The sequence below is a fragment of the Pteropus medius genome, unplaced genomic scaffold (genome assembly GCF_902729225.1).
Source record: "Pteropus medius unplaced genomic scaffold, Ma_sr-lr_union100, whole genome shotgun sequence".
In the NCBI taxonomy this organism is placed as follows: Eukaryota; Metazoa; Chordata; class Mammalia; order Chiroptera; family Pteropodidae; genus Pteropus; species Pteropus medius.
In genome coordinates, this window is record NW_024354499.1 from 14,117,464 (window position 1) to 14,180,605 (window position 63,142).

The 63,142-nt window shown below is 40.9% G+C and overlaps 1 long non-coding RNA gene across 1 annotated transcript; it reads right to left on the minus strand.

Moving 5' to 3' along the window:
- Positions 1–43,870: 43,870 nt before the first annotated feature.
- LOC120594424 (uncharacterized) lies at positions 43,871–60,746 on the minus strand. Its single transcript, XR_005650569.1, has 4 exons — positions 60,693–60,746; positions 59,632–59,758; positions 47,008–47,130; positions 43,871–44,310 (listed from the first exon to the last, which is right to left on the minus strand). It is a non-coding gene; the product is annotated as an uncharacterized LOC120594424 (long non-coding RNA).
- Between the last annotated feature and the right edge of the window lie 2,396 nt (positions 60,747–63,142).

Below are 63,142 nucleotides of genomic sequence, written 5' to 3' on the forward strand. Positions count from 1 at the left end.
ATATCCCACATATAAGTGATATCATGTGATTTTCAACTTTTTCTGTCTGGCTTATCTCGCTTAGCATGACTCTCTCCTAAATTTAGATTGGTAGGATAAAATAACTGTGAAACTAGTTTCTTGGGCCAGTGACTCTTTTTTACCTGGTATGAGTACTCATGGATTTTGTTTTTTCTCTGTCTGTTTTATCTCCTTTCATCCCAGTATATGACCTGAGAACTTGGCCTTATGATTAATGCAAATATTTTCTCTCTGGCCTCTACCATCCAGAGGGTGCACTTGCCAAGACATACCTTGCTCTCTATCCAGCCAAGATAGCTCTCAAGAAGTCTTCTGTGTCTATCATGTTCCTCCCAGAGATGGTCTATTACCTCTGCCAGTTGGATGATGCATACACATCTGGTGGACAGCTGAATAGGCTGTGGATCCACACTTAAGAAATCTTACACCTTATTTTGTTCAAAGGGGGCAAGCAAGTAATTCCCTGTCTTTTAGAACAGCTGTTTTAAGACAGGACTCCAGAGAGACATCAGAAGCATAGCAGATCTCCCCTGATCTCTCCCTTTGAAATTTCAACAAACTGAGCACCTAAAATCCAGCAAATAACACCCAACCTGCACACAAGCACATATGAGAAATCTGAGCACCAAAGAATATGAAGGCAGGCCAATTGAACAAGACAGGGAGGTGGAAAGAAGAATCAAAGAGAAGAGGAATCAAAGACAGGTGCTGTGGAATGCAGCCTAGAGCTCCCTGCTGGACAAAGGGGAAAGGAGAATTATGCAGTGGTTTTAGAACTCTTTGAAGCCCCGAACAGTCCTGCCTGAGTGGTCAGCATATTCCACATGGTGGAGCCCGGTGATCAGGGCAAAGAGCTGGGCAGATACTGAGTGGCAAGGGGCAACAGCTATGTCTCAGCAATCACTATTGCCAGACAGAAACCTGAGTTATGGAGCCTGGCCGCCTCCTCCCACCATCCCAGAGCATGCCCTCTCCCTACCCCTATCCTCCCAGAGCTAGCAAGGTGCCTCCAGGGAAATCTGTAGCAACCAGAACTGAAATGCACACTGCGGCTGGTCCCAGTAACGAGGTGGAGATATAGAAGGAAGGCAGCTGACTCTTGAGGGCCAGCATTACTGGAAGGAAAATAGCCACATATAGCACTGGTCTCTACCAATCCATCCCACCTCCAACACATTCAGGTTGATTCATAAGGAAGGAGCAGAGTATTACATCTGACTGCCGGGACAGTACCAAGACTTCAGAGCCTTTTCAGAGGCTTGGACTCCCATCACCCTTAACACTCTCCCACGGAGATGGAGCCTTGAGACTGAGGTGACCTGGTCACAGAGGAGCCACACATCTTACCAAAAAAAAAAAAAAGTATTTTTAACCTAAAAGCAAAGATCCGGGAGGCTTGGGCAGTGGAGGAGGTTTGGGCACCACCTACTGGAAATCAAAATAAAAACCTCTTCTTATCAACCTGCTAAAGAGAGATCACTATATAATAAATTTTCTTAAAAGAAAAGAAAAGTTGAGTACATACCCATTAATGCCTGGGCAGAGAAATAGTCCATCAAACAGCAAGAAAAACTAAGGTGACAAGGAAGCTCAGAAGGGAAATGAAAAATCTCCAAAAACTAATCTCAAAGATATAGAAATATGCAATTTAAATGACAGAAGGTCTAAGATTGCATTTCTGAAAAAACTCAACGAGATGCAAAAAATTGTGATCAACAGTTTAAAGAACTTAGAAACAAAATCAACGAACAACAGGAATACTTTACTAAGGAGACTGAAACTCTAAAAAATAACCGAATAGAATTTCTGGAGATGAAGAACTCATTAAAAGAGATGAAGAATGAAATCGCAAGCTTAGGAAATGGAGCTGACTAGATGGAGAAAAGAATTAGTGATATCGAAGACAGAAATCTGACAATAATGCAGATAGCAGACGAGACAGACTTGAGAGTGAAAAAAAATGAAAGAACTCTACAAAAACTATCTGAAAAAAAGAATAATGGGTATACCAGAAGAAGAAGAGAGAGAGAAGGGAACAGAGAACTTATTCAAACAAATAGTTGACCAGAATTTCCCAAACCTATGGAAAGAACTGGATCTTCAATCCAAGAAGCAAATAGAACATCTCATTACTCAACCAAAAAAAAAAAAAACCTTCTCCAAGACACATTATATTAAAATTGTTGAAAATTAATAACAAAGAATTATCAAGGCAGACGAGGAAAAGAAGGTGATAACTTATAAAAGAAAACCCATTAGATTATCATCAGACTTTTCAGCACAAACTTTATAAGCTAGGAGGGAATGGAACCAATTATTCAAACTACTGAAGGAGAAAAATTGCCAGCCAGGAATAATATATCAGGCAAAGTTCTCCTTCAGATATGAAAGAAAAATTCAGACCTTTTCAGACATAAAGAAGCTGAGGGAATTTTCCACCACAAGGCCTGCATTACAGGAAATACTAAAGGGAAGAAAACATAGGTACTAAACTCATGGACATTGGATTTAGAGAGGATTTCATGAATTTGACCTCAATGTCAAGAGAAGTAAAAGCAAAAATAGGATACTATCGAATGAAAAAGCTTCTGCACAGCAAAAGAAATCATCAAGACAAAGAGTGTATCATTCAAATGAAAGAAGATATTTGCAAACATGCCTTCGATAATGGCCTAATATCCAAAATATATTTACAAACACATACAACTTAACAATAAAAAACAAGCAATCCAGTTAAAAAATGGGCAGAGTACCTGAACAGACACTTCTCCCAAGAAGACATATCAAAGGGCCAAGAGACATAGGAAAAGATGTTCAATTTCACTAGCAATTAGGGAAATGCAAACCAAAACCACTATGAGATACCACCTCACACTCGTTAGAATGGCTATCATCAACAGGACAGGTAACAACAAGTATTGGAGAGGTTGTGGGGAAACAGGAACCTTCATACCCTACCAGTGAGAATGTAAATTAGTACAGCCACTATAGAAAATAGTATGGAGTTTCTCAAAAAAAAACTAAGAATAGAATTACCATATGACCCAGCAATCTCTCTTCTGTGTATTTACCCAAAAAAAAAAAACTTGAAAACATTTATCCACAAAGATATATATGCACCTCAATGTTCATAGCAGTGTTATTCACAATGGCCATGACATGGAAACAACCAAAGTGTCCTATGATAGTTAATTGGATAGAGAAGCTGTGGTATATATATACAGTGGAATATTATCAGCCATAAGAAAAGATGAAACACTGCCATTTGCAACAACATAGATGGATCTTGAGATTATCGTGCTAAGCAAAATAAGTCAAAAAGTTGAGAACAATATGATTTCATCACATGAGGGGTATAAAACTAAAAGCAACAAATAAACATGACAAACAGAAACTCATGTACACAAATAGTGGATTAGTGGTTACCAAAGGGGAGGGCAGAGAGGGGAAGTAGGTAGGAGTAAACAGGCTCAAATATTTGGTGATGGAAGGAAATTTAACTTTGGGTGGTGAACACACAACACAATATACATATGACATATTATTGAATTGTTCACTTGAAACCTATTTGATTTTATTAACTAATGTTGCCCTGATGATTTTTTAAAAATACATAAATAAAGACAAGGTTCTCCTTCTTACTTAGGCTAACCCTGGGAATAACTTCACTTTCCTTTGGGGATGTATCTTGTATACATAGTGTTGGTTTGAGTCACTATAGATCCTTCCATCGAGGCCAGATGATGAATTCTTTTAAATGGAAAAATTAAATTGAAAAGAAAGAAAAAAAATTTGAGAGCTCTCATATTGTTATAATAGCTAGTCATTAAGATTCTCTTAATAAGATGGAAGGACAGAAAGTAGAATAAAAATCAAAGTCCACTCAAACTTCTTCCTATTTGCCTTCAGACGTTTGCAGATACTGTAAAAAAAGGGAAAAAAATCAGAATATTGAAAGCACAATTGTCCTGCACTTACGATAAATGAAAGAAAAACAACGGCAAAATCTTATTAATGACAACTTAAAATTTTTATGTCCTAAGAACTTGGCTTGGTAACTATCAGGTTGGAAGCTCTGAAATATGGCCAGACAGAAACATGGGCTAAACTCCGCTTATGGCTAGGGTCCTATCAAACTGCTGCCAGTCCTCAAGGAAACTATAATCTAAAATTACGATGGCTATTATGAGGAATGTACCTATTAGGGAAAAATATTGGGCTAAATAAAATGGACATTGACAGGGTTAAAACAAAGGTTTAGTACAGCACTGACTAAGGCTAAATGGGCCAAGTTGACCCCCTAGTGGCCCCCATAAGATTAAAGGACTCCAAAAAGCCCCCTCTACGGCAGTGTGGAGAAATGTAAAAGACCTGAAAGAAGAGACAAGGAAAAACCTGACCGGCTATCGCTTAGGGCAATAGGCTGGTTGAATCGAGTTAAAGATTGATAACAGGGCCAGGATCCCTTGGCTTGACCTCTTGCTGGGAACCCAAAGCCTTTTATGCAAGAGTGGGTACAAAGGTCAGGAAATAGAAAAAAGCAATTTCCAAGACCCTTTAATATGGGAATTCAAAACCCATTGCTAAAGCCCTTACTCAAGCTATGCTTAGATTAAAATAATATGGAAAGGTAAGGGTAGATAAGGTTATGAACATTGGAATGTTTAAACAGACTTTATGTTTAAAAAAATGTCAACTTTAATTGATTGCATCTAGTTTAGCTAATCGTATTGTGAAAATAGACATTATGTCTCATTGGGGAACTGGGACATGAAGGCTGTCAATTCTTTCTTTTGGCTATCAGAGAGAAAGACTCTAGAAGGTAGTAACCTTTTTGCGCCCTCTTGGATCCATGAAATTGTTTAATAATGCCAGAAATATTTACATTTTGTCCCAGTTGAAACCTGATGAGATATTTGAAAGGATTTAATAACTATTGATCATAAATTTGGCCAAATTGGAAACTAATGTCAAAGCCCATTTTGAGCACCCTCCTTAAGCTAAAATAAAACTATACACCAAGAGGAAAAGAAGCAAGTTAGAGATTACACAGTTAGATAGATAGGTCAACCTATGATGTCACTTGAATTTTAACCCAAATTTTGAGAGCAATTGTTATCTTAGAAATCTTTGTGAAACCAGAAATGCAGCTCTAGAAGCAGTTCAGGCCCACCTATCTTTATTGCCCCCAATTCCTATGACTGAATTTTTAAAAATGGTAGAGTAGGGTGTTTTTGACAACACAAACTACTTCTATGGCTCGGAGTCTCCCTAACTAAAGACAAATATAAATCTTAAGTGGTTTCTCCATAAATATTAGTAAGAAAAAGCTTTAGCCATCTACACAGGTAATTTTTTTTTTCAATTAGAGTTGACATTCAGTATTATTTAAATTAGTTTCAGGTGTACAGCATAGTGGTTAGACATTTAAATAATTTACGAAATGATCCTCTCAATTAGTCTGGTACCCACCTGGTACTATACTATACACAGTTATTACAATATTATTGACTATATTCCCTATGCTGCACTTTACGTCTCTGTGACTATTTTGTAACTACCAATTTGTACTTTTTAATCACTTCACTTTTTTCACCCAGTCTCCCAACACTCCCTCCCATCTAGCAATCACCAGTTTATTCTCTGTATCTATGAGCCTGTTTGGAGTTTTTTTGTTCATTTATTTTGTTCCTTAGATTCCACATATAAGTGAAATCATATGGTATTTACACAGGTGATCTTAATTTATTCTGTCAGAAACACAATTTGGATCCAACTGTTCCTTTATATTATCTTATCCATCCTATGGCAGTAATTTTAAAATGAAGGCTAGGTGGTTTCTAGTCATGTCTGTTTGTATGTGTTGTGTGGTATTTTCTACCTCCAGATGCTATTGTTGATATTTAAAAAAAAAAAGAAAAAGAGGCGCTCTATTAAATTGGCTTTAAAAAACAAGCACTTATATGGGAATTCTCAAAAACACAAAGAAGCATAATCCAAATATTTTTCAGAATCATGTGACCTGGGAAAATATTTGATATTAAAGCTGGTTTGAGTTTGGTTTGGTTAAATAAGCATGTCTTTAGAATAATCAACATTAAATAATACTTTTATTCTACTTGGGTTTATTAGTCAAGTAAGTTTATGTTATTTTTATGTTAATTTTTCTGTTGAAAAATTAGTCATGAAGGAAAGCAACTTGGTATGGTAAAATTTTCATAAGTAATCTATACTTAATTGTTACAAACAAGTAAATTAAATAAAGGTAGGTAGGATAAAAGGCTTCTTTTGGGGTGAACTTTTTAGCGATAATTATATTGTTAAAAATGGTTTCCTAAATCTCTTTGGTAACTTGAAACTTTTAAGTTTTGCTAGATAAATTAAATGATGGATGTCCATGAAATGTCTATCTTCCAAATAAGATAAAATATTGAAACATTACTGAACATAGGTTTATCTACTTTTTGCTTATTATAGAGGAATTAAAGATATTTGGGTCTAACAGTAGACATGACTTGTGTCACATTAAAAAAAAATTGCGTTATGAAAAAATATATTTCTAGAAATTATTAAATGTGTTCATAACTATCAATCTAAAGACTAGTGGTATAACAGACAGTTCACAATTACATCTTAGTTTTCACTAATTAAAACTTAAAAATTAAGAATTCTAATATATGTAATTAAAGCTACAAAAATTAATAATATTAAGGAAAACAACTGTGTATATAAGCAAAATGAATTTCCTCAATAGTAAGGACTAAGTTTTCCTAACAATTATGTAAACTTCTGTATTTTTCTTGGAAATCTTCTATTGCCACTTTGGTTAAATGGATAATTAAGTATTGTTTCATGACTTATGATCCTATTTAAACGAATGTCCAAATCTCTTAATATATTTTGGCAAACTTCTCAAAATTTAAATTATAAATAGAAGCTTGACCTGGGAATAACTTTGAGGTGTTCCAGAAGGGCCCTTGGAACACCTCAAAAGATTAGTTTTCTCTCCTTTCAAAACAAAAATATTAAACTAATTAGGCTTATTTTGGTATGATGAAATTACATGGGAAGCATTGTTAAATAAAAAATAACATTGAGCCTTTTTTATGTTGTATTTGTATAAATACATATTATAAATGTTCCAGAAATATAAGAGAAATTGCTAAAAATCTGAGATGTCCTGACATAAGAGGTCTGTCATCAAAATTAGAGGACACACTAAAACAACTAAACCTTAGTACCAGATTGTGACACATGTGGATGCAGTCCATTATGTTTTCACAAAAATAAGCCCCCATTGCCAGACTTTTGCCATCCTGATATTCTTATAACACGGCAACAGTCTGTTTCTGAATCAGAGAAATTAAGATGGGTAACCAATGACTGTAAATTAAATGAACAGTCAGGGCTGTGGAAAACCCAAGATAGCCACTTGGATCTTCCTGGCTCCCTGGCATTCTTTTCAGTTTTTGTATTTCTTCATCCATCATGGCACATTTAAACTGGATTTCATTCAACTGCCTTTTAGTATGGGTTATCAATAGATTCTTGTTGTTGTATTATGGGTTTGGGGGGGTTTTTGGGTCGTGGGGGATGAGTTGAAGCTTTCCCCTGCCACATGGCTGATGCCCTCACAGTAGCAAAGAAACTACTAGAAAATGTATTTCCCACTTGGGGTATACCTTCCAAAATCTCTAGGCACACATTTCACTGAGCAAACCATATGAGGCTTGATGGATAGCCTTGCAGATTTCTTGGAATTATCACTGACCTTATCACCTTCAATTATCAGGCAAGGTCAGAGAACTAATGAGAAAACTGGATTCAAGTAGAACTAGTTCAATTACACAAGACTGAATGAACTGATGAGAAGGGTTACAATTTATAACTTTTTATTTGAAATAGTGCTGATTTTTTAAATCTTTTGTCTTCCAGATACAAGAAATTTTTTTTACTTTCTCATAAACTAGAGCAATTTAGTAAATTATTCCTTTATAAGCAGTATCGAAACATTTTTTTTCCTCTAACTAATCCCTCCAGACTTTGGAAACTCTCGTTGAGTATTTTTATTTTTATGGCAATACATTTGTTTACATAAGTTCAATGAGAACTTTATAACAGGCCACAATTGGAAACCAGTCATATTACAAGGCTTTGGAATGTCATCTGAGAGAGACATGCATAGACTTGGATAGGACCAGAAAGCTTTAAAGAATTAAGATTGACTTTGGAAGCCAATAAAAGCCCCTTGAAAAAACAACCTGGTATCTTGCTTACATGGTTCACAGTAGTCTTTCCAGGTAAGAAACGAAGGTTGCTTACTGGGGGATGTAAAGAAAGAAACTCAGGAAACGTTGGGGACCCCATTACAAGAGAAATTCACCCCAAATTTATACGTATTGCAGAAGAAGTCTGATAGTAAGTATGCGACTTGGCTTCTTAGCCTCAAGAGGCCTTTTTAAGTTTAATCTGAAAATTCCTTATGATAAATTCCAGCAAAGCAGGTTTAAAAGAGCCTATGTGGTTAATTGCTATCCTTTCTGGACTTATACAAATAATCAGGCCAAGTTTATTGAAACTAGACCTATTTTGCAAATAAATTAGTCTAATTTGGTTATCTTTGGAAAAGATGGGGGTGATTTTAGAGAGAAAAATTGTTTCAATAAAACCATTAATCTACCTTTGTGGTATTAGATTCTAGTGCTGCTGTTTATGGAGGTTCATTTCTTTTTTGTTTTTTTTCTACCTATAAACTGGACTGGATCCTGAATTTTTATAGTTTTCTTAAATATTTGGCTGCAACCCTCCAAACTAACATTTTCATTTTCCCATCCTTTGACTTCAAATCATTAAAACCTAGAACTGCCTGTTTCCCATGGCCAGGCAAACTAAAGTAGAACAATTTTATATAAATATCAGAGAAATCACAACAGCTCATAGATAGACAATCTTTGTGCTCATTGCAGAAAGATCACCAGAGACATTCAAACCGTAGACCAAGAGAATCCATCAGACTGTAACTGCGAGACTTCACTCCATCTAAAGATGATTCGAGAGACATCTAGAAATCTTGGCTGCCTGCCTTCAGAACTCAGAAACTGAGATTACAGTAACCTTTGTTTTTCTTTTGTTTCCATAGAGATTCATCTTAATAAATACCTGATTGCTTATACCATAAGCTTTACTCTGGGAGCCCTCCTAGATCATCACCTCCTGAAATGAGACACAGCTATTTAACTCTACTGAACTTTCCTCTAGCTTGAGACTGGCTTAATGAGATATAGAACAATCTACCAACCCAACTTCTGGAATGTTAAACTTCCAGGGAAGTTTCAGAAGAGTGAACTCTGGGGATCCAGAATGAGTCACCCCAAGATGTGCCTCTGTGGTATGCAGATTGTTGCATGCTGAAGGCAACTTTACCCTCAGGCTCAAAAGGAACTTCTGCCCCTCCCTTAACTACCTTCAAGAATTTGAATGAGGGGCCTTACCCATAAGAGATTGTCAGAGATAACTTCATTTGACCTATCTGTAGGGGAAAGCAAACTTCTATTTACTAAAGGTATGTTCTTCTTATCATCCTGCAATGGCCTTTTGAAGCCCCTAAAGTGCATTACCTCATCCCTAACTCAGGATGTCTTATATACCCATGTTCCCTTTTTATCTCTGAACCTCTCCTGCATGTGGAGTCTCTTACTCTCCCACGTATGTGGAGCTCCCATGCATATACATGTATTCAATTTGGTTATTTTCTCTTGCTAAAAAAAAAAAAACTCAATGACTGCTTCCACTAATAACAACTGCTTGATAAAATTTCTAGTAAAATGAAAATTCAAGGATATTTCATTCACATCATAAAGACTAATCAACTGCCAGTATCATATTCAATGGTGAAATATCAAAAGAATTCTCACTCAAGTTAGAAAAAGGAAGGTTGCCCTTTCTTATCACTGCTACTTAATGCTGTTCTAAGTATCCTAACCAACATGCTGAGGTAAGAAAAAGAAATGAGACAAACTGTGAAAAGGTGAAAACAAAATAATTATTTATCAATGATGTGTGATCTCTAGGAAAGCAACAGAATCAACTAACATTGCTAGCATACATGATTTCAATTAGGTGGTTAAATTAATATATAAAAATTAGTAACCAGATGGAAAATATGAGAAGAGTCTACACCAGCAAAATTTATATTAAAAATAATAAATAAATTTATGAATTAAGCAAGATCTAGATCAAGAACTCTACAAAATGAAAAAGGACTAAAATAAATGAAAAGGATAACACATTCTTGGATTGTTGGACTTAATAGGAGAAAAAAATGTAAGATCATCTAAAAATTAACAAAATAGTAATCAGAATAAGCTTAAAAACCATTAAGGAAAGTGACATCATTGTCAAATTTTTAAATGTAGCTTAAAGTTACAGTCATTAAGAATATGATATTGACACATATATAGGCTAACAGATGAATGGAACTGATACGGACCATCGCTTGCAAAATTATTAATCTTTTTAGTAAATCTAGTTAAGTCTCTTCTTTCCTCCTTTTTTTGGAGAAAGACCCTCTCTCTGAAATTTAGATAATTACCTTGAAACTGGTAACTCAGACCCTCCAGCTATTGATAAGGATCATTGAAACTCCAAGCATTCTCCTTGGCTCATTATAGGGCAGGAATGGCTTTAGGCCAAAACAAGGCCCTTAGAGGTCGAGAAAGGAGGGGAACTTTAACCCAAGTTTTTTCTTTCTTTTACAAAATGTATTAACCAAGCTTGATTTCCTTTACCTGCTTGATAGGCAAATCAATAATAGAAACATAACTTAGATATATGATTCAAGTAACAAGTTTGCATCTTCATTTTTCCTTGTCTAGAGACTGAGGTGGCACTTTGGCAGGAAACCCAAGACCCCGTTCGGACTGAGACAGGGAGGGAAAGAACTCCATGAAACCCTAATAGACAGGATCTACGACACTACTCAGCAGAAAGCAGATACAGAAGAGACCTCCCGTCCCTCAGCATCCATACTAATAAAAAAGGGGTTCATGGCTCTTAGAAAAGGGTTGGGGAGGAAAATTAGATAGGTCCACCTGCAAAGACACTGAGGTCATCCTATTCTAGAAAGGGTCCACCCTAGTCTGCCCATAATTAAGCAGCCAGAGGCATTTTGGGGCTAAAAGTAACTCATACAAGGAAACAAGTAAACAGATAATTGGGTACAAGTTTCAGCTAGTCACTCACACGTGCGCAATGAAGACCCTTCCACCCCCACCAACAACCTTTAATGCACCTGAGCCTTATTATACCATCATTATAATATGATGCATATGCCCAGAAGTTCATTAATATCATTATAATAGACTGAATTCTGGGAACGAACATGCGTAGAAAGCAAACGATGAGTCACTGAGTCCTGTCAATCTTAACTGTCAATCAAGAAAGGCCACTCCTCTAAGAAAAGTAACCACCACAGCAAATAGGGATAAAAACCCCAAAGGCTTTGATACCAGGCCTTCTGAGCCACTCTTCTCTTGTTTAGGCCCACTTGCACATCTGGAAGCGTACTATCACCTCTAAGAAAGCTATTCTTTCCTGCTATATTTCGGTGTCTTGCTCATTCATTTGTTCGAAACATCAAGAACCTGGACAACACATTGAAAAAGGAATCCCCGTCTTCAGAAACAGAACAAAATGGAAAGTTTGAATGAGTGTGAGTTGAGTGTGTGTGTGTGTGTGCACGTGGGTGTGTGTAGTAGTGATGTTCCAAAATCAAAGAGTATTGCAAGTCAATGGAGAAAAGCTGATGCCAAAAGGGGTAGCCATAGGCATTTAGAGGCTGCCCGGAGTTGAGCCTGACAATGCAGTTGGGCAGAGTACAGCACTGGGACCAACTCAGGCAGCACAGCCTCCAAATGGACCTGCCTCAGTCATACTTATCCAGAAACAATCTGGATCAATGCTTTTCAACAGAATTATAGTGCAAGCCACATTTCTAATTTTAAGCCTGCTAATAGCCACATTTAAAAAAAAAAAACAGGTGAAACTAAATAATATATTTTATTTGACCCAATATATCCAAAGGATTATTATCTCAACATGTAATCAATATAAATTACTTAGGATATATTTTACATTCTTTTCCCATACTTGGTCTTCAAATCTGTTGTGTATTTTTCACTCACAGTACATCTCAATGTGGACACTAAATTTTCATCAGGAATACTTGATCTGTAGTTCAACTTCATAAAATTTATAGTTGAAAGAGGAGATTCACATTACAAGTTTTTCTAAACATACTTAAAAGTTTTCCAATAAATGAATCAAGTATCAGTTCTTAAACTTTCATTAGAATTAAAATTAAGTAAAATTAAAAGTTTATTTCCTTGGTCACACGAGCCACAATTCAAGTCCTCAATAGCCAGCCACATGTGGCTAGTAGCTAATGAATTAGACAACAGAAGTCCAGAATCCTGTGCTGCAGCTCAAAATTCAAGGTCTCACACTCACCACCATATCTTGGAGACTCAAAGTCACCATAACCTTTTAACACATCTGATATCAAACACCAATTCTTCCCTCTGTTAGCTATGTGATCATGGGCAAGTTTCCTATGCTCACTGGGCTTCAGTTTTCTCATCAAATAAGGATGATACTGCCCATCTTATAAAATTCTGAGGATTAAATGTAATATTACCAATGAGGCCTGAATTGTAGATGACACTGTATAGTAGTTCTCTTCCCTTTATATCTGTACAGTATGAAGTGTTTTCCCGTTTACTATTTTATTTGCTTCTGACAACAGCTGAAACCACCTGAAAAATGAGAAAACAAAGTTCAGAGAAGTTATGTGAACATCTCAAAATCACAAACTGGTGACAATGCAGGAATTCCAACCCCAGTACATCTGACCCTGGACCTAGAGCTTCCTTCACTACCAACAGTGTTTCAGCATCAGCTGTGCCTCGATCTCCCACAATCCTCCTGCCTCCACTATACAGTCCCAGAGGTGAGTGGGGATACCTGGAGCGTAGGCCCTCAGGGCTCCTTCCTGGCAGGCTGCCCAGGCAGGCTCTCCTGGCGCCTCTCTGTTCTCTGCCTCTTTCACGCAGCTGGCTGGGGAAGTAGGCTCAGAAGTCTACGGGACCTGGCCAGCCCCAATACCCACCTCCACTCCCAGCTCACTGTGTAGTCAGGCACCACTGACTCCTTTCTTCAGAGCTATAGAGAAAAAGGAGGAAGGAACCACTCTCAAATGGGCAGTAGAAGAAAGGTGCCCTAGGGAATGAGTAAGGGCTCATCTTATATCAAAATGAGTACATATGATCTTACCATACTCTGGACTTATTGAGAAGGGAGACTCCATTAACTGCCATCCCAAAAACTCTGATGGAATTCTACGTAGCAATGACAGTGAACGATGGACAACTACACACAGCAACATAGGTGAATCATGAAGGTAATGCTGAACAAAGGAAGCCAAGCCCTAAAGGGGGCATACTGGGTAAATCCAAGTATGAGAAGTTCCAAAAGAGACAATTTATGCTCAAAGATGTTCAGGATAGTGGCTATCCTTGGGGTTGGTGGGGGCCGGGTGGGGGGGGGAACAAGGGACTTCTGGGAAGCTGGTGCTGTTCTGTTTCCCGTCCACATGGCTATATTCATGAAAACTCATCAAGCACAGTTTTCTGTATAGTTATGCTGCGATAAAAACTTTATACTAACTTTCTCGGTGATGGAAATGCTCAACGAATTAATCTGAGTTGTGGTTATATGGGTATATGAGTATATTAAACATCATTGAGCTGTACACTAAAGTTGTATTTTACCATTTATAAATATAACATAGGGGTGTTACACTAAAAAAAAAAGAGTCTCAAGAATAAGTCATATAACTTTTTCTTCTTAAATTTAGCAACTCTAACCTCACAATCTTAACCTCAAAGTCTTCTAAAAAATTTAGTTTATAAATTTTAAATGCGTACATGAACCTTAAAAATGTTTCGTGAAATCAACATGACACTCTAGTGTGTAATTATAGTGCTCTAAAACGTCTCTTAAATGTATCATCTTAAGAGACAATACTACACACCTTTCTTCAAATATATTTTGCTTAAGATAATATTTACTTTCCCTTTTTCCCTCCCAGTTGGAAGTATAAAAGAAGGCTTGGCTTAGGTAAAAATGCTCACAAATTTGAATCTTGTAAAGTCAAAATCAATGAGCCTTTAAATCAAAATCTTTCTTTTATAAAACATTGTATTAAATTTTTTGTAAAAGACATTGAAAAAGTTAGAATAGAGGCTCTTTGGGCTTCCAAAATAAAGAAAACTCTCCCCCAAGAGATCAATGGAGGCAATTAGTGGCCCCTTACCTTGTCTATAAATCTCAATGTGCCAAACAAATACTATATTTTAGCATCTGAGTATTTATTAATTTATAGAATTTTAACAAGGTAAATTTCCTAAAACTTTGACTATCAATTTAGGAACACTATTTTTAGATTGTTGAATGCCATTAAACCCTTTAAATAACAATCTGAGTTCAGTATTTCAAGATCTGCTAAGGTCTAGATAGTTGGATTTTATTCTAAGGACCAACATCCCAAGACCAACCACTGAAAATAGTTGCAAAACAAGAATACTTATTTCATATTGCAAAATTGCCATTGACCCCCAGAGTTATCTAGTGCACTTTAAGATATCAATGACAAATTTCACCAAAACGATTAAACAATGGCACTTTAATAAAGTATTGCTTGTCTTATGAGAAGTAAAGAACCTCTTGAACATCAACCTTCATTCCAATACCCTGTGGTAGGATTTATAAACTTTGCATAAGAGGAGCATACCTCTGCCTTGGAAAGAATGTCCCAGGGTGAATGTCCTGAAAAGAGACAGCAATGATCTCAAGGAGACTGGTGTTACCTAAAACAGCCCCAGGCAGTATCATTTGTAAACCAGGCCATACCCTGTGACAGCCAGAATGGCATTCACATTCTCCACATCCTCTCAAAGCAGCTTCTTAATGAATGACCTGAAGTAAAACGAGCAATAAAAACATGCAATACATGTTAGGAGGTCAAGATAAAACAAGTTTTCTCTCTTGGTAACACACAAATAAGTGATATAACTGACTATTGGGCTATTTTTTAAACTGCAGAATAACATTCTTGAGCAAAGTATTCTGGTCAAGATGGTGAAGTAGGTAAATGCTGTGCTTGCCTTTTCCCATGACCACATTAAATTATAACTAAAATATAGAACAATCAGCCTGGAGAACCATCCAAAGACTAACTGAACAGAAGTCCTTTAATTAAGGATATAAAGAGGAAGCCATCTCAAGACATGAAACTGGGCTGGCCCTGCACTCATGTGTGGTGGTTGAGAATCAGAAGGGATATCTCAGCTGCAGAGGCCCCCGCTCAAGAGCAAGGAGTCCTAGCCCCACAATGAGCTCCCCATCCCAGAACACCAGTGCCTGGAAGAGCAGGCCCCACAAAATCTGCCTGTGAAAATCAGCCGGGATTCCATCCATCCAGGTGTCCAGGTAAGATGGAAGGCAGCTGGAAACCCAGGTGTCTACTTAAAGAGCCCCACACAGACTCTCTCGCTCCCAGGCATTCACCCTGGGCTTTGGCAGAAGGACAGTGGCTGGGGAGGTGCCAGAGACATACAAGGAGAAACTGAGTTGGGTAGCTTCAGAGCAAGGGCTAGAGGGAAAGCCACCATTGTCCCTGTGTTGAGCCTTCCTCCCACGAAGCGGGTAGGCGGACGCCATGTTTTCTGTGTTGATCCCTCCACCCACACAGCCAAATCTGAATTTTCATTAGCCTGGTGAACCCTGCTCACTCCACCCTGGTGACTCTCTGGGACTCCACTCCACCTAATTTGAGCACACCAGAAGCATTTTCACAGCTAGCAGGCAACTGATGTTGGCCTGCCCTGCAGTCTTTCTAAGATAACACTCATGTGCCTGCAAGCCCCAGGCAGGCAACGGCTGGCCTTGTGTGATCTACGACTTTTGCGGAATGACCTCAGGCTCAGCACTGGTGCCAAATTTAAATCTGCATTAACCCCTTGAAATGACTAGCCCCATACTGATGACTCCTTGATATTCCACCCCACTAAACTCTCATACTACCCGTACCACCGTACCACCCGAGACTCTTTCAGCGGCTGAGCTGTATGAACAGCTGGCAGGTGGTGGCAAGCCTTGGGTACCCTGGACCTTTTGCAGAGCTGCCCCAGGCCCAATACTAGTGACAGCTAGCTGCAGTGTGGCCTCTCCCATGCACCTCCAGGTCTAGTATAGTCAGTGACAAAGCTCAGATCACTTTGTAGCTCCTATCAAGTAGCTCCGGATAAGTCATAGCCATCAATGGACTTTGACCTGCACAAGAGCCCTTACCAAGAGGCCTCAGAACCAGCACACCAGAACAGAACCACACAACAACAGAACACCACCTGCTTAGCCCCATAAGCAGCACATCCAAAGGTGTGCTGGCACCAGAGCCCGCTAGGGCAAATCTAGCTCTGTGGGGTCAGCCCTGCATACAGCAGTTCATACACTGCGGTCGTGGCCAGTCCTCATAGCCAATAAACTTGAGGGTCAATCTCACCCACTGATGAGCCAACAGCAGTCAAGACTCAACTACAACAGGAGGGCACACAATCCATACAAAAGACACTACTAGAGCATCCGGCTCAGGTGAACAGAGAGACTGCACCACTGGGCCCCACAGGACACCTACTACATAAGGCTACCCTGCCAAGACTGAGAGATGTAGCAGATCTATCTAATACCTAGAAACAAAAACAGGGAGGCAGCCCAAATGGGGAGACAGAAAATATGTCCCAAATGAAAGACTAGAACAAGGCTCCAGAAAAAGAACTAAACAAAATGGAACAATGATCTTAGGGGAAGGGTAGATTAATTCAGTTTTTAATCTTTTTAACAAAGAGATTTATAAAAACATAAAAATGGAGACAGAAAACATAAGAAAAAAGTCAAAAATGAAGAATGCAATAACTGAAACGAAAAATACATTAAAGAGAATCAACAGATGATTAGATGAAGCAGAGGGTTGAAACAGCTATTTAGAAGATAAAGTAGCAGAAAACACCCAATCAGAATAACAAAAAAATAAAAAAATAAAAAAATGAGGATAGTTTAAGGGGACTCTGGGACAACACCAAGCATACCAACACTCACATCTAGGGATACCAGAAGGAAAAGAGAGAGAGCAAGGAATTAAAAACCTAACTGAAGAAATAAGGATAGAAAACTTCTCTAACCTGGCAAAAGAAATAGACAAGCCCAAGAAGAGCACAAAATCCCAAACAAGATGAACCCAAAGAGCCCACACCAAAACACATCATAATTAAAGTGACAGAAGTTAAATACAATGAGAGACTCTTTAAAGCATCAAGAGAAAAGCAGTTTGTTACCTACAATGGAGCTCCCATAAGACTGTCAGCTGATTTCTCAACAGAAACGTTGCAGGCCAGAAGAGACTGGCATGAAATATTCAAAATGATGAAAAACAAGGACCTACAACCAAGACTACTCTACCCGGCAAAGCTCTCATTTAGAATTGAAGACAAATAGAGTTTCCCAGACCAAAAAAAAAAAAAGCTAAAGGAGTTCATCAACATCAAGCCAGTATTACAAGGAATGTTAGAAAGACAAGAAGAAGATGAAGAAGGAGAAGGAGAATAAAGAAAAAGAGGAGGAGGAGGAGAAAAAAAGATAAAAATGTGGATAATAAGATGACAATAACTACGTATCTATCAACAATTACTTTAAGTGTAAATGGACTAAATGCTCCAATCAAAACATAGGGTGGCTGAATGGATGAGGAAATAAGACCCTTACATATGCTGCCTACAAGAGACTCATTTCCAATCAAATGACACACACAGACATAAAGTAAAGGGATGGAAAATATATTTCAAGAAAATGGAAATGGAAAAAAAAACTGAGTTAGCAATATTTATACCAACTAAAATATACTTTAAAACAAAGGCTCTAATAAGAGACAAAGACAGAAATTTCATAATGATAAAGGGATCAATCCAACAAGAGAATATAACTCTTGTAAATATTTATGCACCTAAAATAGGAGCACCTACATACATAAAGCAGATATTAGCAGACATTAAGGGAGAGATTGACAGTAATACACACATAGTAGGAAACTTTTAACACCCCATTGAATCAAAGGATAGAATTTCCAGAAATAACATCAACAAGGAAATAGCAGCCTTAAATGACACATTAGATCAGATGGATTTAATTAATATTTTTAGAGCATTTTACCCCAAAGCAGCAGAATATACATTTTTTTCAAGTGCACATGGAATATTTTCCAAGATAGATCACATGTTAGTCCACAAAACAAGTCTCAGTAAATTTAAGAAAACTGAAATCATACCAAGCATCTTTTCTGATCACAATGGTATGAAACTAGAACTCAATTACAAGAAGAAAGTGAAAAACACAAACACATGGATGCTAAATAACATGCCACAAAACAATAAATGGGTTAACAATATCAAGGAAGAAATCAAAAGATACCTGAGACAAATGAAAATGATAACATAACTCAACACCTGTGGGACACAGCAAAAGCAGTTCTGAGAGGGAAATTCACAGCAATACAGGCCTACCTCAAGAAACAAGAAAAATCTCAACTCAACAATCTAACTTTATACCTAAAGGAACTAGAAAAAGAACAGCAAACAAGGCCCAGAGTGAATAGAAGGAAGAAAATAATAAAGATCAGAGCAGAAATAAAATAGAGCTTTAAGAAAACAATACAAAAGATTAATAAAACCAAGATCTGAAAAAATATACAAAGTTAATGAACCTTTAACCAGACTCATCAAAAAAAAAAAAAAATAGAGAAGCCCCAAATAAATAAATTCAGAAATGAAAGAGAAGTGACATCTGACACCACAGAAATACAAAGGATTATAAGAAAATACTGTGAATAATAAATTGGACACCCTAGAAGAAATGGATACATTCCTAGAAACATACTATCTCCCAAGACTGAATCAAGAAGAAACAGAAAATCTGAAGACTAATAACTACTAACAAAATTGAATCAATAATCAAAAAACTCCCCACAAACAAAAGTCAGGGACCAGATTGCTTACAGGTGAATTTTACTAAACATTCAAAGAAGAATTAATACCTATCTTTCTCAACTGTTCCAAAAAATTCAAAAGAGAAGGCCTCTAAGTTCATTTTATGATATCACCATTACCCTAATTCCAAAACTAGGCAAAGACATTACAAAAAAAGAAAACTACAGGCCAACATCTCTTACAAACATTGATGCAAAAATCCTCAACAAAAATTCAGCAATACATGAAAAAGATTATACACCATGATCAAGTAAGATTTATTCCTGGGATGCAAGATTGGTTCAATATCCACAAATCAGTTAACATGACACATCACATAAACAAATGGAAGATTAAAATCATATGATCATATCCATATATACAGAAAAAGCATTCGACAAAATCCAGCATTAGTTTATGATAAAAACCCTCAGCAAAGTGAGAATAGAGAAAACATACTTCAACATAATAAAGGCCATATATGACAAACCCACAGCTAACATCATACTCAACAGGGGAAAGCTAAAAGCATTTTGTTAAAGATCAAGAACAAGACAAAGATATCCACTTTCATACTTCTATTCAACCTAATATTGGAAGTCCTGGCAATAGTAATTAGACAAGAAAAATAAATAAAAGGCATCCAAGTTGGAAAAGAAGAAGTAAAAGTGTCTTTATTTGCAGATGATATGATAGTATACATAGAGAATCCTAAAGATTCCACCAAAAAACTATTAGAACTGATCAATGGATTCAGTAAAGTAGCAGGATACAAAATTAATGTTCAGAAATTGGTTGCATTTCTCTACACCAATAACAAATTATCAGAAAGAGAAGTTAAAAAACAATCCCATTTACGATTGCATGAAAAAAAATAAAATACTTAGGAATAAATTTAATCAAAAAGATAAAAGACCTATTCTCAGAAAATTATAGGTCATTGAAAAAAGAAATTGAGAAGATACAAATAAATGGAAGCATATACCATACTCCTGGGTAGGAAGAATCAACATCATGAAAATGGCCACACGAGCCAAAGCAATCTATAGATTCAATGCAATCCCTATCAAAATACCAATGGCATTTTTCAGAGAACTAGAACAAATAATCCAAAAATTTATATGGAACCATAAAAGATCCCAAATAGCCACAGCAATCTCGAAAAAGAAGAACAAGTTGGAAGTATCACAGCACCTGATATCAAACTATACTACAAGGCTATAGTACTCAAAATAGCATGGTACTGATGTATAGCATAGGAAATATAGGCAATAATATTGTGATAGCATTGTATAGTGTCAAATGGTTGCTGGACTTATCATAGTGATCACTTCTTTAGATATAAAAATGTTAAATAACTATGGTGAACACCCAAAACTAATATAATATTGTGTGTTACCTCTTTTAATAAAAACCTTTTAAAAAAACATTCTTGAGCAAAGGGAATTTTTAGATAAACTGTGTTTCTGGTCCATCTCCTGCATCGTAATTCAGCAGATTTACTCACACAATCAAATGCCAGTCTTTTGTGCAATAAAGGGTTTTAACTGTGAAAAGTTCAACCCATTCAATGGATGGCATTGCTCTTCCACCTTTTCCATCACCCCAGTCTGTTTCCTCAGCCGCTCAGCTACCTGGGCAAAGTACAGGTCTAAGAGAGGCACCCCTGACCCCAGGACTTAATGTTCACTTCGGTCAGGGAGTTGACCATGAGCATGACCCAGACGGGCCTCTTGTGCTCCCAGTTTCCTGTGATGGCATTGTAAAGGTAGTCCGCATAGAGACCCTTGCCACGCTGATCTGGGGTAATCCACAAGGGCATCCTGGAGGTTCTTGCCCTGTGGCAACATCTGACAACTAGTGAGGGTGGAGATAGTTAGTGTAGGGGTCTGTGAGATCCAGCTCAAAGTACACAATGCTGTTGTGCTGAAAAGCCTCCTTGGAATTATTTGGGATGAAGTCCCAGACCCGGGTATATGGGACATGGATTGTGCCAAAGAAGTAAGACAGAGGGTCTCTCTTTATGGTCCACAAGAAGGAATTCAATTCACTTTGCTAAAAGAAAAGGAAACAACATTAAGGTATGGTATGAAGGGTTAGGTGCCTAAAAGGAGAAAATGAATTCACAACTGTGGAATCTACAAATAATGAGGATCAAATATATTTGCATTTGTGTGTTATTGTTTAAGCAGCAGCAACCAGTTTTAAATGAAACATTACACAATCTCAAAATATAAGACGACAAAAATGGAACTGGTTAAAGCAAGGGTCCTATTCTCACAGCCTTCAATCTTCTTTCTCCACACGCCCCCTTGCCACCTTCCACAAAAACACCCTCTGACCACTCAGATGAGGGCAGAGGCAGGCATGTGGGCTGGGGGTGACACCATGGGGGGAGGTCAGTGGCAAAGGAGCCCACATCTCTCAATAAAGGATGTTGGCTAAGCATCCCAAGCCAGTGCTGGCCATGCGAGAACAGGCCTAGTGCTCCAGAATGGACTTTTCAAAAGAAACTAGAAATCCTGATTTTACATAAAATCTTCCAACTGGGAAATGTTGCCTCAATTTTCTTAAATGCCATGCAAGCCAAGCAGAATATATCTCAGTAGCCCCAAGCCTGTGACCTTGTTTTTTTAAGGTATTTACGTTGCAGTTCTGCTCACCCATCTTTTCGAGGGTGCACTAATTGGGCAAAAAAAGCCTAAATTCTGCTTCTGTCTGAGCTACCCCATTGAGGTTTTTTAAAAGCCACTACATTTCTCTATACTTCAGTTTTCTCATCTGTAAAAGTTAGATAACAACCCGTGTCATAGTTTAGGGTAATAAACAATTTGACAGGTAATTGTTAAATGAATGAACAAATGAAAGAAAGAAGGTATTTTTAAAACCTACTAATGGTCAAGTAAACATTAAGAGATGAATCATGTAGGGGCTTTCCAGCCAGTCCTCAGATATCCTGTTATGGAGTAATGAGGGTCCCCAGGGTTATTTAAATACTTCAAAAAGCCGAATGGAAACTGCACACCTACTAAAAATGGCTTCCCAGGCTAATTAAGAAATCAAATGTCTCACTGTTGCTTAGAATCAGATCAAGCTGGTAGAAAAACTAGATGCCAATCAAAAGCTGAGACTGATAGTTATGGCTTTAGTTAATTTCAAATGGGTAACAAAATAATCGCCTATAAATGCAACTGATATGCTAGAGGTAGTCTTCCAAGCGTAGGTTCAGTTTGGTTATTTGTTCTTTATAGAGCGAAGAGCTGATAATCAAAAAAGGGTCCTGAATGGTGATTCGACTGGGCATCTCCAGATTACATAAGAAATCTGATCACACAAGTCCCATGCAGTCTACCAAAGGACTTCTACACAGTTTCCAACAGGGAAAAACGGCAAAAGGGCCAAATGTTATGATTAAACCCGTGGGCACCTAATTCATTTATCAGACCATAATATTAAACAAATATGTTCCCAGGAAAACCAAACCCATACTGCAGGAGCATGAGGTATTGTGCTGGGGGGAAGGGGGAAAAGAGGAAGAAGGGAGGGTTGTTCGCTTGGTTTGGTTTGGTTTGGGTTTGTTTTTACCCAATTCATATAATCTCTCTAAAGTCTCATCCTACCTCAAAATACTTACACTTCTATTTAAACAAAATCTGTTCAACTATATGTACCCATTTTATTTATTTATTTTATTGTTGACTTTTCAATTATTAGTGTAGAAATAGGATCATTGTATGATCTTTTCACTGAAAATTGCTCAAATTTAAAAAAAAAAAGCAAGACTCATTTTAGCATCTAGCCATGTGGTAACAATTATGATGCTAAGAGCAGCCGGCTGTTACTGAACGTTCAGTGTGCCAGGTACCACCCAAGCATTGCACATGGATTACTACATTCATTCGACGTTCATTTGTTCCACGATTACTTATGCTGTTCCTACCATGTGCCAGGCAGTGTTGTAGGCACTAGACACCAGTGTGTTCTAGAGCACTAGGAATACAGCAGTGAATGAAACAGCTCCCTGAATCAGGTATGGCTGTGATAACTGAGATGGAGAATATGAAAGTGGGAAAGGGAGCAGGGGGACTAGAGGAGGTGGAGTGCAGCCTTTAATAGGGTGATCGTGAAAGTCCGCTAAGTCATTTAAGCCTCGCCATGAAGGAGGTGAGAGAGCAAACCAGGGAGCTGAGAGAAGAGCATTCCCTCCAGGAGGTGAAAACAGCAGTGCAAAGGCCCTGAGGCAGGATGACTAACGAGGAAAGCAGGCGTAAAGATCAGAGAGGTGAGGGTGGCCAGGCCACAGGGCCCATGCACTACTGCAGCGGTTTCCAACATTTTCGGCACCAGGGACAAGTGCTCCTGTGAGAATCTAATGCCTGATGATCTGAGGTGGAGCTGAAGTGGTGATGCTAGTGCTGGGGAGCAACTGCAAACTAAACACAGATGAAGCTTCATTCCCCCCGCCCACCGCTCACCTCCTGCTGTGTGGCCTGGTTCCTAACAGGCCACGGACCGGTACCGGTCCATGGCCCAGGGGTTGGGGACTGCTGGGCTACTGGAAAGGTTCAGGCTTTTATGCTGAGTAAGATGGGAGCTAGCGCAGGTTTTTGTGAGAACAGTGACATAAACTGATTTAATGTATTAACAGAATCATTCTGACCGCTGCAATGAATAGATTATTGAGGGATAAGGACAGACTCAAGGTCAGTTAGGAAGTTGCTAAAATAATCCAAGTGAGAGAACAGACTGATAGTGACAGAATTGATAAGACGTGATCAGATTCTGGACATATTCTGAAAATTAGAGCCAATAGGATTTGCCAATGAATTGATTAATGAAAGGGACGAAGTTGCCATCAACTGAGATGGAGAACACAGAGGGTGGAACAGGATTTGAGGGGAAGGTCAGAAGTTTGGTTTCGGCCCTGATGAGTTGAATGGTCAAGCAGACATCCAAGTGGGGAAGTCGAGATGGTAGGTGGATGCATAAGTCTGGAGTTGAGAGAGGCCTGGGCCACAGATAAAAATGAGAGTATCATCACCATGTAGATGTTATTTAAAGCCATGAGACTGGATAAGCTTTCCAAGGGCCTAAGTGTAAATGTAGAAAAAAGGTCTAGATATGCTCTAACTTTGCAAAGTCACAACAAAGAAGAGAAGCCAGAAAAAGAAAATGAGAAGTGGTCAGTGAGGTTGTTGGGAAAATCAGAAGAGTAGGAAGCCAATCAAAGGAAAATGCTTCAAGGAGAAAGTAAGCAGGTGGGGTCAGTGTGGCTGATGGGCCAAAGGAGTCGAGGATTTGAGAATTGACCTCTGGATGGAGCAACACTGAGGTCACTGGGGACATGGACAAGAACAGTTTTGGTGGCATGGTAGGGTGAAAGCCTGCCGGTGCCCACTCACAAGAAAATGGGAAAAGAGGAATTGGGAAGAAACGCAACTAAACAAGACATTGACCATTTCCAAATGGAGAAATTGAGGCTTTGAGAGATCTATGATGTTACCCAAGGTCTCATGGCTGCTAAATAGTGGATCCAGGATTTGAAGCCAGGGCAGGCTGGCTCCTAACCCCTAGGTTTTAAATGCCACATTGTACAGCCTTAATATGCAGCGGACTTTACTCAAGATTCATAGTCATATCTTTTCTTCAACAAATACCCTAATTGGTGCACTGTTGCTCAGTGGAGCTACCTGACTCAATCCAGAAAAGTCTATTCAGCTCCCTTTTCTGAGCCCTGATGACCCACCCAGATAAATCCACACTGACATCTTCAAATCCTCAAGCTGCCAACTTTTCCCATTCTCTCTTTTCAGGATAACACAGTTGCGGGGTGGAGGGAGGGGGCCCACTTTTTTTAAGCCAGGGGTCTTAAAGCATTTTTAAAGAAACAACCCTCATCTTATAGAACTTCTTCAACAAATGGACTTCTGTTCTGACCGAGTAGGGCATCCTGTCTCCCATTCTACACCAGCGACCATCCCTGTTGGCCACTGACACTGCCATACCGGGCATGCCTTGGGCAGGGTGCGAGCTGAAAGAAGAGCCTTCAGGCCTTCTGATCAGGGAGCTCTGACCTTGCCTTTGCACATGAGCAAAACCCCAAAACGCTGCACTGATCCTACAGGTGCAACTGCCCCCACCTCCCTCATACTGACATCCTCGGAGTACGGCTGTTTGTCTCCACAAAAGAAAAAAAAATTGCTCTATTACCCCATTTCACTGTCATTATGGCCACCGCATGCTACTAGAAAAAGCCATGTATTTTAACATTATGATGATTTAAAAGAAAAAAAACAACACTATTAACATGTCCCTTCTAAAACATATTGCAACCATCCTAAAAGAAAAAGACACGTCCATGGAGACACAAGAAGCTACAAGTTCTGTCATCTGAATCACCAGAGATTTTAACACACACGTGTGTAATCCATGCAATGACATGAAGGAGCACAATGATAGCATGTGTAATGTGGACTAAGTGGCTACACTCCTCAGTTCCTCCCATCTCAGCTTCCTGGAACCTGTGGTAACTGCACTTTTCCAAGAGTACTCTTCAGCAGACCAGGGAGAATGATACTAACATAAGTTGGCTTTAGTTTACCTTTTTCACTTAAGAAATATTTATTGAGCATCTAATATGGCTGGGCACTCTTCTAGGCACTGGCAATGCAGGAACAAACAAAAGAGACAAAAGTCCCTACTCCTATTAAGATTACAACATTTTTGTTACAATAAACAACAACTAAAAAAATACTATCAGATGATGGTTAAGTGTTCCAGAAAAAAATAAATCAGAAAAGGCAGATAGGCGGGCAGGCAGGGTGTGGAGTAGGGGTCGGGGACATAATCTTTAATAGGTAATCAAGAAGGGTCTCATTGAGAGACATTTGAGCAAAGACCAGATGGAAGTATGGGAGCAAGCACGTGCATATCTGGGGAAAAAAACAGCAAGTGTGAAAGAACACAGGTAGGAACAGTAAAGAACTCAAGAGTTCTGTCTGAGTATTGATAAGGAAGAGACAGGGCCTATGTGGTACTCAGGGTAAAGCCCACGGTGTCTAGATAGCTTCAGCTCAGAAGACCTCTCTAATGATTAACTAAAGTTGAACACCAAATCAGCTCTCAAGCCATAGTCCTTCCCAAAAGCTATAGTATAGTGCTGCATTGGATTGAAAGCCCTTCTTAAGTTTCAATACCCTAGCCCTTTGGAGGACCTACCCACAGTGCCCTCTACAGCATACAGGTTAAGCGCGAAGACTGGCTGGTGAATGACCTTCTGACCTCTGCAGGGGAATAAGGCAGTTTGCCCACAGAATAGAAAGTAATTCTCAAAGTGTGGTCCAGGGACCTGTGGGTGTCTTTACCACCCTTTCGAGCCATCTGTTAGGTCAGAATTATTTTCATAATACTAAGATATTTTCCTCTTTCATTCTCTCACAAGTGTACAAATAGAATTTTCTGGAGGCTACAGGCATGTGATAATGTCACCTCTCTGATAGTTAATGGCACGTGTGCTCGTGTGTTCTTGTATTTTACTAATATTGCCGTTAACCCACATAAACAAAAGCTCTTTGGGAGACCTTGATACTTTTTAGAATGTAGAGGGGTCCTGAGACCAAAAAGTTTGAGAACTCTTAGAATAAAAGACCCATGAGGACAGATTCAAGAGAAGAGAGAAACAGACCTTATTAAGACTCACCGGTCATAATATAATTACGAGCTGGTAATAGATTTTGCAGAAGTGAAAGCCATTCTGCTTTCATATGAAAGGATGGACTCCTGCTTTGTACAACGAGCACGCAGTGGCCACACCTCAGCAGACTTTGAAACTCTTTCTGGTGTGTTCTTCCTCTCCAGGCCCCCGCACCTTCCGCCTTCCCGCAGCCCAGGCGCCTTAGGAACACATGGGAACACAGTGTGGCTCCGCAGCCAGCCCCATGCGCCATGTCCAGCTCGACTAGGTCACCCTCTCCTTTGCTGTGCTTAAGTCAATGAATGAAATTAGGAACAGCCAGAGATGGACGCCTCCCGAGAGGCTGCTTCCGTGTCAGCGAAGATGAGCCGACCCTGATCTCCGGCACCTGGCGTCCGAGCGCTCATAGGCCACCGGAAAGACAAGCCAAGGTTCACCCTCCCCAGCGCCAAGGATCCAGAGATACGACTCACAGATACAAACTCGCAAAATTCAACATCTACGGCGCTCAAATGAGAGGGAATTGAGAAAGACAAAAATTTTGTAGCCTAAGAAAATTGATCAGAAGCAAACGCTCATCTCCTAAGAGATCCAGCCTCGAAAACGCGAGACATGCCCTGTACCCGCTGGGCTTCTGCGCCTATACGACTGACTGGTGGACCGGAGCAAGTCACTGGAGCTCCCTCGCCTCGGTTCCCCTCGCCTGCAAAATGCCCAATGTGAACGGCTAAGGAAGCGCCCTACGCGTGAACGCAAGGCTGTCAGGCGCGGTCCTCCGCAAATGCACTCGGTGACTTGGAAAACAAAGGTCCCTCTCTGGGCCTCGGTTTCCCAGACCGGTAAAATAAGGGAATGGCTTCGGCTCCCCAAAATCCCTTCTCACTCAGGATTGAATGATAATATGAAGATTAAGTCAAGCAACTCGCAGGGTGCTTTCCCCATTTGGGTAACAGCAGGAGATATTAAACGCTAGGGAAGAGAGGGCGGAACAAAGTTCCAAAGTAAATGTGCCCAAGTCTCGGCCCCACGCTGTTCTCGCGGATTCGTCCCTCGAATGCCCCCAACGCTGGCTGGCGAGACCCAGGAGACTCCGCCGGGACTCCCTTGGGCTGGCAAACCGCGAGGACTGAGGGACAGGGTCTTCGGCGGCCACAGAGCTGCGCCCCCGCCGGAGGGGGACTGAAGGAGCCGCGGTGCGCGCAAGCAAGAAAGCGCCGCGGGGGGAGGTGGAGCCCCACCCGAAGAATCGGCTCGGGGTCCGAGTGCGCGGCGTTTCGTGGGGTTCGGGAGGTAGCCACCCGGGAGGCGCCGGGAGGCTGCCCGCCGGCATATGGCGAGCCTTACCTGTGGCTTGAGCTCGCAGTCCACGCAAGCGGGCGCGCCGCGCGGGTGGACTGCGCCGGTGAGTGGTAGGCAGAGGGTCGGCAGCAGCAACCAGCGCCAGGGACTCAGCCTTCTCACTCCGTCTCCGAGGCCTAGGCGCTCAGGCAAGGAGTTAGGCGGCAGGGGACGCCCGGGCCGGCTGGCGGGTGGCCGTGGGGCTGCGGACTGGCCTGGCACCCGCCATGGCGCGCCGGGCTCAGGGCCCGGGGCTCGCCCGCTGCCCCGCGCCTCTTGCCCGCTCCCCCTGCAGTTTGCACTGCCACCTCCGGGAGGGGCCCGGAGAGCCCCGGGGCTGCGGCCACGTGGGGCCCGGCCTGACCCCTCCCGACACCCCACTGCCCGTCAGCCCAGTATAGAGGAGGCCGCGAAGCTCTGGCCCCCGGTTCTCGCTCCCAAACCCTGCCAGAGCCGCCCGTCCCCTTGGGAGACGGAGAGAAGGGAAGAGTGAGATTCCAGCACTGTCTTCTTAGTTCAACCTAAAATCGTATTGGCTCCTGCCTTACTTCTGCGTTTATGCTTCCAATTCTGAGGGTGCCTCTTGACTGAAAGAGACCAAAGAAACAAATGGAAGTCTATTTTTAAAGGAACTTTCATTTAAACAAAGAAAATCGCATGGCAGTTTTTTCTGTAAAAGAGAGGAATAGTCGATGTGTGCATTCACTTAAAGTCCGGAACCACAAAAGCCGGCACTCCATTAAGTGCCCTCTTAAGGGATTTGGTGGAATAATATTAGGGATATGAGCACCAAACTCGAAGGATTACTGCACAGATTAAATAAAGACGTTTATGAAAATCACTTCATTTGGTGCACATAGTAATCCCGCAAAATGTGGTCGCTCGCTTTCAGTTCCAAACTCCCAAGGGGCTTTTCACAGCACTGACTCTTCAGGAAGAAAAAATTGTAAAAGCAGCTGTGCACGGCCTCTCCCACCTTCCACCCAAGGCCTGAGTTCACTTTACCACCTCCCTTTACAACCCAGGCTTATGCGTGATTAACTTCTGAGTGGTGTTTAATGGAGCATTTTGGACTGAATAACTTAATTGCTTTAAGTCTCAGTCCATTTTGAGACACTAATAGAAACAGTAGAGGATGGAGGGGTGGAGGGTGAGGGTGTCCAGATTTGCATGCAATAGGAGGAGGAATTTTCTCAGACCGTGCAGCCCCCATCTGCAGTACTCCAGTAAAGAACCTCTGGCTTAAACGAGCCAAGTTTTTCAAGCTTCGATTCCACGGCTGTTTAGGGTTCAAATGTTTTTGTGAAATCGCTTTTTCCTCTCCTAAATGTGAGAATTTGCTTTCTGGAGTTGATTCTCTGTCCTGTCTTCAATTAACTCCCTTCCAACCCCGCAGCAATCATTGGTTCCCAAGCCCACTCAGAACCCCAGAATGCAGCCTGTCTGGGTTTTCAAGGCGCCAGGGCTGCTGCCTACTGGCAAAAACATTCTCTCTCTAGTTGTGAGGTGAAAGTATCAAAAACTCAAAAGGAAGTGATTAACTATTGCTTCATATACTCTTTCCTCTACTACAAATGAATTATCAACCAATCAACTGTGGCTAGAGGGAAGTGGGGGAAGAATGTCACAAAACATTATGGAGTTTGTTAATTTTCTCTTCTTGTTTTTCTCATTTCTATTTTGTTAATTTCTTCTCTTACCTTTATAATTGCTTTCCTTCTACTTACTTTCAATGTACTTCCCTCTTCTTTTTCTAGCTTCTTAAGGTGGACTCTTAGGTCCTTGACTTTGAATATTATTTTCTAGTATAAGCATTTAAAGCTATAAATTTCCCTCCAAGTACTGCTTTAGCTGCCTCACACAGACTTTGAAGAGTTGTATTTTCATTATCATTTAGGTGGGAATACTTTCTAATTTCCCTGGTGATTTTTTTCTTTGACCATGGATAGTTTAGAAATATGTTGTTTAATTTTCAAATTATGGATTTTTCCTAAATAGCCTATTGTTATTGATTTCTAATCTAATTCCATTGTTCTGGGAGAACATCCTCTATATGATTTCAATCATTTTAAATTATTGAGACTTGTTTTATGGTCCAGGATATAGTCAGACACTGAGCTTGAAATGTCTAGTGTAAAGATATCTTTTTTGGTTCTAACATTTTTTTAAATGGGGCTTCCTACCTTAGCCAGACCCATCCTTAAGTAGGATTTATTCTGTAAGATAGTCAGTGTTCAAACATTCAGTACTATCAAATCTACTCTACATACATGTCTCCACAAGTAGCCCTGAGTCTCCTGAGTCCACACTGCTGCCCCATACCTGGTGACAGATAGGCTGGTATGGCCTGGTCCTCACCTGCCTTCTAAAGACATAGACTGAAAGCTTTCCTGGATTCCCTTTCCTGGTCAAGAAGGAGATGCTAAATCTACCAGTAGCGCCCTTTCTGCCTATCCACAGAGTTTCTGCATCTAATTCAACTCCCTGACTTGAGTATTTTCTTGGTCCTTATATCCCGCATCCCATTGCCAGAGACCTAGATGTTTCTAAGCCTTTTCCTGCTTCTTTCTGTTTCTCTTTCACGTACAGTTGATACCTCTGCAACCTTCCTATGTCCACTTACTCTTAAGTTTGTCCTCTGTGCCCCTGCCAATGGCTTCCTGAATTTACAAAAATCTGTAAACCTTGTCCCTTTCAAAGCAATCACCTGAGAAAATTATAACATGGAAGCCTTTTTGCTCTTTCCCAAAAATCAGATATTTTCTCAAAAACAAAGGTTTTAGGGTCTGTAGAGGGTTTGCCATGGCTTCTGCCACACCTCTGTGCCTTTGCCCTGCCTCTCCCTGCCTGATGTGGCCAACCTTCAGCAGTCCAAGTCCTGAGTCACTTAACACACTGCAGGTTTCCCAAAATGGTCAGACAGCCCAAGTATGGTGAGCAAGACCCCTTGATTGTGCCTCCTGGTATTCACACTTTTGTTTAATCCCCTCCCCTTGAGTGTAAACAGGACCTGTGACTTGCTTCTAACCTATGGATGTGGCAAAGGTGACAGGATGTATGTGATTACTTGTACATGATTATACGAGAGTGTAACGCCAATTCTTGCTAGAGTTTCTCTCTCTGTTGCAGTTTTTGAAAAGCAAGTTGCTATGATTCCTACAGCTATGAGGTCCTGGCAAGAGATGAAGAGAAGTGAAGTGACATTAAGAAAGTAAAATCCACTGCACTTGCTCGTTGATTGGATGTGGGAAAGAGGACAAACAAAAAACTTCAGGGAATTAGCACCCACACAGGGCCTCCAGACCACACCCTCTGCCAGCCACAGCGGTAAGAGGGGAGTGAACACCCTTAAGACCCCAATTTCACAAGTGCTTTGGTGTCCTTCGTGCAACAGGAGCAGTAGGTGAAAGCAGGAGCCCATCTCTTGTCTCCACCATGCTTAGGAACACCTACTTCTTCTAGATATCCCCAAACTCATTTACCCCCAGCCTGCCCCTTGAAGTCCCTTGAACTCCTTGGCCTTCCAAACACCCTTGCTAGTCTTGCCCACTCTTAACAACCTTAACTGCCTCAAACACTTTCCCTTTGGCCTTAGACTGTGAAAAAGTCAGACTAAGCTGAATTCCCATCTTGTCTCTGCCACTTATTAGCTCTGTGACCTTAGGTGAGTCATGTAACTTATCTTCATCTGCTTCTTCATCTGCAAAATAGGAATAATAATAGTCTTACAGAGATGCCGTAAAGATTAGAACTCGTCTTATATATACAGAGTTAAGCAAAATATATAAAACTAAAAATACTAGATGATACCCATAATGTAGAAAAGTTACTAATTAAAAAAAAAGAAGGAAAAAAATGAAAAAATGATTAAAATGATAAATTTGATGTATATTTTACCACAGTTTTAAAATAAAATATTCTTTTAATAAAGAAAAAAACTAGGTGCAGTTTTCACCTTTCAAATGGGCAAAAATAAAAGCATAGAAATATTAAATGGGAATGTATAGGCTTTTCCTAAGGCAGTTCAGCAACATTTAAAAATGTACATGCCATTTGACCTAGAAATTCCAGTGTAGGGTTCTGTCCTAAGGAATGTTGACACATATGTGCAAACTCACACACACAGACCACAGCTAGATTTACTGTGTCATTATAACAGTGACAAACCTCAACAATCTGTATAATGAAAAGTTATCTGGCCACTTGAACGAATAGGGTAAATCTTTATGTCCTGGAATAGAAGGACACACATCATACCGATGACTCTCCCTCTGGAAATAAAGTGGGAGTGATGTGGGGTGGGGGAGGGAAAAAAACGAGGGTCTTTTGGTTTGTACTCCCTATGCTTCTGTATTGCTGATTTTTTTTATAACAGGAAGAACTTACAATTTCTTTAAATTTAATAATTTTTTTAACTAAATGCCTTTGACACGTACTCTGTACCTAATGATCTACTCACTCTTCCCACCAGCTACACGGCTCTCCATAATGCTGCAGGGAATAATACAGTGAAGAAAATGAGAGCTGAGAAACATGAGGATTATTATTCTTGTTATTCCACTTTGTTTGTCAGGAACAGTGGCTTGAGCGCTGCAGCTGCTGGCCTGGCCAGTTCTTTTCAGAGATGCAACTGCTGCCAGCATCCCCAGGCACCATCTCTCTGCTGTCTGGTTGCTGTGACCCCCATCTCGCCCCTGAGACCCCACCAGGCTTTGCAATACTGCCCTGGCATCTGGCACCTGATAACTTTTTTGACAGAGGGAGAAGCTTCTCTGTTCTTCTTTCATTCCTTGCCAGAGGTCTGCTGTTTCTCGGGAAAGCAGGGGTTTTTTGTTTTTTGGTTTTTTGTTTGTTTGTTTTTTGTTTTTTTGTTTGTTGGTTTTTTGGTTTTTTTGTTTGTTTGTTTTTCGCCCCATGAATGGCAATCAATATAAGGCCAGAGCCTCACAAACTAATGTTAGTAGCCTTAATAAGAGAGAGAGTCTCTTCCACCTGTCGTCCTAGATCCCCTTCCACCTGTCGTCCATAAGCCGTCCCAGCCAGCGGGTCTGAGATCTGCTTTTCTTCTTCCTAAAGATGCTATGGAACTTCCTTGTGGACCCAGAATTCCAGCCCAAGCAACAGCTTCTCTCCAAGTGTGCATGGACACACTCCAAGGATAGCTCTATGTCTACAGAGAAAAATAGGTTTTACAGTCTCCCAGAAATGAGGCAGCAGTAAAATTATTTTTCCAGTTGGTCTTTGTACACACACATGTACAACTTTTTTAAAGACATTTTAGCTTCATACTTGATGTTTTCCCATAAAATAAGTGGCATGGACATGCCAATCACTGTGTCCCTATCTATCAGGAGTCACCCTGCCCTAGTTCAGGAGAGCGGAGATAGCATAGAGAAGTTAAGCCACTTGCCCAAGGTCATGCCTCTAGTAGGGACTGGATTCAAACTCACACTCTAACTTCAAAATCCAAACTTTCACCCACTTCCCTATACCACCTCCTCTCTTACCAATTAACATTTTCTTAAGAAAGAGATGTATTTATTTACATTTTCCATTATGAAGAGTTTTCAAACACACACAAAAGAAAGGCAAAGAGTACAATGAACCTGCATGTACATGTTACCCAGCTATTAAGGACATATTAACATCCCCAGAATCCGTGTTCCACGGAAGAGCCTGGGAGTCTCAGACTCAGGTTAACATGAGTAGCCCCTCCAGAACTTGGTTTGAGGACCCATTAAGGACCATCCAGATGGTTCCCAGGAGAGAGCAGACCAGACCCACAGAGGAAGCAGGCAGTACGTAAGAGGAACATAGGGGTCATGGAAGCCAGAGGGAGTGAGGAAGAACTGAGTTCCTGGGAGACCATGGGCAGCAGAGTGTCAGGCCCTTCAGTATTGTCTCAGCTACAGAGAGCCACCTTGCCATTCCAATGGCTATCTCAGCCCATCTTGGAATAATTGTAGCTACAGAGTTCCTCTGGCTGTCATGGAGTCTGAGGCTGTCACAGCTTGACTTCTCCCTCTGTCCAGTCTCTCTTCCTCCCTTTCAATGGAAGTTAATCCAAAGCCACTACTTAATAATCATCCTGCACATTAAACCATCTCAGAGTCTGCTTTCCTGAAAACCCAACCTGCACCACCTCCTTTCCCTCAAGGAAGTCCCAGTGAGTCTCTGTTCCTTGCAATCCAAAGAGCATAATTAACACAGTCACTCAGCAAGTCACCGTAGTGGGGCTGGGATGACTACTGGACCCCATTTGCAGAAAAAATACAGACATTGAGATAGGAGAAAGACAACGCAAATAGAAGACACAGTTACACAGTATGTGTCCAGGGAATATGCTACCCATATTGTGGGGGGAGGGGAAGAAGGGGAATGCAGCCTTCTTTATTTCTCTGGGAATGCTTGGGGGCCCACGCCAGCAGGCAAGGAGTAGGTGGACCAATGAAAGGAAATTCAGTCTCTTCTTGTGGAAACCAGTCTTCTCGGGCTTCATTCAGCCTCCCTTGGAGAAATGCTCAGTCTTTGGGGATTCTTTCTCTTTTCCTCCTCCCCAAGGAGGTCCAAGGCCCAGGGGCTAACCTGCCTCCATCAGTGCTGTACCTGCCTCTGAAGCATCTGCTGCTATTTTCTTGGCTGAGCTCCTGACTTTGCAGATTACATGAGATCTACTGCCACTTTCCTTAAATCTCTGGGCCAGTTCACCCCCTGCAGTGGTGACACCCTCACCCCTACAAACCTATTAGCCAACCCTTCCAGCAACTTCCATATCTCCCCCTGGGGCCCTGGTGGTGTTCCTGGATGCCATGAATAGGTCATGGAGAACTGGGAGCTCTCTAAGGCCAGGCTGCCTCATCTCTGTGATGGCTTTTTTGATTTGTCAACTTCATTATGCTATAGTCCCCAGCTGCTTATGTACTATGTATGTCAGGTGGTATGACAAATGTTATGAAAGATTTATTAAGCTGGGTGAGGCTCTGGATACATAAGAAGAGACATTTAGCCCAGAACCTTTCACATTGTGTTAGTTATTGCTCTTAATGTCACTATGTCACCCATGTTGGCAGATGTCTCTGTCACTCACTCATCCATTCCACTACTGCTTATTTTCTATGGTGATTAACTTTCAAATTCTTCAGCTTTTTATCCCCACTGCCACTCTATGAGTCTGACTCTCATTATCACTTACCTGTATCATAGCAACAATCTCCTCATTATCCTCCCAGCATCCATCAAATCCAACCACAACGTCATAACAGCAAACATGTACACAGCCTTCACTACGTGCCAGATGCTGTTCTGAGCACTTTGTAACCATAGGAAGTACATACTATTGTCATCACTGTTTTCCGGATGCAGACACTGAGGTCAGAGGGGCTAAGTGCAGGCCAGCGTCTACTATCCCTCTTTGCCAACTTCCCTGTTCCCTCCATGCCTCACTCCTGTTGAGATTTACACCAACATAGCTGCAAATCCCAGCTCTGTCAGTTAGGACCGTGAGATCTTGGGCAAATTCCTTCACTTCTGTCTTAGTCAGTTGGTACTATCATAACAAAACACCATAGACTGGGGGCCTTAAACAACAGACATTTATTTCTCATAGTTCCAGAGGCTAGGAAATCCAGGATCAAGGTGCCAGCAGTTTCAGCTCTTGGTGAGGGCCTTCTTCCTGGCTTGTAGCCTTCTCGCTGTCTTTCCTCTGTGCATATGTGGAGAGAAAGAGAGAGAGCTCTCATGTCTCTTCCTCTTCTTATAAGGGCACTAATCTCACCGTGAGAGCTCCACCCTCATCGAAACTTAATCACCTCCTAAAGGCCCCACCATCTCATACCATCACATTGGGAGTTAGGGCTTCAGCATATGTATTTTTCAAGGACACAAACATTCAGTCCATAACAAACTCCCTAGGCCCTTGTTTCCACGGCAGTAAATGGAGCTAATAATATTCCTTCCCAAGGTTGTCATAAGAACTCAACAACCTGGTAGCAATTGTAGTAGTTATTCAGATAGCAGAAGTAAAACACATAAGACCAAGCCTGCTACAGAGTAAAGACCCCATAAATGTCAACTATTATTATTATAGGAATTACACATTATTTAACACTCAACTCACTGTGGATCAGCCCACACCACCACTGAATCTGGCGTAGACTTGTCCTGTTATACCCGTCACACATCATCACATCTGTTTATTTACATGTCTGTTTCCTATTACAGAGCATGAACATCTCAAAGTCACAAGCCAAAATGCCTTGGAATCCCCTGCACTGGGCCTCATGCCCAGCACCTGACAAGCACCCAGGAAATGCTTGTTGAATAAAATTCATTAGCAAATGAAAAAATGAACCAGGTAGGTGAAACTCAGACTTCCAGGTGAGAGCTCCCTGGTTTACTCAACTGGTTGCAGTATTAATTGTTACTTGCTTTGGGGACATGAACTCATGTGTTCACACCAGTTCACAGAGGGCTAAGAGTCAGAGTTCCTGTTCTGGACCAAACGCAGTCATCTGATTTAAATGTTGATCAATGTTATGGGCTGAATTGTGTCACCCACCCAAATTCATATGTTGACTGCACCTCAATGCCAGAGAGGTCTGTGTCACTGCCAGTACCAATGGTAATATGCTTCTGCATTTAGGGTGGTTGGAGGGACAAAAGCACTTACCTAAGCGCTTCTGTCCTAACCCCCAGTACCTCAAAATTTAACCATATTTGGAGTTAAGGCCTTTAAGGAAGTGATTAAGTTAAAATAAAACTATTAGGGTGGGGCCATACTCCAGTCTGACTGCTGTCTTTATAAGAAGAGGAAATTCAGACACACCAAGAGACATCAGGGATGCACATGCACAGAGGGACAACTACGTGAGGACATAGCAAGAAGGTGGCCAACTGCAAGCCAAGGAGAGAAGCTTCTGAAGAAACCAAACCTATCGACACCTTAAATTTGAACTTCCAGCCTCCAGGCTGAGAGAAAATAAATTCCTGTTGTTGAAGCTACCTAGCCTGTGGTATTTGTTATGAAGCCCAAGCTGACTAGGATACCATGGGCGAAGCCTGGTCCTTGCAGCTTCCATATCTGGAAGCCTCCCCCAACATCTCCCTTTCCCAATCAATTCCAGATATCATCTAATCTTAATTTCAGGACTCACATATTTTCCTTCATCCATCGCCATCACATCCTTCAGAATGACTCTGTCTTTTAACATTTCCAGAAACCTCTTTTGAAACATTAGCATTATGCTCAGAAGCATTTGTTGGGCGTCATGGGATGATAACAATAGAACAATACTGAGACTAGCTCAGAAAATACTACAGTAGAGTATTAGCATTATATAGGGAAATTATAAAAATAAACTCAAGTAGTTGAATGGCTCCCCTTATATAATACATCTCACCTACAAAATGCTCTCAAGGTGCTTGTCTCACAGATCCTCGTGACAGCTCAATTATTATCCCCATTTCTTAGATGAGAAAATCAAAGTTCAGAGAAGTGAAGTGCCTGCTCGGGGCCCAGGGCTGATAAGTAATAATGCCAGCATGTGGTCCCAGGTCTCCTGACCCCATGCGTTATCTGAGGTGCTTCATAAGTATTTCTACACTTTTGTTAGAAAAGAGGGGTTTGCCTGAGAACACACAGTTACCACCACAGTCCTTTCTGGAGGTGTAATGATATAAGTAAACTCTTTTTCTACTTGGCTGTTGTAAATTAATACTCCCTCCCCAGTGAGCTGGTGATTGTCTTTTTATAAGCCTTAATTGGAAAGAAGCCTAGAAATTTGGCACTAAGCCAAAGAGCAACACATTGCATAAAAGAGACAGAAAAAGAATATGAATTCTGAAATGAGCAAATTACCTAAAAAGAACATGGCAATTTTGCATATTCTTTAAGGAAGAGGATAAAAAATGTAGTATGCAGAAGGAGCCATTTAATTTTATGCAAATTAAATAGAAGTCAGAAATGGATGAAAATTGGTGAAAACTACAGAAATGAATAAAGAAATAGCAAGAACATATCCTACACAGACACTTGTACAGGTTTTGTTTTTTTGTTTTAATTCATTTGCAGCATTGTTTGTAGTAGTCCCTTCCACAGAACCAGGCTAGAGAGGCTGTCACTTCAGAACGTCCCTCCATACACAAGCACCATTCAGGTCCTGGGCACAGGCTTTCTCTGCTCTGCATCCTAGAAGCAAAGGGTAACTGCACCTCAATGCCAGAGAGGTCTGCGCCACTGCCAGCACCAATGGTAATACGCTTCTGTGTTTAGGGATGGTTGGAGGGACAAAAGCACTTACCTAAGTACTTCTGTCACTCAAACCTTTTCTCTCACAGATTTTTGCATGACCAGGATCCCCAAGCAGTACCAGGTGCCCACATTCCTACTCTTTTCCTGTTCCAGTCTGTGCCTCCAAAAATTAACACAGGAATTCCTATAACTACAGGAACTACTCACAAATTAGCACAGCATTTCCCAACAGTCACATAAGATAACAGAAATATTTTGTGATCATAAATAGCTCATATTATTCTTTAATTTGTGCACACATTGGTCTAAACATAACACATATGAAGCAAAATACATATTCTTTACATTGGTCATAAGATAAACATTGAATGATAGAACTGCAAAGAGTTTAATTTTTATAAAATTATTCATTGAATTTAATTATGTCTACAAAATGCTTAAGTATTTTGTTTTTAAATAATGTTAGTTTACAATTTTGAAATTCACTAATGATAACTTATATTTTGCTTTAGAATATTAGATAATAATATTTTAGAAGAAAATATTTTTAAAACATATGAAATTTATTTGAACATTTTTGTTCCTTACATAATTGAATTCACGTTTTTTATTGAAATGCAGTTGATCGTCATTATTCATAGATTCTGTATGTGAGAATTTGCTGAAATATATTTGTAACCCCCTAATCAATACTTATAGGGATTTTACAGTCATTGGAGAAGGACATACACAAAGTTCCCAAAAATTTGAGTCCCCCAACACACATTTGCACCTGAGGCCAAACAAGGCAGTGTTCTGCCTCCATATTTCAGCTCTCATGCTGCAAACAAATGTCCTTTTGCAGTCTATTTAGTACCTTGTTTTTCTCATTTTTGTTGACGATCTCACTGTTTGAAATGGTCCCAAGCATAGTGAAGTGCTATCCAGTGTTCTTACGCTCAAGAAGACTGTGATGTGCCTTACAGAGAAAATATACTTGTTAGATACACTTTATTTGGGCATTTTATAATGCTATTGGTTCTACAAGTTCAATGTTAATGAACCAACGATATACCCTAAATGAGGTGTCTTTCAACAGGAACACACATAAAAAAAGGTTATGTATTGGTCAATTGTCACAAATGTTGTGACCAGAGCTCTGCTCACAGGAACCTAACTTTGTATTTCGCCTAGGAGCAATGGTTTCATATTTGCTAATTCAGCACTGGCAGTGACTTTATAGAACATAACTACCTTGAATAATAAAAATTGACTGTATAATAGAATTTTGTACACTTTGAATACAATTAGATTTTATATTTTAATTGTTTAGATTATTATTATTCATAGAACAGAAGTTATGTGAAAATCTTGATAACGAAACAATTAGTAATTGTTTAAGTGAAGCAAGAAAAAATTTGGAATAAATTTCTAAGAATTTATGTCTTTAATTTGTCATTCATTCAAACATTCCTATCCCATCAATAGAACAGCCAGATCTGCATAATACTTATCGAATTCGGTCATCTGTGATATTTTGCCCTCTTTCATGCATACAAAAGCCATGTCTTTTTACATTTTTTAAATTGTATCTGTTATGCAATATATATATGCCTTACTGTTGAACTGTAAATCTGAAACTTACTGGATTTCATTAATCAATGTCTCCATAATAAAAATAAATAAATTTTAAAATTAATTAATTTTAAAAAATAAAATTGTATATTTATGCAGAAGGATAGAATATATTTAACAGTTGCTAGCTAGCTTTGTAACTAGATATTTAGACATGTGGTATGTGAATCTCCATTTGTACTCTTGTCCTGGGCCCTGCAAACATTAGGGATAGTATTTGTAGTAACAAATGCTGAAAACAGTATAAATGTAGATCAATATGATATTGATTAAATAACATACGATACAGCTGTATAACAGAATCATATGCAGTCTTTAATAAAAAAAGAAGAAATAGTGGATTTGGCGCTAAATGGCTAGGATTCAAATCCCGTCTCTACTGCTTACTAGATGTGTGACCTTAAGTTACTTAACCTGTCTGTGCCTCAGTTTTTTCATCTATAAATACAGAAGTACTAGTACTTTGCTCATAGGACTGTTGTGAGATTAAAGAGTCAATACGTGTAAGGTGCTTAGAACAATGATGGATACATAGTAATTGTATGTAAATTTAGTTATCAGTATTATTATGTTCATTATTTGCACTGATATGATACAATCTCCAAGGTATAGTAAGAAAAAAGTGCAATAATATACCATCGTTTGTAAAAATAAATTTTAAATAAATTTTAAAAAATGTGTGTATACATATTTGCTTATATCTCATACGTGCTAAGCACATGTACTTTAAAGAGTACACAAGAAATTGGTTATTGTGATTGTTTCCTGTGAGAGAAGTGAGAGATCTCAGGCTTGAAAGTAGGAGAGAGATGTTATGTATGTATGTTCCAGTTACTCTGCCTAACAAAACACCCAAAAAAACGATAAGAGTCATGGTTTCTGTGGGCTGGGACATCCAACCAAGCCCCACAGAAACAGCTCGTCCCCTCTCCATGGTGTCTGTGGTCTTTCTTCTCTCATTGCTCTTATTTCATTTGGCTACTATTTTAGGTTGATTTTTCAGGTCTACTATACTGTACGATCCTTTAGAACAGGAACAACACTTACTCATCTCTGTATCACTAACGAGGTATAGCATAGGCATTCAGAAAAATCTTGGTGGAGGAATGAAGATGGAAGAATATAAGTCTTCATTTTCCCTAGCGTCTTTTTATTCTCCATTTCCTAATCCCAGGTATGCCCCCCACCTCTTCGTTGGCTAATAGCATGCCACAGAGATCGAAACTGCAGCATCATTTGTTTTTAGGTAGACACATCTTGTATCAGAGTGACTTTTCAAAGAATTTTATTACTTAGATACTGATGCTATAGACTGAATGTGTCCCCCCAAATTCACATGTTGAAATCCTGACCCTGAAGGTGATAGTATTAGGAGGTGGGGCCTTTGGGAGGTGATTAGGTTATGAGGGTGAAGCCCTCATGAATAAGATTGATGCCTTAAAAAAGTGACACCAGAGAGCTCCCTAGCACTTCCACCATGTGAGAATATAGTGAGAATATGGCCATCTGTGAGCCAGGAAGGAGGTCCTCATCAGACACTGAAGCTGTCTGCACCTTATCTTGGACTTCTCAGCCTCTGGAACGATAAGAGATAAATTTCTGTTTGTAATTTCTGTCTATACCATTCTGTTATAGCAGCCAAAATGGACTAAGACAACTGGGGTAGAAAATAAAGGTCTGAAGCACATTGGCAAGCATGGTTCAGAGAGAAGACTTCATGTACAGTTTAGGGGCAGGTAAAATCCAAGAACTCCAAGCTTTCTTTTGAGGTATATACAAGCAGGGAGCAAGAAATGATATTCATTTGGGGAAAAAAATACTTCTATAACATTTAAATAAAAGAAAAATACAGAAGACAGACTATTCTGTCAAAAGACACAAGCAGTAATATCTTAATAGCTAACACAAAAATTCCGCTGAAGTGGAGTCCTGCCTTTGGGGAAATAGCTCAGTCAGTTGCTTATGGTAGAAAGGGAGGTCTGAAAACCTCCTTTATGCAACAACCAGAGTAGCAAAAAACAGGTACATTGTTCTGCTGGAAAGAGGGGAGTTGGTATTCCTCAAAGGAAAGAATGAAGTTTGGGGCTACCTAGGAATAGCACAGAGGGAAGATCACTCAAGGCACCAAAAGGGTTTTTAGGATCAAGGATGTGTCATTAAAAATAGAAGTTTACCCCTCTACTTAACTTGCAAACCTTTGATAAAAGTTGTGCCTCACACATCAACCTTACACTTATAGCTGCTTCAAAGGAGAAAGTCAAGACCAAGGGCTGTCTATGTTTGGATATGCATCGATATGGAGAAACAAAAATTCAGAGAGACTAGAAGTAATTATAAGAACAAAATATTCCTGAAAATTCAGAGAAACCATGGGAATGTATCAAATAGGAGTTGTAATCATTCTTTTCTAGATCTTTGTCAGACCCCAGAGGACATCTGGGTTACACATAAAATTTCAGAAATATCTCAGTCCTGGAAGTGAAAGGATAATATAGAAATTAAAGGGATGATTTCTGAATAACAGAAGCTAAACCACTGATTGAAACGATCCCACTACAGCAGTGTTTGAACGGTCAATTAGTGGTTCATAGAAGCAAATTGGCAGGTCACAATCAGTATTTTTAATGCAATAATAAAATAGAAAGGAGTAGTTCATCACCACTAGCCATTAGGAAAACGAAATTAAAACCATGATGAAATATAACTCCACATCTAATAGAATAGCTAAAATTAAAAATAGTGACAATACCAAATACTGGTGAGGATGCTAAGAAACTGGGTCTCTTATACATCACTGGTGGGGGTGTAAAATAGTACAGCAATTCCAAAAAACTGTGTGACAGTTACTTATAAAACAGACATACACTTACCATATGCCCCAGCAATCACTCCCCTGGACAATCATTTCCAGAGAAATGAAAACTTACATCCACAGACACCAAAAAAAGAACACAAATGTCCACAACAGCATTATTTTTAATATCTAGGAACAGTCAAAATGACCTTCAATAGGTGGTAGATTCATACCATGAAAATATTCAGAAATAAAAATGAATGAACTATTGACGGACTCAGCAACTTGAAAGGATCTCAAGGGTGTTTTGCTCAGTGAGAAGGCCTATTTTAGACAAAATTTTAGAGATGGAGAACAGAATAGTCATTGCCAGGGGTTCTGGGTGGGAGTGGGGTGGTGGTAGGTGAGACACTAAAAGGGTAGCATAGGAATTTCATTTGTGGTGATGAGATAGGTCTGTATCTAGAGTGTGGTGGTTGCACAACTTTTTACATGATAAAATTGCATAGAATTACACATACACATATATGCACGCACACACGTGCACACACACAGAGTGCGTATAATAATTGGTGAAATCTGGAAATGGTTCTAGATTGCATCAATGTCAGTTTCTTGGTTTGGATATTACATGACAGTTACGTAGTGTCACCATTGAGTACACGGGAGACCTCAGTGTACTTTCTTTGCAATTTCTCTTAAGTCTATAATTACTTCAAAGCGAAAAGTTTTTTGAAATGATAAAGAATAGAATAAAGGTTTGAGTGCATCACTCCCAGTAAGAGTATTGTTCTGGCAAAACTTTTGTTTCGTTTGCATATGCTCTTGTGAGCACTGAGTCACAATGTGAAATGTATTGAATGTACTTCTTCTAGGGAGAAGAGTGGTTATCAAGGTCAAAAACAGTTTGAAAACCACTGCTTTACAGCATGCTTGGAAAACTCAAAGACCTAGAAGGGCCAGGCAGACCATATGAAGAAGCAAAACCAGCCTGGCTCATTAAGATTGTCATCACTTGTCTTTCCCATGTACCAGTCATAGTTCTTACTATGGCAGGTTTCAGACTGATGTAAGTATTCTTTACTTCCACAAATGAATATGCTTTCTTAATTTTTTTGGAATCACGTGGCACTCTTGATCTATTCATTCTCCCTACTTTCGATAGTGAATTAGTTTATCTATTGCTGAGTAACAAATTATTCCAAATCTTAGCAACATAAACAACAAATATTTATTATCTCACAGTTTCTGGAAATAGCTTAGCTAGGTGGTTCTGGCCCAGTGTCTCTCAGGAGGTTGCGGTGGAACTGTCACCCACAGCTGCAGCCATCTGAAGACTCGGCTGGGGCTTGAGGATCCACTGGCGAGTGCCCCTGTTGACAAGCCTCAGCTCCTCATTGGCTGTTGACCATAGACTTGGGTTGTCACCACATGTGCCTTTTCATAGGACGGCTCAAAACATGGCAGCTGGCTTCCCCCAGAATGAGAGATACAAAAGAAAGAGAGATAAAGTCAAGCATTAAAATGAAATTAAAGTCTCTTATAACTTAATCTCAGAAATGACATACTATTTCCTCCGCCATATGCTATTGGTCACATAGACCAACCCTGGGACAGGAGAGGAAGCAACTACCTAAGGGTGGGAATGAGAGGTCAGGATCGCTGGGGGCCATCTTGAAGGCTTGACCGCCACAGAGACTTGAGGAGAAGAAATATTTGTCTAGTATAAGTAAACACCAGTACGTATATGATAAATAGCAATTGATATTGGTCTCCATGCTAGGGAAACATTAGGGAGTGGTGGAGAACCTAGTGACGTGAAGAGGACATACCCCATTTCAAGGGGAAAGCGGCTAATCATGGTGCTGCCGTGAGAAAATATAGACCCAATGTTACTAGATCATTAATTTGGAAATCTCCCACTGTTTGCATATTGGCCAAAGTTTTTTGTTAAATTTAATATGGCCCAACAAAATACATATGTCAGCTGAATCCAGGCTGCCAGTTCTCAAATGCTGATGCAAGATCTAGGCAGGGTGGCGCAGTGGTTATGAGCTCAGGGTTTGGAATCAGCCAGACCTGGATTCAAGTTCCACAATGCCAATTGCCAGCTGTGTGAGCTTGACCAAGCCTCAACTCCTATGCTATAAATCAGACGTGATTAAAAAAAAAAAAAAAAAAAAAAACCAGCACCATTTCACACCATTTTGGTGAAGATTAAGTGATATAATGCACATAAAGTCCTTAACACAGGGCCTGGAAGGCAACAACTGCTCAATAATGTTAATTGCTGTCATTATTACTATTCTAGCCGCAGATATGTAAACTGAAACAATAATATCCTCACCTACACTGTGGCTGTTGGCCACTTGGGCAACCTAGGCATCTGCCAAGATTTATTTAGGGGTTTATCCACACATCTACAGAGCAGGCCAATCATTACTGAGGCTGAACCTCAAAGGCCTGGTTTACTTTCTTCACAATTTTATCTTGGACAAGTCCTTAAACTCCATGACCTACAAAGAGAAATAGCATTTTTATGGTATGGAAAATGTAGAGGTCACATTCTGATTTCTTTGCTTCTCAAACCTCCTTTTTGTGAGAGTCACATGACTATTTTCAGGCTGGCAAAACTGATACACAAAAGGAAGCTGTTTCACAACTGGAATGAGAGCAAGAGAAGGACCAGAGAGGTCATCTAGAGAGAGGCAGTTTTGCTCACTTGTGAGCCTGCTCCCTCCCAAAGCTTGAACTAGCTCTATAACAGGCTACATACTTCACTATATTCGTGTCTCACTGAGTGCCTCCAATGTTGGAGAACTCCCCCAAAGTAGTTCATTCCATTTCAATTAGGATTTTTATGCATTTTTTCAAAGAATATTCATTGAGCACTTATTGCTCTATTTCAGGCATTGCCTTTGGTGCTGGGGATGCAGTAGTAAATGAAACAGATGAGGTCTCTTACTTCCTACAGCAGGAGATAGACAACAAACAAAGAAATGAATACACAGCATGTTTGACAGAGACGGGTTCTGTGAAAAAAAAATATGTTTAGAGAATGACAGGAGTGTTGCTCTGAGTGGCCAAGGAAGGTTCTCTGAGGAGAGGACACTTAAGCAGTTTTCTAAATAAAATAAGAAGGTGCACAATGTGAATATTTAGACCAAGCAGGGCATCTCACGGGAGCATCTCAGCAAGGGCAAAGGCCCTGAAGCAAGAGTCAACATTTTCCTTATATTCAAAGGAAATTCTGGACAGAACTCTTTCTCCCTAATCATACAGCCACAAATCTCACTGCCACTTGAGAGTTAAGCATGGTAATCACACCTCTTTGTCCTTGTAGGGTTTATAGTCTCCTCATCTGTCCCTAGCAAGTTCATCTCATCATATTTTGTCCATTTCTCCATTGAATCCAGCTTGCTTTGGCGTTTACAGAGTTGCAACCTTCCTAATATTATCAGCATTCTATCTACACCCCTATTCAAGTCCCTGAAAAAAAATAATGTCAAACTGAACAGCCCTGGGAGTTGGAGTCCCATGACAAATCTCCAAAGGTTCCCACACCCCCAGGTTGACAGTCATGGAGAATCCATTAGGTCCCTTTTATTAGCTCTACATTTTCCAAGGCATCCGTCTCAACAAAGAAGATGGAAATGTAATTGGAGTCGAGTGGTTCAGCTTTCTCTATACCATCTGTGAACAGTATACAGTCTGTTCCAAGGAACAAGCTAAAATGTTGTCAGACATAAATGACACCCAAGTCATAAGTGAATACAAGGCATGAGCATGTGCTTATTGATTGACTTCAAGTCATTCATTTACACTAGCCTTATAATTTAAGAGTCTCATCATCTGTCTATCTTTTACGTCCAGAACACTGCCAGACACTTCACGGGCATTCGATAAATGTTTATTGGATAAGTGTATGTGTGAGTATTGTGGAAGATATTTAGAAAAAATCCCCAAGTGGGACCTGAGACCCTGGCACACCTAAGTTATGGTTTTTCCATCTCATGATGTTCCACTTGTGTTGCTGCATAACAAAACATCCCAAAACTTAGTGACTTAAAACATTTATTTTGCTCATGATTCTGCAGTTTTGCCAGGGACAGCTTGTGTCTGCTCCACTCAGCAGTAGCTGGAGTAGTTTGAAGCTTCAAAGACTCACTTGCTTGCATGTTTAGTGGTTGATGCTGGCTGTCAGCTCAGACCTCAGCAGAGGCGGTGGCTGGAACACCTGCAAGTGGCCTTCCCTTGTAGGTGCTTGGTCTTCTCAGAGGGTGGAGGCATCCTGAAAGAGTCAAGCAGAGTTCTATGGCCTTTTACGACCTACATTCATAAGTCAAAAAGCATAACTTCTGCCACATTTTATTCACTAGAAGAAAGTCATGAGGGACAGTCTGTACTCAAGAAATAGCGGGAGAAATGTCAAAGAATATGTAGACATTTTAAAACCACTACTCATGGGATCGGATGAGCCTAATAATTTGACCATTGTTCTTCTTATTATTGAGATATAATTGACATATAACATTTTATTAGTTGCAGGTATAGAATAAAATGTTTCAGTAATTGTATATATTGAGAAATGATCACAATAAGTTTAGCTAACATCCATCACCGTACAGTTACAAATTTTTTTTCTATGACCATTGTTCTTAAGCAACAAGTGTCAAAGAGGCTATCTGCTTCCTTGGAGATGGGCCACAAAGCTGCAATGAGTGAGAATTAAAATGTATGCAAGTCCACTTAAAGCTCCTTTGTTTGGGAATCCTGCATACTTTGAAATGTATGTCTCCATAGCTATAACTAGAAGATATAGATTCCTTTGTTTCCCAAATAAAAGGAAGTTGGAATTGGAGTTCACCATGGGTTCAAATTGGAACAACTGAAAATTCCTATCTTAGGCAAAGGGTGGTGCCCAGGAAGCTAAATAATGCTTGGCATGGCATCTGCCTCCACAGAGTCAATGTCTCTGGATGTCTGAATATTTTCATGCCCAAGTTTGGCAGATCTTTCAATAGTATATGACAGAGACTGCTCCATGTCCATCCAATCCTGCTTTCTTTTACTCTTGGACACACAGCTTGACTACATTTTCCAGCCTCCCTTGCAGTTCGGTGAGACTGTGTGACTTGAGTCCTGGCCAAAGAGATGAGGGCAGATGTAATGATGACTACTTCCAAGCCTGGACCATAAAAACTGCTACAGTCCTCTATCGTCTCCCCTTTTCCCATTCACTGGCTGGATAGAGTAAACTTCAGGACCTAGAGGAGGGCAGAGTGACAAAAGAGAAAAGGCCTGGATGCCTAGGTCACTACATGGAGATCTGCCTGACCAAAAACATCAGCATATATGTTGCTGTATAAATGGAAAATACTCTTATTGCATTAAGACACTTTGGGAATGTTTGTTACAGTTGTTTGCCTAACCCGTGAAGTTCGATTATTAGTCAGGGAATATTCATTCCCTTACCTCTCCCACCATGGGCAGAACATACTTCCCTACTCCATTGATGGCAGGTTTGCCACAAGGATGTTAACAGGAGATGGCATGACATGTTTTTACACACTCTTCAACATTTCTACACTCTCTTATGCTAGAGCCCTCTTGCTATTTTGCCATCACCTTGAGGAGAACAAGCTCCAGTTAGAGCCTGGTCCAGAAGGTGATACACCTGAGAGGCAGACCTGGTTCTAACCAGCAGCTGGGAGCCACATCCAGCTTAGCCCAATCCAGCCGCAGCTGACCTGAAGACACAAATGATTGTTGTTTTAAGCAGACTTCTGTGGTCGTTTGTTACACAGAATGTGGTGGCAGTAATTGACTGATACACTAAGTGTGAGTGTGGTTTTCCAACGGGGCTGCCATATTAAGCTTCCACGTAATGCCTGTTCTTTATCTCATTTAAGCTTTGTGCCAAAGCTATTTTACAAATGAAGAAACTGAGGTGCAGGAAAAGACTTGCCCAAGGTCACACGAGGAGTTTAGTATATCAAATTCATAAGCCTAAATTTATTTCCTTCTGCTCCAAACACACTGAGGGAATGTGAGAAAAGCAGATAAAATCAGGAAGGGACCAGACAGAATTTAGGATACTTCCACCAAATGCCACTTTAAAAAACTTGATAATATTCTTGACACTTGAAAAAAGGAACTTTCAGGACAAATAAAACAATGACCAGCTTCACCCTCTGGGTTGTTAATTTATAGACCTTATTATCTAAACATGTTGCACAGGCTGAAAATACGACTTTTTCTAAGATTTGAATAATCGCATTATACCACTCCTACAATGGGTTAAATAAGGAAAACAAGAACGTTTGTAGTGATATCTTTAAGGTTATCTTCAAGAGGAAAACTGCACCCTCGAACGCAGCGTTCCTAGGAGCCCCGAGAGAAGGAACACAGAGAGTCCTCTCTGGACTGCCTGCTCCCACTACCGCTCTTCGGACAGTGTTGACAACGCGAATTTAAGGAGCACCCGCTCAGGGAACGGAGACGACGGAAGGGCAACCGGCCCTCAATCTGAGCAAAGAGCCGTGGAACGCTATCTGCACCGCGCCCAAGTCTCTCCATCTCTACGACTCCCTGCTCGGATTGTTAGTGCGAGACCTGCACGGGCTCAGCCTCCCAGAAGAGAAAAGGGCGGAGGGGGTTCTGGTCCCGCAAAGAGAAGAGAGGCGGGACTGCACAGGGGTGGCTGTCTCCAGTGAGCAGGGGCTGCCGCAGAGCGCGCGTGCACGCCCACACACCCACAACTACACGCTGCACACACACCTCCCCTCTGGCCCCCCACGCCCATGCTGCGGGTGAGCAGCAGCACCAAGAGAAAACCGAGAGCCCAGCGCCCACGCTGGCGGCGCCTGCTGCCTCCGCCCCAGGGGCAAGGCGAGCAGGGGGGCCCGGGTGAAAGAGCCGCGGACGCCGGAAGAGCCGCGCCCAGCCCCGCGCGGGCCGCCGACGGAGGGAAGCGGGCGGCCCGCGCTGCGCCCGCCCCTGGCTGCCGGCGCCGCCCCCGCTGCGGCGGGCGAGGGGCGGGGCGGGGCGCGGCGTATATAAGGCGAGGGCCAGCCGCCGCTCTTTTGTCTCTTGCTGCAGCGACGCGAGTGGGGACTAACGGTCTTATCTTGGAACGAAGGCCAGGGTGAGTGCTGCGCGGGGTGTGGGCCCCTCGCGGTGGGTTCGGAGCGGGGTCCCCGGCCGGTGCGCCGCTGCCCAGGCGCCCTTCCCCGACGGGACGCCGGGCCGGCCACGCCCTGGGGCTGTGGAAAGGGTGCGGGACGCGCCCGAATCCTCGGCCTCCGGGCTGCCGGGAACGCCCGGGGGGAGCGCCACGTCGGGAGGCGGGGGCGGGGAGTGCCGAGGGGGCGCGGGCGCTCGGCCCCGGCCAACCGCCTGGTTTTGCCCATTAGTATTGTTTTAAGAAAATGGCAGACAAGCCGGACATGGGGGAAATCGCCAGCTTTGATAAGGCCAAGCTGAAGAAGACGGAGACGCAGGAGAAGAACACCCTGCCGACCAAAGAGAGTGAGTGCTTCCCCGCCTCCGAGTCCGCGGGCCGCAGCCCAGCCCCCACCTCGCCCTTCCCCCCTCCCCGTGGATGCCTCCTGTGTGGGCGGCCCCGGGCCCCTTTCTTGTTATACTAAGCGCTTATCTGCGCAGTCCCAAGCCCCTTTCTTAATCCCTAGACCTCTTGGGTCCTCTCCCACGCCAGGTCTGTAAGCGCATAGGTTTGGGGGGTTGCAAGTTGGTCTCACCGCCCCCCTCAATGTCCGCTTCCTGCTCTCCACAGCCATTGAGCAAGAGAAGCAGAGTGAAATTTCCTAAGAACCTGGAGGATTCCCCACACCCCGTCATTTTAGAGACCCCAGTCGTGATGTGGAGGAAGAGCCGCCTACAAGATGGACACACGAGCGACAAGCTGCACTGTGAACCCCAGGCACTCCATGCCCATGCCATCGGCCTTTGGGTCTCCGAGGGGACCCTCCCAATCGAACTGCCAAATTATCTGGTTTGCCCTGGGATATTGTAGAAAATTATTTGTATGATTAATGAAAATAAAACACCTCGTGGCATGGCTGGCATGATCTGAGTCTTAGTTGGGTGTGCGTGGGCAATGCCGCTGCAGCAAAGCCCCAGGAGCTGGAATTGAGTTCCTGCTGCAGGGGAGGGGAGGAAGTCGCCCATGGGCTGGCTTGGCAGGACCATTTTACTTACTGGCTTCTCAAGATTTCTTGAGTACTGTTTAGCTCTTCTAATGCAGTCCATGTAAAATTTAACTCTACTTTGTCATTCCTGGAAACCGTTTTGAAAAATGCTCTCAGAAGAACAGTTTATTTTTGATAAGCTTTACAGTTCCACTGTTTCCCTCTGTCTTCCTCAAAGCTCAAATTCACACTGGGAGAGTAAAGTCAGAAGAGAAACTAAATCTAGAATGTTTGGAAATGGGCGAGGTCACAAAGTCTCCAGGAAGCTTTCTCTTGGAACTTAAAGAGGAGGCATTAGAACAAAAAGGTGGGATCCAGGGGTAAGAGCAAGAACATCAGAACTAGAGTAACCCAACACCAGAACAACCTTTTAACCCCAGTTCAACCTTACACAAAAGCGGTAGCCATTAGAGGAAGTGTGGGGCCGCCTGTGCTGTGTTCTGTGTGCTGTGATCAGGAAGGGTGTGACTGGAAGGAGGGCAGGACCTGGCAGCAGAACCCCACTGGGGTCACACCCTCTGGACCCACAGCAAAGGGATATTGTCCAAGGGGGGCCTACTGGAGGGGAAGGGGAATTTCTGGGGAGGCAGGGCATACTGGAGCTGAAGAAACTGGCCTGTGATTACAGGGGTGGAGTTTTCTTTTTTAAAGGAAGATCACAAATGATTTTGTCACATTTTCATCTGACCATAAGGGCTAGACAGTGGGTGAAAGAAATTTCAAATGAGATGCAGTCCCTGTCCACAGGGACTGAAAGCAAGTGGGTGAGCCCGGCAGCAGACCCGAGCCTGGGGACATATCTGCTGAGGGAGCCATTGCCTGTTTTGCATAAAGGAGTGACTTGACAGACCTGTGCTGTGTGGGGTAAGTGGTGGGCCTGGGGAGGAAAAAATAAGGAAGGGAACATTAGGGGACTGCTTTGAGTGAGCCACTAACCTTCACTGGATGGATGTCTGCTATGGGCCATGCACTATGCTAGAAGCTTTAATTCTCAGAAACTATTAAGGCAGTATGGCTGTTAACCCATTTTACAGCTGGGAAAACAGGTTCAAAGAGACAGGATTTGCTAAAGTCATACAGCTAGTGAGTAGTGGAGCCTGAACTTGGAGCCAACGGTGTGCTTTTGACGCTCCTATAGCCTAATGTTTGGAACATCTGTTGTGTCAAGTGTTTTTTGAGAGTTCACTACCTCAAGCATATTTATAATTGATCCTGTTGGGCTCTATCATTGGGAGGTTAAAGAAAAGGAAACAAGAAATCACTACTGCCTTTAAACAGTAATAGTATGTTTGCTGGTGAGAATCAGTCATTCTGACTCCATCTTTCTTGGGCCTGCCCAGTTCCCATAACATTGGTTAGCAACTTCTGCTTAGTCCTGCACATAGATATCTGCAGGAAACTAAGCTGTAGCCTAAGAATTACTGAAACAACCTCTTAGCTAAAAATTACCTCCCCTGAAAGACAAGGATGGTACATACAACAATAATGATTGTTTATCAAAAGATTTGTGAGAACCTTGTGACTGGGACCACAGCAACAAAAGCGAAGTTCCACCATACCCCCTTGGACCCTTGCTGGCATCCAGATGTCTATAGTCACCAATTACCTGACCTCAAACCCCTCCCGTTTACCCCTTCCCCTGACAAAAGAAGCCTGAATTCTGTACTTTCATAAGGTGGTTCATTAGAACACTCTCGGCTTGCTGGCTTTCCAAATAAAGTCGTTTTACTTACCCCAACTCCTGTCACTCTTTGGCTGTCATGAGTAATTCGTGCTTTCACTCAATTACAGGCTAAGTGTGCTGGGTGGAGGAGGGATTGGGAGTGCTACTGCAATTTCCAGTAGGATGGTCAAGAAGGACCTGGGAGCCAGCTTTGGGCAAAAACCTAAGGAAGAGAACAATGGATACTAGGAGGGATGTGGTGAGAGGTGCAGGCATTGAGGTAAGAATGTGCCAGAAGCCTCTGAGAAAGGACAAAAAGCTGGATGGAGTTAGCGAGGTATAGGGAGATAGATGAGATGTGAGAGGACAGGAGATGGAGGCAGTAGCTCTTGAAGTCCTTGAAACTGTTGCAAGGTAGTTTGGGGAGGGGTCCTCCTTCCTGCTCCCCACCTCGACCCCAAGGCACATCATAGGGGCTTATCGTGGTTCCGCAGTATGCTGCTTGTGCATACCACACCCGGGCCTTTTCTGGACCCAACCTCCTCTCCACGGCTCGATCTGGGCTGCAAATCCCAGACACTCTTCCCTCAGACCCCACAGACTCCTCAGCCCCAGTGGGGTCACCCCAGAGAGCAGCTCCAGAGCCCCATCTCTTGGGACACCCCTAACCTTAGAAGATTCGCATGGCTTTCTGATCCCCTCCCCAGGAAATCTCTGTTCTGAGGTTTTGGGTGCTGATGAGAGCCTTGCTCTTAAGAATTTAAGAAGACACAAGTCAGGAAGAGACTTAAGGGCACTTTCACTTTTCCACCCTAAGACAATGAGCTGATTAGACGGGTCCAGGACAAGGTGAGGAAAGGAGATTTGAATAGACCAGTGCGGTGTGTTATCATTTCAGAAATATTACACCACATTGGTTTACAAGGTAAGGCTGGCCTTCCCTGACTCATCTCAGCTCTGGAGCTTCGCATTGGTGCACACTTCTAGAAATCTTGTGGCCCAACGTTAAAACCCCCAGAAGACAGGCCCAGAAGGCCAAGCATTGGCCAAAATGGCCGCCTTCGTAGGCCCCACCTATGATTGATCCCAGGGGATCGCATGGAAATCACCGTGGCAACAGCACCAAAACCCTGAGTTGGAGAGTCAGAGAGCATTGAAACACCCCAGGCCCACTCTTTTCCTCCCTCCTCCCCACCCTTACCACACCATTTCTATTTCTTGCCACCTGGGAATACTGACATCCTTGAAAGAGTTATATTGAATTACTGATTTATGCCCTTTTCCGCTTACCTAAGAATCCAGGAACCAATTATTAGTCCAATCACAAAATGACTGAGCTTGCTCTGAAGCTAAAATAAAATTGTAATGTTTCTTTTCAAATACATCTGAACTTTTGTTTTCTTACTTCATTCCTAAGGCAAGTTTTAACAATTAGGCCTCTGTGTTATGGATAGGGGTCAGGATTTGGGACTTTTCACTGTCTGTCTCAAGGTGGACCAGGGGCTCAGGACTGCCAAAGGACCCCCTACCTGCTCACCACCTCCTATTGAGTAAGAATTTGCTGAGTGCCTAGTACATACCTCCTCGGAAAACAGTCAGAGGACTCCTCAGGGAACACCTGCTCAAGAGTAGAAGGATGACCCACCCTCTCTTCCCAGCACTTCCCAATCCCCCAGATTACTCTCCCACCCTTCCCCCACCCTCAGGCAAACTCCTCTCCTCAGACAGTATCAGGTGCTTCAGTTCCCAGCCTTTCCCTACCTTCTCTGTCATTTCCCCTTAATAAGAACAACATGCCTGTGTTTCTCCTCTCTACCCTTACTACACTCCTCACACCACAAGCGCAGGAAAAGCTCTTCTTTTTCTCCTTTATTACATCATTTTACTCACAGAATATTCTACTTCAGGTCACCAAATGGGTAGCTTTTCCATACCAAGCAATTCTCCGATTTTCCAGACACCAACTGAGTGTCCCACAATTTGGTTCCACTCTGACACTATCTACCTGGAGTTAGCAATAATAGATCCCACCAGTTAAGGGCTCAGTCCCAAAAGACTACCCCCTCCCCCACTTCAGACACCAATCCCAAGTCCAGCTTGACAGTATACACCTACTAAAGCTGAACACAAGCAGCGCAATGACCCAACAACATCAGGCCACTTATATATCCCAGAGAAATGAGTGAATGTGTCCACCAAAGGGTGTGTTCAAGAGCATTCCTGGCAGCTTTATGTATTAGAGAGAAAAACAACAAATGTCCATCAACAGAATGGATAGGAAAAACTGAGTTATTCAGACAGTTACTTAATGAAGTTACTCAACAATAAAAAGAAACCAAGAACTGATATCTATAATCGTTTGATTCCATTTACATGAAACATAAACAAAACCTTCTGTGGTGATAGAAATGTTGTATACCTTGATCAGAGCAGTAGTTACATGGGTGTGAGCACTCACATGCATGTCACTGTGTCAATAGAGAGGTTTTTCACTCATCAATAGAGAGATTTATTTTAATCCTCTGAAGAACTAAAGATTCCCAGATTTTAGGGCTGCATACTTTTAACTCAGAGAGGAAAGAGCCTAAAATTGTATAAGCAGAGCTCATGTCGAGTTCCAAAGGGCAATGGGAAACCATGAAAATTCTTTGGCTCTTTCCTACCTCCTTCCCTGCCTTTGAATGTTTTCTTCACTTTAAGAGACACACCATATCTTTTCTAATTAAATATTAGCCATTCTACAAGGCCCTACCAATCATCATCTTCTTCAAGTAGCCCTTCTGAATTTCCCAGCCAAAGACATTCTCTTTCCTCTCAGTTCTTATCTGCACCTCCCTAAAGTACCTATTACAATGAGAGGAAATACAGTTAATTCACAATTGAATCTATTGATGGAAAGTTGTATATTGCCCAGATGGCAACTGTGAGTCTCAACCAGGTAAAAGACTTTACGTATTGGATTACTGATTTCTGTGAAATTTGGAAGCTGTATTCTTGTTCAGTTTAATTCAGCATGCATTTTTTGACTGCCTACTGAATGCGTGTCATTGCACTAGGCCTGTAGAAGCTAAAGACATGAGCCAACTAACTATACAAACAGCAGAATGAAGTAAATGCTAAAGAGATATGAGCAAAGCACCATGGGAAGGTATACAAAGAAGCAGTTCATTCTGTACAGGAGGCTGCTTCATGGAAGAAGCATTTGAATAAACAGCTGGAGGAGTGGGAATCAAGCGAGGCTTTCTTAACAGAAGGAGGAGCAACATACATGCCACAGAAATTTACCATGTAAATTGAGGGATGCCTTTTTTTTTTTTTACCTGAGTTGATCACCACTGCAGAAAATTATCCCACTGATAACAATATCTCTCTTGGTTTTTTAATTGTTGATGCAATTCAATTGTATTCGTGTTTATCTGAACCTACTAGATTCATAATAATGCTATGTATAAGTGCAAATATACATAAAGTACAGATGGCTTCTTTATGTGCAGAATATTGTTGTACCATATTGTATTAGTCAGCTTTTAATAGGTTATGTTGCAGTAACAGAAAGCTCTAAAATTTTCAATGGTTTACAACTACAAAAATATATATTTCTGTTCATATTATACATGAGCGGAAGCTCTGTTTCTGTTCCATGTGTCATTTTCATTCTGAGAGCCAGGCTAAAGAAGCAGTCCTATCTAGCAGAAAGGAGGAGTGGCAGAGCTTTTCAAGCTCCTCCCAGATGTGGCACTTCCGTTGACATTACATTGACCAAAGCAAATCATAAAGAAAGACTGGCATCAATTGGGTGAGGCACTGCAAGTCAATGCCATCAGGCTGGGATATATAATTCTCTTATAGGGAGGGCAGGTAATAATGGGGAGTTATAATTTACTATATATGTGGAAATCTATACACAAATAATTTTTTTGGAAATTATCTTTCTTTGTTTTACCTTTATAATCCAATTAGGGCTTGTATTGATTTGTGTGTTTAAAGTATTGTGTGAGTAGGTTACATTATCTTTGATTTCCAGTTCGGGAAATAAACTACTTGATGCAAAAGGAGACTTTGGTTCTGAAAAGCTGGGAACCAGAGGTCTGATTCAGTCATGGTAATTCCATTACCCTCACAGCGAACGACTTAAGAATAGGTATGGCTTGCCATTCTTTCCAAGAGGAAGCCTGCTTGGGGATTTCTGGGAAGATTGTATCCGCTCTATATGAAAGACATAAGGAAAAGTTACACAAAAGGCACAAGGAAAAGTTACAAAAAGAGTATTATTTGTGAGGATGTGATGCTTGAACCATAACAGTCATCCTGACGCCATGAAGAGAAACACCAGCATGCCGAGAGTGGTGAAGTTGAAAAATGAAAAGAATCTAAGTATTTGATGAGCTCTTGAGCTGCTGAGTTTTCCTGAAAGTGCCTTGTCTTTGAACATTTCATTATGTGAAATAATACGTTTTCTTATATTTAAAAAAATCTGTAGTTGGGTTTTCTGTTACTTGTAGTCAAAAGTTTTCTACTATGATCATCTGGAATGGGAAGAATCTGAGTGCAGAGATACTGGTTAGTAGGCCATTGTAATAGCCAAGGCGGGAGTAATGAGGACTTAAATTAGGGAAATGTTTAACAATCAGCTCTTAGTTCAGGGTAGAAATGGGTAGGAGCCAATTTCCATGGTGTAAATATTGCCAATTTTAAGCTGCCTTAGAGTTTAACAAGGCAGCTTACGTGACTTCTGAAAATTTAACAATTGGTTCTTTGCAAGCTGGTGCCAGTTGGCTCTAGCACACCACTGGCTGTGGGGATAGGAAATCAGGGCAGAAACAAAAGACTTTGCAGAGGGAGAATTAGTAAGACTTCAAATTGTGGGGGCGATTACAACAGGTATAATCTGACAGAAACTTTTCTTGTCTTTGTGACTTATTTCTATGCTTCGAGTTCCCAAAGGGAAGACCAAAGCATCATATAAACAGGGCATTTCCCAGAGAGTACACTGGGAGACATTAGTGCTTTGGAGAAAGATTTTACAATCCCCAAATAAGTATTATAAATTAATTTTATGGCCAACATATTGTACAGAGAGACAATAAAACAAGGCTATGATAAAGTGGATGTCTCTGGCGCTGACTCCTGGGAAGAGTAGGATGAACTTGAAAGACATCACAGTTTAATAGAGCCTGCATCAGGCAAAACCCTGGAGCTAACACTAGTAGGTGTCTGGGTGGAAAGCACATGGTGGAAGAAAAGTAGCTGGGCTGACCAGAATCAACAAGCTAGTTAGGGGCAGCCAAAGTGGAGAAGCTATAGTTATCAATCAATCCACTGCTTTCTCCATTTATTCAGCCACAACTTATTAAGCAACTGCTAGATCCTAGGCCAGGTAGTTGATCAGGATAAACAAAATAGATTTTCCTGGACCTCATTCTCTCACAGGTAAGATGGACTGGTAACCTAGATAAATGACAAAATGTGGAATTCTATATTCTGATTTAAAACTAAAAGGGCACTAATCTTATCTTTTACCTCCCCAGGGAAATTCAGAAGACTGAGCCTTTGATACTGAGAGATGGTCCTGTTGGCTCAGCCCTGCCCTTTTTTTTATTTTTATTTTTTGGCATTTAATCTGAATTTCTGTGGCATGTATGTTCATCTCTGTAATGTTAAATTTATGTATTTCACAGAAGTCAACAAGGACAGAAAGACTTGGCTATTAGTTAGAAGATAAAAACTGTTGGCCCTATGAATGCTATTTAAGATTTCAAGCATCCAAAACATAACTAAGACTTTTTTCTACATTGTGAAGAAATCCTGTTCTCTAAGAAGGTGATTTTACTGAGAAAAACTCACTCCTGTGCCAGTGTAACCCCAGACCTTCATCTGAAGCATCTATGGCTAAAAAGAACCTATTCTCTGAGTCACTTTTTTTGTTCAAATGTTATCTCCTGCCACGCTGTCCCTTATTTTGTTTGCTGCTACTTGGATGCCAGGTGATTTGATCTGGCTTATTCCTAGAAAATCATCAGTAGAGTGCATAATTGTATCATGAGGATTCTTTGGTTTTTTATTTAAAAAAAAAAAAAATCCTACCCAATCTGGCTTAAGCAAAAAAAACATTTATTTACTCATGTAAATGAGAAATCCAGAGAGTAGGTTTTGCTTTAAATGAGGCTGATGGAGATAGTCAAATGATGTCACAGGAACCTGGTTTCTTTCTCCCAGTCTCTCAACTCTGCTTCTTCATTCTCAGGCTGACCCTCCCCCATCACAGTGACAATATAGCTGTTGCACCTCAAAGAATACATCCCTCTTAGATGTAAGAACAGCAGAAAAGAGAACTTCTCTTCATCCAGTTCAAACAAAAACTCCGCGCCTTTTACTGGCCTGAATTAGGTCAGGTGCCCATCCCTTACCCAGTCACTCTGGCCAAGGTGAGGAAAGACAGAGCTTGGTGTAAACCTAGACCATATGCTACCCCTAGAGTTAAGAGGTGGGTCGGCCTCTCTAGAATCATGGGGATGCTGAGTGGAGGAGTAGATTTCTGAATGAGAATCAAAAACTATTATTAAGAACAGGGTAAATGGATATTAAGCACCCAAACCCATCAATGTGCTAACCTGCCAATGCGGTAGACTGCAATGTCCACCACAGTCATGTGCTAAACTGGTGCATAAAGGTCCCTTATTAACCTCTTAGCCCCTGGAGACTACATGGGCTCCTCTGAGTCTGACCCTGGGGTAGTCCCACACACTTGAACTGTTGAAGAAGACCTAACTTCTTAGTCATCACAGCCCCATTCCCAGTGTCTCTGCCAAAAACCTGGGCTGAAATTAAAGACAAACAGAAAGACAAAATGTGTGTGTGTGTGTGCGTGTGTGTGTGTGTATGCGTGCGCATAGAAAGAGATTTTAAGGAAGTGACTCACATGATTGTTGAGGGGTTGTGAGTCCAAAATCTATAGAAAGGTCAGCAGGCTGGAAATTCAGGCAGTTCCTCCATGTCATAGGCTTCAGGCAAAATTTCTTCTTCTCCAAGAAACTTCAATTTTTGCTCTTGGGGTTTTCAACAGATTAGACAAGGCCCACCCATATTGTAAAGGGTAATCTTTACTTCAAGTCAACTGACTGTAGATATTAATCACATCTAAAAATACCTCCACGGCAACATCTAGAATGTTTGACCAAATAACTGGACACTATATAATCTAGCCAAGTAGACACATGAAATTAACCATCACAGTGTTTGAGGTTGATTGTCCATTTTATCCTCACAGGCACTTAGATTCCAACAGGCACCTGGGTCCAGGCACCTGTCAATGCCATACCAGACCTGGCCAACATCAGGGAACACAGAATGCAGAAGTCCAGCTCCCATCCAGGACCAGCATAGAAACTACATGGGGATAGTGGAGCAAAAGCTACGGGGAGCCCCAGTTCTGAGCCTGGGACCTCAGAGCTGCTATACCAGGCCTGAGTTACCTAATTCCAGACTTCTTAATGGGAGAAAGGAGAAAGCCTCTATGTTGTTTAAGTCACTGGGTTTTAGAGGGTTTTCTGTTGTATGCAGCTGAGTCCAATACCACATAATACAAAAACAAAGAAAACACAATTTGTTTAAGAAAAGATGATCAACAAAGGACTAAACAAGGAAGCATTTTTTTAAAGAAAGAATAATTCAAGAAGACAAATGAAACGAGAGATTATTTTTTTACCATAAATATAAATTAGTTTTTTAAATCCTTGTAAAAGACTCTTAGATTGGGTCAAAAACATTTTCAATTATATTTTTTTCAGGAAAAGTTTTTCAACAGTTTCGGAAAGGTAAGATTAGAGTGTTAATATCAAACCAAGTAATATTCAAGCCAGAGAACCATAAACAACTAAAGAGTGTTGTTTAATATTGGCAGTCCACTGTTTTAAAAACATCCATAAACTTTTATGTACTGAATAACATTACATGCATACACATGCACACTCGCACAGTTACCACTTAGAAGAGTGCCAGGCCCAGATGGTCTCACAGATGATTCCTTTCAAAGCTGCAAGAAAGGAATAACTTCAATACCTCAGTAGCTAGAAAAGGACATATGCCTACCAATACATTTTACAAAGCCAAGATGATCTTGAAAATAAAATCTACTGTGAATATTATTGCAAAATTCTAAATAAAATACTAGCAAATTTAATCAGGAAGTGTATTAAAATACTACAATTAGAATGCTGCTAATTAAAGCTTATTATAAGAATTCAAGGATATTTCAATATCAGGAAATTTACTGTCATAATTCAGCATGTTAATTGGTAAAAGGAAAAAATATATATGTAATATATATGTCATCTTAATATGAGCCCAAAGTTTGTTTTTTATGAATTTCAACAGCTTTATGTGATTTTTTAAAGTTCTTGGTAAACTAATAATACATGAATTCTTTCTTAATAGAATATAAAAAAATCTGGTTCATACTAACAGCCCACATATTTAATGGTGAAACCCCAGTGTAATCCCTATTAAAGTCAGGAAAGAGATAAGGCTATGAATTAGCCCCACTGCAATTTAATGGTGTTCCTGAAGTCCTAACTATCACCCTAAAGCAAAAAAAAGAAAGAAAGAAAGAAAGAAAAAAGAGGCATTATTATTGGAAAGGAAAAGAGAAAAATGTCTTTATTACAGATAATATAATAATCTACCTAAATTAAGTTACAGCAAAGAAATGTTAGAATTATTAAGAGAGTTTGGTTAGATTATTTAGATCACAAAATAAACATAAATCAATTGCAGCAAGAATCAGTTAGAATATATATTTTTTAAAAAGATGCCATTTATAAAGAAAACAAAAAAGAATATTATATTCTCAATAACTCTGGCAAACTACTTTTTAAATTCTCAGCCACAGTAAATCCCATCCTGCATGTGCTTCCTCAGTGTGTCCTTGCCTCTCCTCCATAAGAGGTAAAATTCAAGTCTGTGCCCCTTGAATCTGGGCTGGCCTTGTGACTTGCTTAGAACCAGTGCCCTGTAACTTGTTTAGAACCAATAGAATTTGGCTGACTTCTGAGGCTAGGTCATGTATCTCTTACCTACTCCTATCCATATATCAGGTAAGAAGTCCAATCCCGTGGCTGCTAGGCTTAGCACTCTAGCTCCCAGATCCCCAAAAGTCTCAGTTGAGCCCAGCCTCCCAGCTTCCCCACTAAGGGGTCAGGTTTGTGATGAAGTCACCTTCTAGACCCTCCCATTTTCTAGTTGAGTACCATGGAGTGACCTCAACTGGTGCCACAAGAAGCAGAACTGACCAGTTGAATCTGATCAAATTCCTGACCCACAGAACTAGTGCAGCCACAGTGGAAAACAATTTAGGGTTTTTTCTAAAGGTTACACATAGAAATACCCTATGACCCAGTAATTTCACTCTAGGTAAATATCCAAAAGCACTGAAAGCAGAACTTGAACAGTTGAACAGATATTTACATACCCAAGATCAGAGCAACATTTTTCACAATAGTGTCCATTAACACATAAATGGATAAGCAAAATGTAGTATACACATACAATGGAATATTATTTAGCGATAAAAAGGAGTGAAATTTTGATACAAACTGAAAACATTATGCTTAGTGAAATAAACCAGACACAAAATGACAAATATTATATGATTCCATTTATATGAGGCACCTAGTACAGGCAAATTCATTGAGATAGAAAGTAGAATATAGGTTACCAGGGACTAGGGAAAGGAATGGGAGCAGGAGGAGTAGGAAGTTATTGTTTAATGGGTTCAGAGTATCTGTTGAGTATGATGAAAAAATGTTAGATATAGATAATGATAATGGCTACACATTTTTAATGTATGTAATGCCAATGAATTGTACACTTAAAATGCTTAAAATGGTAAATTTTATATTGTGTACATTTTACCACAATAAAAAAAAATTCCCTGATTCACAGAATACATGAGATACAATAAAATAGTTGTTTTAAGCCACTACATTGTGGAATCATATGTTAAAAAGCAGAAAGCCAAAACAAAACATGTTTAGGAATAAATTTAGCAAGAAATGTACAGAATACTACCAAAACTCTACAGGTGGAAATTAAGTAAGATTTGAATAAAATGGGAGATAAGTTAGTCAGGGTTCTCTAAAGAAGCAGGTCTTGCTGCTTCTTCCCTACTGTCTTCCTTTGGGGTCAATCCACAGAATCACTCCTGCATTAGTCTTTAGAAAGCCAGTGCTGGCCACTCCTTCTTGGGATGGCCCAACAGGATGATAAAATCCATCAGACTTTGCTTCCCACCAGCTCTGCTCACCAACACACCTGTAACTAGGACATTATTTATACCAAGGGATGCTTTCCCACTATAATCTTAATCAACTCTCTAAATAAAATAAACACGTATAATAATATTCTCATGTAAATATGAATAAAGGCATGTCTAG